This window comes from Somniosus microcephalus, chromosome 7, assembly GCF_052327205.1.
Source record: "Somniosus microcephalus isolate GS21.2 chromosome 7, FLI_Smic_1.0, whole genome shotgun sequence".
Taxonomy (NCBI): Eukaryota; Metazoa; Chordata; class Chondrichthyes; order Squaliformes; family Somniosidae; genus Somniosus; species Somniosus microcephalus.
In genome coordinates, this window is record NC_140993.1 from 257,133,816 (window position 1) to 257,205,904 (window position 72,089).

The following is a 72,089-nucleotide window of genomic DNA, read 5'->3' on the forward strand; positions in this document are numbered from 1 at the left end:
GCACTCTTCCTCTCCCCCGAGCTCACATTAGCACTCTTCCTCATCCCCGAGCTCACACGAGCACTCTTCTTCAACCCCGAGCTCACACTAGCATTCTTCCTCTCCCCCAAGCTCACACTAGCACTCTACCTCCCCCCCGAGCTCACACTAGCATTCTTCCTCGCCCCAAGCTCACACTAGCTCTCTTCCTCACACTCCGAACTCACACTAGCACTCTTCCTCCCCCCGAGCTCACACTAGTACTCTTCCTTCCCCCTGAGCTCACACTAGCATTCTTCCTCTCGCTCGTGATCACACTAGCACTCTTCCTCTCCCCCGAGCTCACACTAGCACTCTTCCTCTCCCCCAAGCTCACACTCGCACGCTTCCTCTCCCACGATCTCGCACTAGCATTCTTCCTCTCCCCCGAGCTCACACTGGCACACTACCTCCCCCCGAGCTCACGCTATCACTCTTCCTCACCCTGAGCTCATACTAGCACGCTTCCTCACCCCCGATCTCACACTAGCACTCTTCCTCCCCCCGAGCTCACACTAACACGCTTCCTCCCCCCGAGCTCACGCTAGCACTCTTCGACACCCAAGCTCACACTAGCACTCTTCCTCTCCCCCAAGCTCACACTAGCACTCTTCCACCCCCCCGAGCTCAAACTAGCACTCTTCCAGCCCCCGAGCTCACACTAGCATTCTTCCTCTCACCCGTGCTCACACTAGCACTCTTGCTCTCCCCTGAGCTCACACTAGCACCCTTCCTCTCCCCGAGCTCACACTAGCACGCTTCCTCCCCCGAGCTCACGTTTGCACTCTTCCACCCCTGAGCTCACACTAGCACTCTTCCACCCCCCGAGCTCACACTAGCACTCTTCCTCTCTCCCGAGCTCACACTAGCCCACTTCCCGCCCCACCGAGCGCACACTAGCACTCTTCCTCTCCCCGAGCTCACAATAGCACTCTTCCTCTCCCTCGAGCTTACACTCGCACTCTTCCTCTCCCCGAGCTCACACTAGCACTCTTCCTCTCCGCCAAAATCACACTAGCACTCTTGCTATCCCCCGAGCTCACACTAGCACTCTTCCTCGTCACCGAGCTCACACTAGCACTCTTCCTCTCCCTCGAGCTCACAGTAGCACTCTTCTTCAACCCCGTGCTCACACTAGCCCTCTTCCTCTCACCAAGCTCACACTAGCATTCTTCCTCTCCCGAGCTCACAATAGCTCTCTTCCTCCCCCCCGAGCTCACACTAGCCTTCTTCCTCTCCCCCGAGCTCACAATAGCTCTCTTCCTCACACTCCAAGCTCACACTAGCAGTCTTCCTCCCCCCGAGCTCACACTAACATTCTTCCACTCCTCCCAACACACAATAACACTCTTCCTCTCCACCGAGCTCAAACTAGCACTCTTCCTCTCCTGGAGCTCACACTAGCACTCTTCCTCTCCCCGAGCGCACTCTAACACTCTTCCTCTCCCCCAAGCTCACACTTGCACTCTTCCTTTCCCCGAGCTCACACTAGCACTCTTCCCCTCCCCCGAGCTCACACTAGCACTCTTCCTCTCCTCTGAGCTCACTCCAGCACTCTTCCTCTCCCGCGAGCTCACACTAGCACTCCTCTCCGCAGAGCTCACACTAGCACTCTTCCCCTCCCCCGAGCTCACACTATCACGCTTCCTCTCCCCCAAGCTCACACTAACACTCTTCCTCACCACTGAGCTCACACTAGAACTCTGTCTCTCCCCGAGCTCACAGTAGCACTGTTCCTCTACCCCGAGCTCACACTAGCACTCTTCCTCTCCCCTGAGTTCACACTAGCACTCTTCCTCTCCGCTGAGCTCACACTAGCACTCTTCCTCCTCCCCCACGCCCCGGGCTCACACTAGCACTCTTCCCCCCCCCGAGCTCACACTAGCACTCCTCCTCTCCCCCGAGCTCACACTCGCACTCTTCCTGCCCCCGAGCTCACACTAGCACTCTTCCTCTCCCCCAAGCTCACACTTGCACTCTTCATCTCCCCTGTTCTCACACCAGCTCTCTTCCTCCCCCTGGAACACACACTTACACTCTTCCTCTCCACCAAGCTCACACTAGCAATCTTCCGCCCCTTCCAGCTCACACTTGCACTCTTTCTCTCCCCCATTCTCATACTAGCACGCTTCCTCTCCGCAAGCTCACACGAGCAATCTTCCTCTCCCCGAGCTCACACTTGCACTCTTCCTCTCCTCCCAGCTCACACTAGCACTCTTCCTCTCCCCCGAGCTCAAACTAGCACGCTTCCTCTCCCCCGAGCTCACACCAGCACTCTTCCTCTCCCCCGGGCTCACACTAGCACTCTTCCTCTCCCCTGAGCTAACACTCACACTCTTCCTCTCCCCCGAGCTCACACTCGCACTCTTCCTCTCCCGTGAACTCACACTTGCACTCTTCCTCTCCCCCGAGCTCAAACTCAAACTCTTCCCCTCCCCCAAGCTCACACTAGAAGTCTTCCTCTCCGCCAAGCTCACACTAGCGCTCCTCCTCTCCCCCAAGCTCACACTAGCACTCTTCCTGTCCCCCGAGCTCACACTCGCACTCTTCCTCTCCCCCGAGCTCACACTAGCACTCATCCTCTCCCCCGAGCTCACACTAGCACTCTTCCTCTCCCCCGAGCTCACACTTGCACACTTCCTCTCCTCCTAGCTCACACTAGCACTCATCCTCTCCCCCGAGCTCACACTAGCACTCTTCCTCTCGCCCGAGCTCACACTTGCACACTTCCTCTCTCCCAGCTCTCACTTGCACTCTTTCTCTCCCCCAGAGCTCACACTAGCACTCTTCCTGTCCTCCTAGCTCACACTTGCACTCTTCCTCTCCCCCGAGCTCACACTTGCACTCTTCCTCTCCTCCTAGCTCACACTTGCACTCTTCCTCTTCCCCGAGCTCACACAACACTCTTCCTCTCCCCCGAGCTCACACTAGCACTCTTCCTCCTCCCTGAGCTCACACTAGCACTCTTCCTCTCCTCGTAGCTCACACTTGCACTCTTCCTCCCCCCGCAAGCTCACACTAGAACTCTTCCTCTCCCCCGAGCTCACACTAGCACTCATCCTCTCCTGTGAGCTCACACTAGCACTCTTTCTCTCCCCCGAGCTCACACTAGCACTCTTCCTCTGCCCAGAGCTCACACTCGCACTCTTACTCTCCCCCGAGCTCACACTAGCATTCTTCCTCTCCCCCGAGCTCACACTTGCACTACTTCTCTTCCCCAAGCTCACACTAGCACTTTTCCTCTCCCCCTAGCTCTCACAAGCACTCTTCCTCTCCCCCGAGCTCACACTAGAACTCTTCCTCTCCCCCGAGCTCACACTAGCACTCTTCCTCTGCCCAGAGCTCACACTCGCACTCTTACTCTCCCCCGAGCTCACACTAGCATTCTTCCTCTCCCCCGAGCTCACACTTGCACTACTTCTCTTCCCCAAGCTCACACTAGCACTTTTCCTCTCCCCCGAGCTCACACTAGAACTCTTCCTCTCCCCCGATCTCACACTAGCACTCTTCCTCTCCCCGAGCTCACACTAGCACTCTCCCTCTCCGCCGTGCTCACACGACCACTCTTCCTCTCCCCCGAGCCCACACTAGCACACTTCCTCTCCCCTGAGCTCACACTAGCAATCATCCTATCCCCCGAGCTCACACTAGCACTCTTCCTCTGCCCTGAGCTCACACTAGCATTCTTCCTCTCCCCGAGCTCACACTAGCACTCTTCCTCTCCCGAGATCACAGTAGCACTCGTCCTCTCCCCCGAGCTCACACTAGCACTCTTACTCTCCCGAGCTCACACTAGCACGCTTCCTCTCCCTGAGCTCACACTAGCACTGTTCCTCTCCCCGAGCTCACAATAGCACTCTTCCTCTCCCTCGAGCTCACACTAGCGCTCTTCCTCTCCCCGAGCTCACACTAGCACTCTTCCTCTCCGCCGAGCTCACGCTAGCACTCTTCCTCTCCCCCGAGCTCACACTAGCACTCTTCCTCGTCCCCGAGCTCACACTAGCACTCCTCCTCCCCCCCGAGCTCACACAAGCATTCTTCCTCTCCCCGAGCTCACACTAGCTCTCTTCCTCACACTCCAAGCTCACACTAGCACTCTTCCTCCCCCCGAGCTCACACTAGAACTCTGTCTCTCCCCGAGCTCACAGTAGCACTGTTCCTCTACCCCGAGCTCACACTAGCACTCTCCCTCTCCCCTGAGTTCACACTAGCACTCTTCCTCTCTGCCGAGCTCACACTCGCACTCTTCCTCCTCCCCCATGCCCCGGGCTCACACTAGCACTCTTCCCACCCCCGAGCTCACACTCGCACTCTTCCTGCCCCCCGAGCTCACACTAGCACTCTTCCTCTCCCCAAGCTCACACTTGCACTCTTCATCTCCCCTGTTCTCACACAAGCTCTCTTCCTCCCCCTGGAGCACACACTTACACTCTTCCTCTCCACCAAGCTCACACTAGCAATCTTCCGCCCCTTCCAGCTCACACTTGCACTCTTTCTCTCCCTCGAGCTCACAGTAGCACTCTTCTTCAACCCCGTGCTCACACTAGCCCTCTTCCTCTCACCAAGCTCACACTAGCATTCTTCCTCTCCCGAGCTCACAATAGCTCTCTTCCTCCCCCCCGAGCTCACACTAGCCTTCTTCCTCTCCCCCGAGCTCACAATAGCTCTCTTCCTCACACTCCAAGCTCACACTAGCAGTCTTCCTCCCCCCGAGCTCACACTAACATTCTTCCACTCCTCCCAACACACAATAACACTCTTCCTCTCCACCGAGCTCAAACTAGCACTCTTCCTCTCCTGGAGCTCACACTAGCACTCTTCCTCTCCCCGAGCGCACTCTAACACTCTTCCTCTCCCCCAAGCTCACACTTGCACTCTTCCTTTCCCCGAGCTCACACTAGCACTCTTCCCCTCCCCCGAGCTCACACTAGCACTCTTCCTCTCCTCTGAGCTCACTCCAGCACTCTTCCTCTCCCGCGAGCTCACACTAGCACTCCTCTCCGCAGAGCTCACACTAGCACTCTTCCCCTCCCCCGAGCTCACACTATCACGCTTCCTCTCCCCCAAGCTCACACTAACACTCTTCCTCACCACTGAGCTCACACTAGAACTCTGTCTCTCCCCGAGCTCACAGTAGCACTGTTCCTCTACCCCGAGCTCACACTAGCACTCTTCCTCTCCCCTGAGTTCACACTAGCACTCTTCCTCTCCGCTGAGCTCACACTAGCACTCTTCCTCCTCCCCCACGCCCCGGGCTCACACTAGCACTCTTCCCCCCCCCGAGCTCACACTAGCACTCCTCCTCTCCCCCGAGCTCACACTCGCACTCTTCCTGCCCCCGAGCTCACACTAGCACTCTTCCTCTCCCCCAAGCTCACACTTGCACTCTTCATCTCCCCTGTTCTCACACCAGCTCTCTTCCTCCCCCTGGAACACACACTTACACTCTTCCTCTCCACCAAGCTCACACTAGCAATCTTCCGCCCCTTCCAGCTCACACTTGCACTCTTTCTCTCCCCCATTCTCATACTAGCACGCTTCCTCTCCGCAAGCTCACACGAGCAATCTTCCTCTCCCCGAGCTCACACTTGCACTCTTCCTCTCCTCCCAGCTCACACTAGCACTCTTCCTCTCCCCCGAGCTCAAACTAGCACGCTTCCTCTCCCCCGAGCTCACACCAGCACTCTTCCTCTCCCCCGGGCTCACACTAGCACTCTTCCTCTCCCCTGAGCTAACACTCACACTCTTCCTCTCCCCCGAGCTCACACTCGCACTCTTCCTCTCCCGTGAACTCACACTTGCACTCTTCCTCTCCCCCGAGCTCAAACTCAAACTCTTCCCCTCCCCCAAGCTCACACTAGAAGTCTTCCTCTCCGCCAAGCTCACACTAGCGCTCCTCCTCTCCCCCAAGCTCACACTAGCACTCTTCCTGTCCCCCGAGCTCACACTCGCACTCTTCCTCTCCCCCGAGCTCACACTAGCACTCATCCTCTCCCCCGAGCTCACACTAGCACTCTTCCTCTCCCCCGAGCTCACACTTGCACACTTCCTCTCCTCCTAGCTCACACTAGCACTCATCCTCTCCCCCGAGCTCACACTAGCACTCTTCCTCTCGCCCGAGCTCACACTTGCACACTTCCTCTCTCCCAGCTCTCACTTGCACTCTTTCTCTCCCCCAGAGCTCACACTAGCACTCTTCCTGTCCTCCTAGCTCACACTTGCACTCTTCCTCTCCCCCGAGCTCACACTTGCACTCTTCCTCTCCTCCTAGCTCACACTTGCACTCTTCCTCTTCCCCGAGCTCACACAACACTCTTCCTCTCCCCCGAGCTCACACTAGCACTCTTCCTCCTCCCTGAGCTCACACTAGCACTCTTCCTCTCCTCGTAGCTCACACTTGCACTCTTCCTCCCCCCGCAAGCTCACACTAGAACTCTTCCTCTCCCCCGAGCTCACACTAGCACTCTTCCTCTGCCCAGAGCTCACACTCGCACTCTTACTCTCCCCCGAGCTCACACTAGCATTCTTCCTCTCCCCCGAGCTCACACTTGCACTACTTCTCTTCCCCAAGCTCACACTAGCACTTTTCCTCTCCCCCTAGCTCTCACAAGCACTCTTCCTCTCCCCCGAGCTCACACTAGAACTCTTCCTCTCCCCCGATCTCACACTAGCACTCTTCCTCTCCCCGAGCTCACACTAGCACTCTCCCTCTCCGCCGTGCTCACACGACCACTCTTCCTCTCCCCCGAGCCCACACTAGCACACTTCCTCTCCCCTGAGCTCACACTAGCAATCATCCTATCCCCCGAGCTCACACTAGCACTCTTCCTCTGCCCTGAGCTCACACTAGCATTCTTCCTCTCCCCGAGCTCACACTAGCACTCTTCCTCTCCCGAGATCACAGTAGCACTCGTCCTCTCCCCCGAGCTCACACTAGCACTCTTACTCTCCCGAGCTCACACTAGCACGCTTCCTCTCCCTGAGCTCACACTAGCACTGTTCCTCTCCCCGAGCTCACAATAGCACTCTTCCTCTCCCTCGAGCTCACACTAGCGCTCTTCCTCTCCCCGAGCTCACACTAGCACTCTTCCTCTCCGCCGAGCTCACGCTAGCACTCTTCCTCTCCCCCGAGCTCACACTAGCACTCTTCCTCGTCCCCGAGCTCACACTAGCACTCCTCCTCCCCCCCGAGCTCACACAAGCATTCTTCCTCTCCCCGAGCTCACACTAGCTCTCTTCCTCACACTCCAAGCTCACACTAGCACTCTTCCTCCCCCCGAGCTGACACTAGCACACTTCCTCCCCCCGAGCTCACACTAGCACTCTTCCTGCCCCCCGAGCTCACACTAGCACTCTCCCCCCCCCGAGCTCACACTAGCACGCTTCCTCTCCCCCGAGCTCACACTAACACTCTTCCTCTCCACCGAGCTCACACTAGAACTCTGTCTCTCCCCGAGCTCACAGTAGCACTGTTCCTCTACCCCGAGCTCACACTAGCACTCTTCCTCTCCCCCGAGCTCACACAAGCACTCTCCCTCTCCCCTGAGTTCACACTAGCACTCTTCCTCTCTGCCGAGCTCACACTCGCACTCTTCCTCCTCCCCCATGCCCCGGGCTCACACTAGCACTCTTCCCACCCCCGAGCTCACACTCGCACTCTTCCTGCCCCCCGAGCTCACACTAGCACTCTTCCTCTCCCCAAGCTCACACTTGCACTCTTCATCTCCCCTGTTCTCACACAAGCTCTCTTCCTCCCCCTGGAGCACACACTTACACTCTTCCTCTCCACCAAGCTCACACTAGCAATCTTCCGCCCCTTCCAGCTCACACTTGCACTCTTTCTCTCCCCCATTCTCATACTAGCACGCCTCTCCGCAAGCTCACACTAGCAATCTTCCTCTCTCCTGAGCTCAAACTAGCACTCTTCCTCTCCCCCGGGCTCACACTAGCACTCTCCTCCCCCCTGAGCTAACACTCACACTCTTCCTCTCCCCCGAGCTCACACTGGCACTCTTCCTCTCCCCCGGGCTCACACTAGCACTCTTCCTCCCCCCTGAGCTCACACTCACACTCTTCCTCTCCCCCGAGCTCACACTCGCACTCTTCCTCTCCCGTGAACTCACACTTGCACTCTTCCTCTCCCCCGAGCTCAAACTCGAACTCTTCCTCTCCCCCAAGCTCACACTAGAAGTCTTCCTCTCCGCCAAGCTCACACTAGCGCTCCTCCTCTCCCCCGAGCTCACAATCGCACTCTTCCTCTCCTCCTAGCTCACACTTGTACTCTTCCACTCCCCCGAGCTCACACTAGCACTCTTCCTCTCCCTCAAGCTCACACTAACACTCTTCCTCTCCCGCGAGCTCACACTAGCACTCATCCTCCCCTCCAGCTCACACTAGCACTCTTCCTCTCCATCGAGCTCACACTGGCACTCTTCCTCTCCCGAGCTCACACTAGCTCTGTTCTCCACCCCCGAGCTCACACTAGCACACTTCCTCTCCCCTATGCTCACACTACCACTCTTCCTCCCACCCAAGCTCACACTAGCTCACTTCCTCTCCCCGAGCTCACGCTAGCTCACTTCCTCCCCCCGAGCTCACACTAGCAATCTTCCTCTCCCCCGAGCTCACACTAGCACTCTTCATCCCACCCGAGCTCACGCTAGCTCTCTTCCTCCCCCCCAGCTCACACTAGCTCTCAACCTCCCCCCGAGCTCACACTTGCAATCGTCCTCTCCCCCAGCTCACACTTGCACTCTTTCTCTCCCCCGAGCTAACACTTGCACTCTTCCTCTCCTCCTAGCTCACACTAGCACTCATCCTCTCCCCCGAGCTCACACTAGCACTCTTCCTCTCCCCCGAGCTCATACTTGCACACTTCCTCTCTCCCAGCTCTCACTTGCACTCTTTCTCTCCCCCAGAGCTCACACTAGCACTCTTCCTGTCCTCCTAGCTCACACTTGCACTCTTCCTCTCCCCCGAGCTCACACTTGCACTCTTCCTCTCCTCCTAGCTCACACTTGCACTCTTCCTCTTCCCCGAGCTCACACAACACTCTTCCTCTCCCCCGAGCTCACACTAGCACTCTTCCTCCTCCCTGAGCTCACACTAGCACTCTTCCTCTCCTCCTAGCTCACACTTGCACTCTTCCACCCCCCGCAAGCTCACACTAGCACTCTTACTCTCCCCCAAGCTCACACTATAACTCTTCCTCTCCCCCGAGCTCACACTAGCACTCATCCTCTCCTGTGAGCTCACACTAGCACTCTTCCTCTCCCCCGAGCTCAGACAAGCACTCTTCCTCTCCCCTGAGCTCACACTAGCACTCATCCTCCCCTCCAGCTCACACTAGCACTCTTCCTCTCCATCTAGCTCACACTAGCACTCATCCTCTTTCCCAACTCACACTAGCACTCTTCCTCTCCACCGAGCTCACACTTGCACTCTTCCTCTCTCCCAGCTCTCACTTGCACTCTTTCTCTCCCCCAGAGCTCACACTACCACTCTTCCTGTCCTCCTAGCTCACACTTGCACTCATCCTCTCCACCGAGCTCACACTTGCACTCTTCCTCTCCTCCTAGCTCACATTTGCACTATTACTCTTCCCCGAGCTCACACAACAATCTTCCTCTCCCCCGAGCTCACAGTAGCACTCTTCCTCTTCCCTGAGCTCACACTAGCACTCTTCCTCTCCTCCTAGCTCACACTTGCACTCTTCCTTTCCTCCGAGCTCACACTAGCAATCTTCCTCTCCCCCGAGCTCACACTAGCACTCTTCCACTGCCCGGAGCTCACACTCGCACTCTTCCTCTCCCCCGAGCTCACACTAGCATTCTTCCTCTCCCCCGAGCTCACACTTGCACTCTTCCACTGCCCGGAGCTCACACTCGCACTCTTCCTCTTCCCCGAGCTCACACTAGCACTTTTCCTCTCCCCCGAGCTCACACAAGCACTCTTCCTCTCCCGTGAGCTCACACTAGCAGTCGTTCTCTCCCCCGAGCTCACACTAGCACTCTTCCTTTCCCCTGAGCTCACACGAGCACTCTTCCTCTGCCCGGAGCTCACACTCGCACTCTTCCTCTCCCCCGAGCTCACACTAGCATTCGTCCTCTCCCCCGAGCTCACACTAGCACTCTTCCTCTCCCCGAGCTCACACTAGCACTATTCCTGTCCCCCGAGCTCACTCTCGCACTCTTCCTCTCCCCCGAACTCACACTAGCACTCTTCCTCTCCTCCTAGCTCACTCTCGCACTCTTCCTCTCCCCCGAGCTCACTCTCGCACTCTTCCTCTCCTCCTAGCTCACACTAGCACTCTTCCTCTACCCCGCGCTCACACTAGCACTCTTCCTTCCCCCGAGCTCACACTAGCACTCTTCCTCTCCCCCGAGCTCACACTACCACTCTTCCTCCAATCCGAGCTCACGCTAGCTCTCTTCCTCCCCCCGAGTTCACACTAGCTCTCTTCCTCCCCCCAGCTCACCCTAGCACTATTTTTCTCCCCCAGAGCTCACACTAGCACTCATCCTGTCCTCCTAGCTCACACTTGCACTCTTCCTCTCCCCCGAGCTCACACTTGCACTCTTCCTCTCCCCCGAGCTCACACTAGCGCTCTTCCTCCCCCCCGGCTCACACTAACACTCTTCTCTCCCCCGAGCTCACACTTGCACTCTTCCTCTCCCCCAGCTCACACTTGCACTCTTTCTCTCCCCCAGAGCTCACACTAGCACTCTTCCTGTCCTCCTAGCTCACACTAGCACTCTTTCTCTCCCTCGATCTCACACTAGCACTCTTCTTCAACCCCGAGCTCACACTAGCACTCCTCCTCTCCCCCGAGCTCACACTAGCATTCTTCCTCTCCCCCGAGCTCACACTAGCTCTCTTCCTCACACTCCAAGCTCACACTAGCACTCTTCCTCCCCCCGAGCTGACACTAGCACACTTCCTCCCCCCGAGCTCACACTAGCACTCTTCCTGCCCCCCGAGCTCACACTAGCACTCTTCCCCCCCCGAGCTCACACTAGCACTCTTCCTCTCCCGAGCTCACACTTGCACTCTTCCTCTCCCCCGAGCTCAAACTAGCACTCTTCCTCTCCCCCGAGCTCACACTCACACTCTTCCTCTCCCCCGAGCTCACACTCGCACTTTTCCTCTCCCGTGAACTCACACTTGCACTCTTCCTCTCCCCCGAGCTCAAACTCGAACTCTTCCTCTCCCCCAAGCTCACACTAGAAGTCTTCCTCTCCGCCAAGCTCACACTAGCGCTCCTCCTCTCCCCCGAGCTCACACTAGCACTCTTCCTGTCCCCCGAGCTCACACTCGCACTCTTCCTCTCCCCCGAGCTCACACTAGCACTCTTCCTCTCCTCCTAGCTCACACTTGCACTCTTCCACTCCCCCGAGCTCACACTAGCACTCTTCCACTCCCTCAAGCTCACACTAACACTCTTCCTCTCCCCCGAGCTCACACTAGCACTCATCCTCCCCTCCAGCTCACACTAGCACTCTTCCTCTCCATCGAGCTCACACTAGCACTCTTCCTCTCCCGAGCTCACACTAGCTCTCTTCTCCACCCCCGAGCTCACACTAGCACACTTCCTCTCCCCTATGCTCACACTAGCACTCATCCTCCCACCCGAGCTCACGCTAGCTCACTTCCTCCCGCCGAGCTCACACTAGCAATCTTCCTCTCCCCCGAGCTCACACTAGCACTCTTCCTCCCACCTGAGCTCACGCTAGCTCTCTTCCTCCCCCCGAGCTCACACTAGCTCTCTTCCTCCCCCCGAGCTCACACTTGCACTCTTCCTCTCCCCCAGCTCACACTTGCACTCTTTCTCTCCCCCGAGCTCACACTTGCACTCTTCCTCTCCTCCAAGCTCACACTAGCACTCATCCTCTCTACCAACTCACACTAGCACTCTTCCTCTCCCCCGAGCTCACACTTGCACTCTTCCTCTCTCCCAGCTCTCACTTGCACTCTTTCTCTCCCCCAGAGCTCACACTAGCACTCTTCCTGTCCTCCTAGCTCGCACTTGCACTCTTCCTCTTCCCCGAGCTCACACAACACTCTTCCTCTCCCCCGATCTCACACTAGCACTCTTCCTCCTCCCTGAGCTCACACTAGCACTCTTCCTCTCCTCGTAGCTCACACTTGCACTCTTCCTCCCCCCGCAAGCTCACACTAGCACTCTTCCTCTCCCCCGAGCTCACACTAGCACTCTTCCTCTGCCCGGAGCTCACACTCGCACTCTTACTCTCCCCCGAGCTCACACGAGCATTCTTCCTCTCCCCCGAGCTCACACTTGCACTACTTCTCTTCCCCAAGCTCACACTAGCACTTTTCCTCTCCCCCTAGCTCTCAGAAGCACTCTTCCTCTCCCCCGAGCTCACACTAGAACTCTTCCTCTCCCCCGATCTCACACTAGCACTCTTCCTCTCCCCGAGCTCACACTAGCACACTTCCTCTCCCCTGAGCTCACACTAGCAATCATCCTATCCCCCGAGCTCACACTAGCACTCCTCCTCTGCCCTGAGCTCACACTAGCATTCTTCCTCTCCCCGAGCTCACACTAGCACTCTTCCTCTCCCGAGATCACAGTAGCACTCGTCCTCTCCCCCGAGCTCACACTAGCACTCTTACTCTCCCGAGCTCACACTAGCACGCTTCCTCTCCCTGAGCTCACACTAGCACTGTTCCTCTCCCCGAGCTCACAATAGCACTCTTCCTCTCCCTCGAGTTCACACTAGCGCTCTTCCTCTCCCCGAGCTCACACTAGCACTCTTCCTCTCCGCCGAGCTCAAACTCAAACTCTTCCCCTCCCCCAAGCTCACACTAGAAGTCTTCCTCTCCGCCAAGCTCACACTAGCGCTCCTCCTCTCCCCCAAGCTCACACTAGCACTCTTCCTGTCCCCCGAGCTCACACTCGCACTCTTCCTCTCCCCCGAGCTCACACTAGCACTCATCCTCTCCCCCGAGCTCACACTAGCACTCTTCCTCTCCCCCGAGCTCACACTTGCACACTTCCTCTCCTCCTAGCTCACACTAGCACTCATCCTCTCCCCCGAGCTCACACTAGCACTCTTCCTCTCGCCCGAGCTCACACTTGCACACTTCCTCTCTCCCAGCTCTCACTTGCACTCTTTCTCTCCCCCAGAGCTCACACTAGCACTCTTCCTGTCCTCCTAGCTCACACTTGCACTCTTCCTCTCCCCCGAGCTCACACTTGCACTCTTCCTCTCCTCCTAGCTCACACTTGCACTCTTCCTCTTCCCCGAGCTCACACAACACTCTTCCTCTCCCCCGAGCTCACACTAGCACTCTTCCTCCTCCCTGAGCTCACACTAGCACTCTTCCTCTCCTCGTAGCTCACACTTGCACTCTTCCTCCCCCCGCAAGCTCACACTAGAACTCTTCCTCTCCCCCGAGCTCACACTAGCACTCTTCCTCTGCCCAGAGCTCACACTCGCACTCTTACTCTCCCCCGAGCTCACACTAGCATTCTTCCTCTCCCCCGAGCTCACACTTGCACTACTTCTCTTCCCCAAGCTCACACTAGCACTTTTCCTCTCCCCCTAGCTCTCACAAGCACTCTTCCTCTCCCCCGAGCTCACACTAGAACTCTTCCTCTCCCCCGATCTCACACTAGCACTCTTCCTCTCCCCGAGCTCACACTAGCACTCTCCCTCTCCGCCGTGCTCACACGACCACTCTTCCTCTCCCCCGAGCCCACACTAGCACACTTCCTCTCCCCTGAGCTCACACTAGCAATCATCCTATCCCCCGAGCTCACACTAGCACTCTTCCTCTGCCCTGAGCTCACACTAGCATTCTTCCTCTCCCCGAGCTCACACTAGCACTCTTCCTCTCCCGAGATCACAGTAGCACTCGTCCTCTCCCCCGAGCTCACACTAGCACTCTTACTCTCCCGAGCTCACACTAGCACGCTTCCTCTCCCTGAGCTCACACTAGCACTGTTCCTCTCCCCGAGCTCACAATAGCACTCTTCCTCTCCCTCGAGCTCACACTAGCGCTCTTCCTCTCCCCGAGCTCACACTAGCACTCTTCCTCTCCGCCGAGCTCACGCTAGCACTCTTCCTCTCCCCCGAGCTCACACTAGCACTCTTCCTCGTCCCCGAGCTCACACTAGCACTCCTCCTCCCCCCCGAGCTCACACAAGCATTCTTCCTCTCCCCGAGCTCACACTAGCTCTCTTCCTCACACTCCAAGCTCACACTAGCACTCTTCCTCCCCCCGAGCTGACACTAGCACACTTCCTCCCCCCGAGCTCACACTAGCACTCTTCCTGCCCCCCGAGCTCACACTAGCACTCTCCCCCCCCCGAGCTCACACTAGCACGCTTCCTCTCCCCCGAGCTCACACTAACACTCTTCCTCTCCACCGAGCTCACACTAGAACTCTGTCTCTCCCCGAGCTCACAGTAGCACTGTTCCTCTACCCCGAGCTCACACTAGCACTCTCCCTCTCCCCTGAGTTCACACTAGCACTCTTCCTCTCTGCCGAGCTCACACTCGCACTCTTCCTCCTCCCCCATGCCCCGGGCTCACACTAGCACTCTTCCCACCCCCGAGCTCACACTCGCACTCTTCCTGCCCCCCGAGCTCACACTAGCACTCTTCCTCTCCCCAAGCTCACACTTGCACTCTTCATCTCCCCTGTTCTCACACAAGCTCTCTTCCTCCCCCTGGAGCACACACTTACACTCTTCCTCTCCACCAAGCTCACACTAGCAATCTTCCGCCCCTTCCAGCTCACACTTGCACTCTTTCTCTCCCTCGAGCTCACAGTAGCACTCTTCTTCAACCCCGTGCTCACACTAGCCCTCTTCCTCTCACCAAGCTCACACTAGCATTCTTCCTCTCCCGAGCTCACAATAGCTCTCTTCCTCCCCCCCGAGCTCACACTAGCCTTCTTCCTCTCCCCCGAGCTCACAATAGCTCTCTTCCTCACACTCCAAGCTCACACTAGCAGTCTTCCTCCCCCCGAGCTCACACTAACATTCTTCCACTCCTCCCAACACACAATAACACTCTTCCTCTCCACCGAGCTCAAACTAGCACTCTTCCTCTCCTGGAGCTCACACTAGCACTCTTCCTCTCCCCGAGCGCACTCTAACACTCTTCCTCTCCCCCAAGCTCACACTTGCACTCTTCCTTTCCCCGAGCTCACACTAGCACTCTTCCCCTCCCCCGAGCTCACACTAGCACTCTTCCTCTCCTCTGAGCTCACTCCAGCACTCTTCCTCTCCCGCGAGCTCACACTAGCACTCCTCTCCGCAGAGCTCACACTAGCACTCTTCCCCTCCCCCGAGCTCACACTATCACGCTTCCTCTCCCCCAAGCTCACACTAACACTCTTCCTCACCACTGAGCTCACACTAGAACTCTGTCTCTCCCCGAGCTCACAGTAGCACTGTTCCTCTACCCCGAGCTCACACTAGCACTCTTCCTCTCCCCTGAGTTCACACTAGCACTCTTCCTCTCCGCTGAGCTCACACTAGCACTCTTCCTCCTCCCCCACGCCCCGGGCTCACACTAGCACTCTTCCCCCCCCCGAGCTCACACTAGCACTCCTCCTCTCCCCCGAGCTCACACTCGCACTCTTCCTGCCCCCGAGCTCACACTAGCACTCTTCCTCTCCCCCAAGCTCACACTTGCACTCTTCATCTCCCCTGTTCTCACACCAGCTCTCTTCCTCCCCCTGGAACACACACTTACACTCTTCCTCTCCACCAAGCTCACACTAGCAATCTTCCGCCCCTTCCAGCTCACACTTGCACTCTTTCTCTCCCCCATTCTCATACTAGCACGCTTCCTCTCCGCAAGCTCACACGAGCAATCTTCCTCTCCCCGAGCTCACACTTGCACTCTTCCTCTCCTCCCAGCTCACACTAGCACTCTTCCTCTCCCCCGAGCTCAAACTAGCACGCTTCCTCTCCCCCGAGCTCACACCAGCACTCTTCCTCTCCCCCGGGCTCACACTAGCACTCTTCCTCTCCCCTGAGCTAACACTCACACTCTTCCTCTCCCCCGAGCTCACACTCGCACTCTTCCTCTCCCGTGAACTCACACTTGCACTCTTCCTCTCCCCCGAGCTCAAACTCAAACTCTTCCCCTCCCCCAAGCTCACACTAGAAGTCTTCCTCTCCGCCAAGCTCACACTAGCGCTCCTCCTCTCCCCCAAGCTCACACTAGCACTCTTCCTGTCCCCCGAGCTCACACTCGCACTCTTCCTCTCCCCCGAGCTCACACTAGCACTCATCCTCTCCCCCGAGCTCACACTAGCACTCTTCCTCTCCCCCGAGCTCACACTTGCACACTTCCTCTCCTCCTAGCTCACACTAGCACTCATCCTCTCCCCCGAGCTCACACTAGCACTCTTCCTCTCGCCCGAGCTCACACTTGCACACTTCCTCTCTCCCAGCTCTCACTTGCACTCTTTCTCTCCCCCAGAGCTCACACTAGCACTCTTCCTGTCCTCCTAGCTCACACTTGCACTCTTCCTCTCCCCCGAGCTCACACTTGCACTCTTCCTCTCCTCCTAGCTCACACTTGCACTCTTCCTCTTCCCCGAGCTCACACAACACTCTTCCTCTCCCCCGAGCTCACACTAGCACTCTTCCTCCTCCCTGAGCTCACACTAGCACTCTTCCTCTCCTCGTAGCTCACACTTGCACTCTTCCTCCCCCCGCAAGCTCACACTAGAACTCTTCCTCTCCCCCGAGCTCACACTAGCACTCTTCCTCTGCCCAGAGCTCACACTCGCACTCTTACTCTCCCCCGAGCTCACACTAGCATTCTTCCTCTCCCCCGAGCTCACACTTGCACTACTTCTCTTCCCCAAGCTCACACTAGCACTTTTCCTCTCCCCCTAGCTCTCACAAGCACTCTTCCTCTCCCCCGAGCTCACACTAGAACTCTTCCTCTCCCCCGATCTCACACTAGCACTCTTCCTCTCCCCGAGCTCACACTAGCACTCTCCCTCTCCGCCGTGCTCACACGACCACTCTTCCTCTCCCCCGAGCCCACACTAGCACACTTCCTCTCCCCTGAGCTCACACTAGCAATCATCCTATCCCCCGAGCTCACACTAGCACTCTTCCTCTGCCCTGAGCTCACACTAGCATTCTTCCTCTCCCCGAGCTCACACTAGCACTCTTCCTCTCCCGAGATCACAGTAGCACTCGTCCTCTCCCCCGAGCTCACACTAGCACTCTTACTCTCCCGAGCTCACACTAGCACGCTTCCTCTCCCTGAGCTCACACTAGCACTGTTCCTCTCCCCGAGCTCACAATAGCACTCTTCCTCTCCCTCGAGCTCACACTAGCGCTCTTCCTCTCCCCGAGCTCACACTAGCACTCTTCCTCTCCGCCGAGCTCACGCTAGCACTCTTCCTCTCCCCCGAGCTCACACTAGCACTCTTCCTCGTCCCCGAGCTCACACTAGCACTCCTCCTCCCCCCCGAGCTCACACAAGCATTCTTCCTCTCCCCGAGCTCACACTAGCTCTCTTCCTCACACTCCAAGCTCACACTAGCACTCTTCCTCCCCCCGAGCTGACACTAGCACACTTCCTCCCCCCGAGCTCACACTAGCACTCTTCCTGCCCCCCGAGCTCACACTAGCACTCTCCCCCCCCCGAGCTCACACTAGCACGCTTCCTCTCCCCCGAGCTCACACTAACACTCTTCCTCTCCACCGAGCTCACACTAGAACTCTGTCTCTCCCCGAGCTCACAGTAGCACTGTTCCTCTACCCCGAGCTCACACTAGCACTCTTCCTCTCCCCCGAGCTCACACAAGCACTCTCCCTCTCCCCTGAGTTCACACTAGCACTCTTCCTCTCTGCCGAGCTCACACTCGCACTCTTCCTCCTCCCCCATGCCCCGGGCTCACACTAGCACTCTTCCCACCCCCGAGCTCACACTCGCACTCTTCCTGCCCCCCGAGCTCACACTAGCACTCTTCCTCTCCCCAAGCTCACACTTGCACTCTTCATCTCCCCTGTTCTCACACAAGCTCTCTTCCTCCCCCTGGAGCACACACTTACACTCTTCCTCTCCACCAAGCTCACACTAGCAATCTTCCGCCCCTTCCAGCTCACACTTGCACTCTTTCTCTCCCCCATTCTCATACTAGCACGCCTCTCCGCAAGCTCACACTAGCAATCTTCCTCTCTCCTGAGCTCAAACTAGCACTCTTCCTCTCCCCCGGGCTCACACTAGCACTCTCCTCCCCCCTGAGCTAACACTCACACTCTTCCTCTCCCCCGAGCTCACACTGGCACTCTTCCTCTCCCCCGGGCTCACACTAGCACTCTTCCTCCCCCCTGAGCTCACACTCACACTCTTCCTCTCCCCCGAGCTCACACTCGCACTCTTCCTCTCCCGTGAACTCACACTTGCACTCTTCCTCTCCCCCGAGCTCAAACTCGAACTCTTCCTCTCCCCCAAGCTCACACTAGAAGTCTTCCTCTCCGCCAAGCTCACACTAGCGCTCCTCCTCTCCCCCGAGCTCACAATCGCACTCTTCCTCTCCTCCTAGCTCACACTTGTACTCTTCCACTCCCCCGAGCTCACACTAGCACTCTTCCTCTCCCTCAAGCTCACACTAACACTCTTCCTCTCCCGCGAGCTCACACTAGCACTCATCCTCCCGTCCAGCTCACACTAGCACTCTTCCTCTCCATCGAGCTCACACTGGCACTCTTCCTCTCCCGAGCTCACACTAGCTCTGTTCTCCACCCCCGAGCTCACACTAGCACACTTCCTCTCCCCTATGCTCACACTACCACTCTTCCTCCCACCCAAGCTCACACTAGCTCACTTCCTCTCCCCGAGCTCACGCTAGCTCACTTCCTCCCCCCGAGCTCACACTAGCAATCTTCCTCTCCCCCGAGCTCACACTAGCACTCTTCATCCCACCCGAGCTCACGCTAGCTCTCTTCCTCCCCCCCAGCTCACACTAGCTCTCAACCTCCCCCCGAGCTCACACTTGCAATCGTCCTCTCCCCCAGCTCACACTTGCACTCTTTCTCTCCCCCGAGCTAACACTTGCACTCTTCCTCTCCTCCTAGCTCACACTAGCACTCATCCTCTCCCCCGAGCTCACACTAGCACTCTTCCTCTCCCCCGAGCTCATACTTGCACACTTCCTCTCTCCCAGCTCTCACTTGCACTCTTTCTCTCCCCCAGAGCTCACACTAGCACTCTTCCTGTCCTCCTAGCTCACACTTGCACTCTTCCTCTCCCCCGAGCTCACACTTGCACTCTTCCTCTCCTCCTAGCTCACACTTGCACTCTTCCTCTTCCCCGAGCTCACACAACACTCTTCCTCTCCTCCTAGCTCACACTTGCACTCTTCCACCCCCCGCAAGCTCACACTAGCACTCTTACTCTCCCCCAAGCTCACACTAGCACTCTTTCTCTCCCCCGAGCTCACACTATAACTCTTCCTCTCCCCCGAGCTCACACTAGCACTCATCCTCTCCTGTGAGCTCACACTAGCACTCTTCCTCTCCCCCGAGCTCAGACAAGCACTCATCCTCCCCTCCAGCTCACACTAGCACTCATCCTCTCCTGTGAGCTCACACTAACACTCTTCCTCTCCCCTGAGCTCACACTAGCACTCATCCTCCCCTCCAGCTCACACTAGCACTCTTCCTCTCCATCTAGCTCACACTAGCACTCATCCTCTTTCCCAACTCACACTAGCACTCTTCCACTCCACCGAGCTCACACTTGCACTCTTCCTCTCTCCCAGCTCTCACTTGCACTCTTTCTCTCCCCCAGAGCTCACACTACCACTCTTCCTGTCCTCCTAGCTCACACTTGCACTCATCCTCTCCACCGAGCTCACACTTGCACTCTTCCTCTCCTCCTAGCTCACATTTGCACTATTACTCTTCCCCGAGCTCACACAACAATCTTCCTCTCCCCCGAGCTCACAGTAGCACTCTTCCTCTTCCCTGAGCTCACACTAGCACTCTTCCTCTCCTCCTAGCTCACACTTGCACTCTTCCTTTCCTCCGAGCTCACACTAGCAATCTTCCTCTCCCCCGAGCTCACACTAGCACTCTTCCTCTCCTGTGAGCTCACACTAGCACTCTTTCTCTCCCCCGAGCTCACACTAGCACTCTTCCACTGCCCGGAGCTCACACTCGCACTCTTCCTCTCCCCCGAGCTCACACTAGCATTCTTCCTCTCCCCCGAGCTCACACTTGCACTCTTCCACTGCCCGGAGCTCACACTCGCACTCTTCCTCTTCCCCGAGCTCACACTAGCACTTTTCCTCTCCCCCGAGCTCACACAAGCACTCTTTCTCTCCCCCGAGCTCACACTAGCACTCTTCCTCTCCCGTGAGCTCACACTAGCAGTCGTTCTCTCCCCCGAGCTCACACTAGCACTCTTCCTTTCCCCTGAGCTCACACGAGCACTCTTCCTCTGCCCGGAGCTCACACTCGCACTCTTCCTCTCCCCCGAGCTCACACTAGCATTCGTCCTCTCCCCCGAGCTCACACTAGCACTCTTCCTCTCCCCGAGCTCACACTAGCACTATTCCTGTCCCCCGAGCTCACTCTCGCACTCTTCCTCTCCCCCGAACTCACACTAGCACTCTTCCTCTCCTCCTAGCTCACTCTCGCACTCTTCCTCTCCCCCGAGCTCACATTAGCACTCTTCCTCTCCCCCGAGCTCACTCTCGCACTCTTCCTCTCCTCCTAGCTCACACTAGCACTCTTCCTCTACCCCGCGCTCACACTAGCACTCTTCCTTCCCCCGAGCTCACACTAGCACTCTTCCTCTCCCCCGAGCTCACACTACCACTCTTCCTCCAATCCGAGCTCACGCTAGCTCTCTTCCTCCCCCCGAGTTCACACTAGCTCTCTTCCTCCCCCCAGCTCACCCTAGCACTATTTTTCTCCCCCAGAGCTCACACTAGCACTCATCCTGTCCTCCTAGCTCACACTTGCACTCTTCCTCTCCCCCGAGCTCACACTTGCACTCTTCCTCTCCCCCGAGCTCACACTAGCGCTCTTCCTCCCCCCCGGCTCACACTAACACTCTTCTCTCCCCCGAGCTCACACTTGCACTCTTCCTCTCCCCCCAGCTCACACTTGCACTCTTTCTCTCCCCCAGAGCTCACACTAGCACTCTTCCTGTCCTCCTAGCTCACACTAGCACTCTTTCTCTCCCTCGATCTCACACTAGCACTCTTCTTCAACCCCGAGCTCACACTAGCACTCCTCCTCTCCCCCGAGCTCACACTAGCATTCTTCCTCTCCCCCGAGCTCACACTAGCTCTCTTCCTCACACTCCAAGCTCACACTAGCACTCTTCCTCCCCCCGAGCTGACACTAGCACACTTCCTCCCCCCGAGCTCACACTAGCACTCTTCCTGCCCCCCGAGCTCACACTAGCACTCTTCCCCCCCCGAGCTCACACTAGCACTCTTCCTCTCCCGAGCTCACACTTGCACTCTTCCTCTCCCCCGAGCTCAAACTAGCACTCTTCCTCTCCCCCGAGCTCACACTCACACTCTTCCTCTCCCCCGAGCTCACACTCGCACTTTTCCTCTCCCGTGAACTCACACTTGCACTCTTCCTCTCCCCCGAGCTCAAACTCGAACTCTTCCTCTCCCCCAAGCTCACACTAGAAGTCTTCCTCTCCGCCAAGCTCACACTAGCGCTCCTCCTCTCCCCCGAGCTCACACTAGCACTCTTCCTGTCCCCCGAGCTCACACTCGCACTCTTCCTCTCCCCCGAGCTCACACTAGCACTCTTCCTCTCCTCCTAGCTCACACTTGCACTCTTCCACTCCCCCGAGCTCACACTAGCACTCTTCCACTCCCTCAAGCTCACACTAACACTCTTCCTCTCCCCCGAGCTCACACTAGCACTCATCCTCCCCTCCAGCTCACACTAGCACTCTTCCTCTCCATCGAGCTCACACTAGCACTCTTCCTCTCCCGAGCTCACACTAGCTCTCTTCTCCACCCCCGAGCTCACACTAGCACACTTCCTCTCCCCTATGCTCACACTAGCACTCATCCTCCCACCCGAGCTCACGCTAGCTCACTTCCTCCCGCCGAGCTCACACTAGCAATCTTCCTCTCCCCCGAGCTCACACTAGCACTCTTCCTCCCACCTGAGCTCACGCTAGCTCTCTTCCTCCCCCCGAGCTCACACTAGCTCTCTTCCTCCCCCCGAGCTCACACTTGCACTCTTCCTCTCCCCCAGCTCACACTTGCACTCTTTCTCTCCCCCGAGCTCACACTTGCACTCTTCCTCTCCTCCAAGCTCACACTAGCACTCATCCTCTCTACCAACTCACACTAGCACTCTTCCTCTCCCCCGAGCTCACACTTGCACTCTTCCTCTCTCCCAGCTCTCACTTGCACTCTTTCTCTCCCCCAGAGCTCACACTAGCACTCTTCCTGTCCTCCTAGCTCGCACTTGCACTCTTCCTCTTCCCCGAGCTCACACAACACTCTTCCTCTCCCCCGATCTCACACTAGCACTCTTCCTCCTCCCTGAGCTCACACTAGCACTCTTCCTCTCCTCGTAGCTCACACTTGCACTCTTCCTCCCCCCGCAAGCTCACACTAGCACTCTTCCTCTCCCCCGAGCTCACACTAGCACTCTTCCTCTGCCCGGAGCTCACACTCGCACTCTTACTCTCCCCCGAGCTCACACGAGCATTCTTCCTCTCCCCCGAGCTCACACTTGCACTACTTCTCTTCCCCAAGCTCACACTAGCACTTTTCCTCTCCCCCTAGCTCTCAGAAGCACTCTTCCTCTCCCCCGAGCTCACACTAGAACTCTTCCTCTCCCCCGATCTCACACTAGCACTCTTCCTCTCCCCGAGCTCACACTAGCACACTTCCTCTCCCCTGAGCTCACACTAGCAATCATCCTATCCCCCGAGCTCACACTAGCACTCCTCCTCTGCCCTGAGCTCACACTAGCATTCTTCCTCTCCCCGAGCTCACACTAGCACTCTTCCTCTCCCGAGATCACAGTAGCACTCGTCCTCTCCCCCGAGCTCACACTAGCACTCTTACTCTCCCGAGCTCACACTAGCACGCTTCCTCTCCCTGAGCTCACACTAGCACTGTTCCTCTCCCCGAGCTCACAATAGCACTCTTCCTCTCCCTCGAGTTCACACTAGCGCTCTTCCTCTCCCCGAGCTCACACTAGCACTCTTCCTCTCCGCCGAGCTCACGCTAGCACTCTTCCTCTCCCCCGAGCTCACACTAGCACTCTTCCTCGTCCCCGAGCTCACACTAGCACTCCTCCTCCCCCCCGAGCTCACACAAGCATTCTTCCTCTCCCCGAGCTCACACTAGCTCTCTTCCTCACACTCCAAGCTCACACTAGCACTCTTCCTCCCCCCGAGCTGACACTAGCACACTTCCTCCCCCCGAGCTCACACTAGCACTCTTCCTGCCCCCCGAGCTCACACTAGCACTCTTCCCCCCCCGAGCTCACACTAGCACGCTTCCTCTCCCCCGAGCTCACACTAACACTCTTCCTCTCCACCGAGCTCACACTAGAACTCTGTCTCTCCCCGAGCTCACAGTAGCACTGTTCCTCTACCCCGAGCTCACACTAGCACTCTTCCTCTCCCCCGAGCTCACACTAGCACTCTCCCTCTCCCCTGAGTTCACACTAGCACTCTTCCTCTCTGCCGAGCTCACACTCGCACTCTTCCTCCTCCCCCATGCCCCGGGCTCACACTAGCACTCTTCCCACCCCCGAGCTCACACTCGCACTCTTCCTGCCCCCCGAGCTCACACTAGCACTCTTCCTCTCCCCAAGCTCACACTTGCACTCTTCATCTCCCCTGTTCTCACACAAGCTCTCTTCCTCCCCCTGGAGCACACACTTACACTCTTCCTCTCCACCAAGCTCACACTAGCAATCTTCCGCCCCTTCCAGCTCACACTTGCACTCTTTCTCTCCCCCATTCTCATACTAGCACGCCTCTCCGCAAGCTCACACTAGCAATCTTCCTCTCTCCTGAGCTCAAACTAGCACTCTTCCTCTCCCCCGGGCTCACACTAGCACTCTTCCTCCCCCCTGAGCTAACACTCACACTCTTCCTCTCCCCCGAGCTCACACTCGCACTCTTCCTCTCCCGTGAACTCACACTTGCACTCTTCCTCTCCCCCGAGCTCAAACTCGAACTCTTCCTCTCCCCCAAGCTCACACTAGAAGTCTTCCTCTCCGCCAAGCTCACACTAGCGCTCCTCCTCTCCCCCGAGCTCACACTAGCACTCTTCCTCTCCCCCGAGCTCACAATCGCACTCTTCCTCTCCTCCTAGCTCACACTTGTACTCTTCCACTCCCCCGAGCTCACACTAGCACTCTTCCTCTCCCCAAGCTCACACTAGCACTCTTACTCTCCCGAGCTCACACTAGCACGCTTCCTCTCCCTGAGCTCACACTAGCACTGTTCATCTCCCCGAGCTCACAATAGCACTCTTCCTCTCCCTCGAGCTCACACTAGCGCTCTTCCTCTCCCCGAGCTCACAGTAGCACACTTCCTCTCCCCCGAGCTCACACTAGCACTCTTCCTCGTCCCCGAGCTCACACTAGCACTCTATCTCTCCCTCGATCTCACACTAGCACTCTTCTTCAACCCCGAGCTCACACTAGCACTCCTCCTCTCCCCCGAGCTCACACTAGCATTCTTCCTCTCCCCCGAGCTCACACTAGCTCTATTCCTCACACTCCAAGCTCACACTAGCACTCTTCCTCCCCCCGAGCTGACACTAGCACACTTCCTCCCCCCGAGCTCACACTAGCACTCTTCCTGCCCCCCGAGCTCACACTAGCACTCATCCCCCCCCGAGCTCACACTAGCACTCTTCCTCTCCCGAGCTCACACTTGCACTCTTCCTCTCCCCCGAGCTCAAACTAGCACTCTTCCTCTCCCCCGAGCTCACACCAGCACTCTTCCTCTCCCTCGGGCTCACACTAGCACTCTCCTCCCCCCTGAGCTAACACTCACACTCTTCCTCTCCCCCGAGCTCACACTCGCACTCTTCCTCTCCCGTCAACTCACACTTGCACTCTTCCTCTCCCCAGAGCTCAAACCCGAACTCTTCCTCTCCCCCAAGCTCACACTAGAAGTCTTCCTCTCCGCCAAGCTCACACTAGCGCTCCTCCTCTCCCCCGAGCTCACACTAGCACTCTTCCTGTCCCCCGAGCTCACACTCGCACTCTTCCTCTCCCCCGAGCTCACACTAGCACTCTTCCTCTCCTCCTAGCTCACACTTGCACTCTTCCACTCCCCCGAGCTCACACTAGCACTCTTCCACTCCCTCAAGCTCACACTAACACTCTTCCTCTCCCCCGAGCTCACACTAGCACTCATCCTCCCCTCCAGCTCACACTAGCACTCTTCCTCTCCATCTAGCTCACACTAGCACTCATCCTCTCTCCCAACTCACACTAGCACTCTTCCTCTCCCCCGAGCTCACACTTGCACTCTTCCTCTCTCCCAGCTCTCACTTGCACTCTTTCTCTCCCCCAGAGCTCACACTACCACTCTTCCTGTCCTCCTAGCTCACACTTGCACTCATCCTCTCCACCGAGCTCACACTTGCACTCTTCCTCTCCTCCTAGCTCACATTTGCACTATTACTCTTCCCCGAGCTCACACAACAATCTTCCTCTCCCCCGAGCTCACAGTAGCACTCTTCCTCTTCCCTGAGCTCACACTAGCACTCTTCCTCTCCTCCTAGCTCACACTTGCACTCTTCCTTTCCTCCGAGCTCACACTAGCAATCTTCCTCTCCCCCGAGCTCACACTAGCACTCTTCCTCTCCTGTGAGCTCACACTCGCACTCTTCCTCTCCCCCGAGCTCACACTAGCATTCTTCCTCTCCCCCGAGCTCACACTTGCACTCTTCCACTGCCCGGAGCTCACACTCGCACTCTTCCTCTTCCCCGAGCTCACACTAGCACTTTTCCTCTCCCCTGAGCTCACACAAGCACTCTTTCTCTCCCCCGAGCTCACACTAGCACTCTTCCTCTCCCGTGAGCTCACACTAGCAGTCGTTCTCTCCCCCGAGCTCACACTAGCACTCTTCCTTTCCCCTGAGCTCACACGAGCACTCTTCCTCTGCCCGGAGCTCACACTCGCACTCTTCCTCTCCCCCGAGCTCACACTAGCATTCGTCCTCTCCCCCGAGCTCACACTAGCACTCTTCCTCTCCCCTGAGCTCACACTAGCACTATTCCTGTCCCCCGAGCTCACTCTCGCACTCTTCCTCTCCCCCGAACTCACACTAGCACTCTTCCTCTCCTCCTAGCTCACACTTGCACTCTTCCGCTTCCCCGAGCTCACAGTAGCACTCTTCCTCTCCCTCGAGCTCACACTAGCAATCTTCCTCTCCCGCAAGCTCACACTAGCAATCATCCTCCCCTCCCAGCTCACATTGGAATCTTCCTCTACCCCGCGCTCACACTAGCACTCTTCCTTCCCCCGAGCTCACACTAGCACTCTTCGTCTCCCCCGAGCTCACACTACCACTCTTCCTCCAATCCGAGCTCACGCTAGCTCTCTTCCTCCCCCCGAGTTCACACTAGCTCTCTTCCTCCCCCCAGCTCACCCTAGCACTATTTTTCTCCCCCAGAGCTCACACTAGCACTCATCCTGTCCTCCTAGCTCACACTTGCACTCTTCCTCTCCCCCGAGCTCACACTTGCACTCTTTCTGTCCCTCGATCTCACACTAGCACTCTTCTTCAACCCCGAGCTCACACTAGCACTTCTCCTCTCCCCCGAGCTCACACTAGCATTCTTCCTCTCCCCCGAGCTCACACTAGCTCTCTTCCTCACACTCCAAGCTCACACTAGCACTCTTCCTCCCCCCGAGCTGACACTAGCACACTTCCTCCCCCCGAGCTCACACTAGCACTCTTCCTGCCCCCCGAGCTCACACTAGCACTCTTCCCCCCCCGAGCTCACACTAGCACTCTTCCTCTCCCGAGCTCACACTTGCACTCTTCCTCTCCCCCGAGCTCAAACTAGCACTCTTCCTCTCCCCCGAGCTCACACTCACACTCTTCCTCTCCCCCGAGCTCACACTCGCACTCTTCCTCTCCCGTGAACTCACACTTGCACTCTTCCTCTCCCCCGAGCTCAAACTCGAACTCTTCCTCTCCCCCAAGCTCACACTAGAAGTCTTCCTCTCCGCCAAGCTCACACTAGCGCTCCTCCTCTCCCCCGAGCTCACACTAGCACTCTTCCTGTCCCCCGAGCTCACACTCGCACTCTTCCTCTCCCCCGAGCTCACACTAGCACTCTTCCTCTCCTCCTAGCTCACACTTGCACTCTTCCACTCCCCCGAGCTCACACTAGCACTCTTCCACTCCCTCAAGCTCACACTAACACTCTTCCTCTCCCCCGAGCTCACACTAGCACTCATCCTCCCCTCCAGCTCACACTAGCACTCTTCCTCTCCATCGAGCTCACACTAGCACTCTTCCTCTCCCGAGCTCACACTAGCTCTCTTCTCCACCCCCGAGCTCACACTAGCACACTTCCTCTCCCCTATGCTCACACTAGCAATCATCCTCCCACCCGAGCTCACGCTTTCTCACTTCCTCCCGCCGAGCTCACACTAGCAATCTTCCTCTCCCCCGAGCTCACACTAGCACTCTTCCTCCCACCTGAGCTCACGCTAGCTCTCTTCCTCCCCCCGAGCTCACACTAGCTCTCTTCCTCCCCCCGAGCTCACACTTGCACTCTTCCTCTCCCCCAGCTCACACTTGCACTCTTTCTCTCCCCCGAGCTCACACTTGCACCCTTCCTCTCCTCCAAGCTCACACTAGCACTCATCCTCTCTCCCAACTCACACTAGCACTCTTCCTCTCCCCCGAGCTCACACTTGCACTCTTCCTCTCTCCCAGCTCTCACTTGCACTCTTTCTCTCCCCCAGAGCTCACACTAGCACTCTTCCTGTCCTCCTAGCTCACACTAGCACTCTTCCTCTCCATCTAGCTCACACTAGCACTCATCCTCTCTCCCAACTCACACTAGCACTCTTCCTCTCCCCCGAGCTCACACTTGCACTCTTCCTCTCTCCCAGCTCTCACTTGCACTCTTTCTCTCCCCCAGAGCTCACACTACCACTCTTCCTGTCCTCCTAGCTCACACTTGCACTCATCCTCTCCACCGAGCTCACACTTGCACTCTTCCTCTCCTCCTAGCTCACATTTGCACTATTACTCTTCCCCGAGCTCACACAACAATCTTCCTCTCCCCCGAGCTCACAGTAGCACTCTTCCTCTTCCCTGAGCTCACACTAGCACTCTTCCTCTCCTCCTAGCTCACACTTGCACTCTTCCTTTCCTCCGAGCTCACACTAGCAATCTTCCTCTCCCCCGAGCTCACACTAGCACTCTTCCTCTCCTGTGAGCTCACACTCGCACTCTTCCTCTCCCCCGAGCTCACACTAGCATTCTTCCTCTCCCCCGAGCTCACACTTGCACTCTTCCACTGCCCGGAGCTCACACTCGCACTCTTCCTCTTCCCCGAGCTCACACTAGCACTTTTCCTCTCCCCCGAGCTCACACAAGCACTCTTTCTCTCCCCCGAGCTCACACTAGCACTCTTCCTCTCCCGTGAGCTCACACTAGCAGTCGTTCTCTCCCCCGAGCTCACACTAGCACTCTTCCTTTCCCCTGAGCTCACACGAGCACTCTTCCTCTGCCCGGAGCTCACACTCGCACTCTTCCTCTCCCCCGAGCTCACACTAGCATTCGTCCTCTCCCCCGAGCTCACACTAGCACTCTTCCTCTCCCCTGAGCTCACACTAGCACTATTCCTGTCCCCCGAGCTCACTCTCGCACTCTTCCTCTCCCCCGAACTCACACTAGCACTCTTCCTCTCCTCCTAGCTCACACTTGCACTCTTCCGCTTCCCCGAGCTCACAGTAGCACTCTTCCTCTCCCTCGAGCTCACACTAGCAATCTTCCTCTCCCGCAAGCTCACACTAGCAATCATCCTCCCCTCCCAGCTCACATTGGAATCTTCCTCTACCCCGCGCTCACACTAGCACTCTTCCTTCCCCCGAGCTCACACTAGCACTCTTCATCTCCCCCGAGCTCACACTACCACTCTTCCTCCAATCCGAGCTCACGCTAGCTCTCTTCCTCCCCCCGAGTTCACACTAGCTCTCTTCCTCCCCCCAGCTCACCCTAGCACTATTTTTCTCCCCCAGAGCTCACACTAGCACTCATCCTGTCCTCCTAGCTCACACTTGCACTCTTCCTCTCCCCCGAGCTCACACTTGCACTCTTTCTCTCCCTCGATCTCACACTAGCACTCTTCTTCAACCCCGAGCTCACACTAGCACTCCTCCTCTCCCCCGAGCTCACACTAGCATTCTTCCTCTCCCCCGAGCTCACACTAGCTCTCTTCCTCACACTCCAAGCTCACACTAGCACTCTTCCTCCCCCCGAGCTGACACTAGCACACTTCCTCCCCCCGAGCTCACACTAGCACTCTTCCTGCCCCCCGAGCTCACACTAGCACTCTTCCCCCCCCGAGCTCACACTAGCACTCTTCCTCTCCCGAGCTCACACTTGCACTCTTCCTCTCCCCCGAGCTCAAACTAGCACTCTTCCTCTCCCCCGAGCTCACACTCACACTCTTCCTCTCCCCCGAGCTCACACTCGCACTCTTCCTCTCCCGTGAACTCACACTTGCACTCTTCCTCTCCCCCGAGCTCAAACTCGAACTCTTCCTCTCCCCCAAGCTCACACTAGAAGTCTTCCTCTCCGCCAAGCTCACACTAGCGCTCCTCCTCTCCCCCGAGCTCACACTAGCACTCTTCCTGTCCCCCGAGCTCACACTCGCACTCTTCCTCTCCCCCGAGCTCACACTAGCACTCTTCCTCTCCTCCTAGCTCACACTTGCACTCTTCCACTCCCCCGAGCTCACACTAGCACTCTTCCACTCCCTCAAGCTCACACTAACACTCTTCCTCCCCTCCAGCTCACACTAGCACTCTTCCTCTCCATCGAGCTCACACGAGCACTCTTCCTCTCCCCCGAGATCACTCTAGCACTCTTCATCTCACCCGAGCTCACACAAGCACACTTCCTCTCCCCTATGCTCACACTAGCACTCTTTCTCTCCCCCGAGCTCACACTAGCACTCTTCCACTGCCCGGAGCTCACACTCGCACTCTTCCTCTCCCCCGAGCTCACACTTGCACTCTTCCTCTCCTCCTAGCTCACATTTGCACTATTACTCTTCCCCGAGCTCACACAACAATCTTCCTCTCCCCCGAACTCACACTAGCAATCTTCCTCTTCCCTGAGCTCACACTAGCACTCTTCCTCTCCTCCTAGCTCACAGTAGCACTCTTCCTCTCCCTCGAGCTCACACTAGCAATCTTCCTCTCCCGCAAGCTCACACTAGCAATCATCCTCCCCTCCCAGCTCACATTGGAATCTTCCTCTACCCCGCGCTCACACTAGCACTCTTCCTTCCCCCGAGCTCACACTTGCACTCTTCCTCTCCCCCGAGCTCACACTAGCGCTCTTCCTCCCCCCCCGGCTCACACTAACACTCTTCTCTCCCCCGAGCTCACACTTGCACTCTTCCTCTCCCCCCAGCTCACACTTGCACTCTTTCTCTCCCCCAGAGCTCACACTAGCACTCTTCCTGTCCTCCTAGCTCACACTAGCACTCTTTCTCTCCCTCGATCTCACACTAGCACTCTTCTTCAACCCCGAGCTCACACTAGCACTCCTCCTCTCCCCCGAGCTCACACTAGCATTCTTCCTCTCCCCCGAGCTCACACTAGCTCTCTTCCTCACACTCCAAGCTCACACTAGCACTCTTCCTCCCCCCGAGCTGACACTAGCACACTTCCTCCCCCCGAGCTCACACTAGCACTCATCCTGCCCCCCGAGCTCACACTAGCACTCTTCCCCCCCCGAGCTCACACTAGCACTCTTCCTCTCCCGAGCTCACACTTGCACTCTTCCTCTCCCCCGAGCTCAAACTAGCACTCTTCCTCTCCCCCGAGCTCACACTCACACTCTTCCTCTCCCCCGAGCTCACACTCGCACTCTTCCTCTCCCGTGAACTCACACTTGCACTCTTCCTCTCCCCCGAGCTCAAACTCGAACTCTTCCTCTCCCCCAAGCTCACACTAGAAGTCTTCCTCTCCGCCAAGCTCACACTAGCGCTCCTCCTCTCCCCCGAGCTCACACTAGCACTCTTCCTGTCCCCCGAGCTCACACTCGCACTCTTCCTCTCCCCCGAGCTCACACTAGCACTCTTCCTCTCCTCCTAGCTCACACTTGCACTCTTCCACTCCCCCGAGCTCACACTAGCACTCTTCCACTCCCTCAAGCTCACACTAACACTCTTCCTCTCCCCCGAGCTCACACTAGCACTCATCCTCCCCTCCAGCTCACACTAGCACTCTTCCTCTCCATCGAGCTCACACTAGCACTCTTCCTCTCCCGAGCTCACACTAGCACTCTTCCTCCCCCCCGGCTTACACTAACACTCTTCTCTCCCCCGAGCTCACACTTGCACTCTTCCTCTCCCCCCAGCTCACACTTGCACTCTTTCTCTCCCCCAGAGCTCACACTAGCACTCTTCCTGTCCTCCTAGCTCACACTAGCAATCTTCCTCTCCCCCGAGCTCACACTTGCACTCTTCCTCTCCCCCCAGCTCACACTTGCACTCTTTCTCTCCCCCAGAGCTCACACTAGCACTCTTCCTGTCCTCCTAGCTCACACTAGCAATCTTCCTCTCCCCCCAGCTCACACTTGCACTCTTTATCTCCCCCAGAGCTCACACTAGCACTCTTCCTCTCCCCCAAGCTCGCACTTGCACTCTTACTCTCCCCGCAGCTCACACTTGCATTCTTCCTCTCCCCCAGAGCTCACACTAGCACTCTTCCTCTTCCCCGAGCTCACACGAGCACTCTTTCTCTCCCCCGAGCTCACACTCGCACTCATTCTCTCCACCGAGCTCACACTAGCACTCTTGCTCTCACCCGAGCTCACACTAGCTCTCTTCCTCTCCCCCAAGCTCACACTAGCACTCTTCCTCTCCCCTGAGCTCACACTAGCACTCTTCCTCTCCCCAAGCTCACACTAGCACTCTTCCTCTCCCCTGAGTTCACACTTGCACGCTTCCTCTCCTCCCAGCTCACACTAGCACTCTTCCCCCCCCGAGCTCACACTAGCACACTTCCTCCCCTCGAGCTCACACTAGCACTCTTCCTGCCCCCCGAGCTCACACTAGCACTCTTCCCCCCCCGAGCTCACACTAGCACTCTTCCTCTCCCGAGCTCACACTTGCACTCTTCCTCTCCCCCGAGCTCACACTCGCACTCTTCCTCTCCCGTGAACTCACACTTGCACTCTTCCTCTCCCCCGAGCTCAAACTCGAACTCTTCCTCTCCCCCAAGCTCACACTAGAAGTCTTCCTCTCCGCCAAGCTCACACTAGCGCTCCTCCTCTCCCCCGAGCTCACACTAGCACTCTTCCTGTCCCCCGAGCTCACACTCGCACTCTTCCTCTCCCCCGAGCTCACACTAGCACTCTTCCTCTCCTCCTAGCTCACACTTGCACTCTTCCACTCCCCCGAGCTCACACTAGCACTCTTCCACTCCCTCAAGCTCACACTAACACTCTTCCTCTCCCCCGAGCTCACACTCGCACTCATCCTCCCCTCCAGCTCACACTAGCACTCTTCCTCTCCATCTAGCTCACACTAGCACTCACCCTCTCTCCCAACTCACACTAGCACTCTTCCTCTCCCCCGAGCTCACACTTGCACTCTTCCTCTCTCCCAGCTCTCACTTGCACTCTTTCTCTCCCCCAGAGCTCACACTACCACTCTTCCTGTCCTCCTAGCTCACACTTGCACTCATCCTCTCCACCGAGCTCACACTTGCACTCTTCCTCTCCTCCTAGCTCACATTTGCACTATTACTCTTCCCCGAGCTCACACAACAATCTTCCTCTCCCCCGAGCTCACAGTAGCACTCTTCCGCTTCCCTGAGCTCACACTAGCACTCTTCCTCTCCTCCTAGCTCACACTTGCACTCTTCCTTTCCTCCGAGCTCACACTAGCAATCTTCCTCTCCCCCGAGCTCACACTAGCACTCTTCCTCTCCTGTGAGCTCACACTAGCACTCTTCCTCTCCCCCGAGCTCAGACTAGCACTCTTCCACTGCCCGGAGCTCACACTCGCACTCTTCCTCTCCCCCGAGCTCACACTAGCATTCTTCCTCTCCCCCGAGCTCACACTTGCACTCTTCCACTGCCCGGAGCTCACACTCGCACTCTTCCTCTTCCCCGAGCTCACACTAGCACTTTTCCTCTCCCCCGAGCTCACACTAGCACTCTTTCTCTCCCCCGAGCTCACACTAGCACTCTTCCTCTCCCGTGAGCTCACACTAGCAGTCGTTCTCTCCCCCGAGCTCACACTAGCACTCTTCCTCTGCCCGGAGCTCACACTAGCACTCTTCCTTTCCCCTGAGCTCACACGAGCACTCTTCCTCTGCCCGGAGCTCACACTCGCACTCTTCCTCTCCCCCGAGCTCACACTAGCATTCGTCCTCTCCCCCGAGCTCACACTAGCACTCTTCCTCTCCCCTGAGCTCACACTAGCACTATTCCTGTCCCCCGAGCTCACTCTCGCACTCTTCCTCTCCCCCGAACTCACACTAGCACTCTTCCTCTCCTCCTAGCTCACACTTGCACTCTTCCGCTTCCCCGAGCTCACAGTAGCACTCTTCCTCTCCCTCGAGCTCACACTAGCAATCTTCCTCTCCCGCAAGCTCACACTAGCAATCATCCTCCCCTCCCAGCTCACATTGGAATCTTCCTCTACCCCGCGCTCACACTAGCACTCTTCCTTCCCCCGAGCTCACACTAGCACTCTTCATCTCCCCCGAGCTCACACTACCACTCTTCCTCCAATCCGAGCTCACGCTAGCTCTCTTCCTCCCCCCGAGTTCACACTAGCTCTCTTCCTCCCCCCAGCTCACCCTAGCACTATTTTTCTCCCCCAGATCTCACACTAGCACTCATCCTGTCCTCCTAGCTCACACTTGCACTCTTCCTCTCCCCCGAGCTCACACTTGCACTCTTCCTCTCCCCCGAGCTCACACTAGCGCTCTTCCTCCCCCCCGGCTCACACTAACACTCTTCTCTCCCCCGAGCTCACACTTGCACTCTTCCTCTCCCCCCAGCTCACACTTGCACTCTTTCTCTCCCCCAGAGCTCACACTAGCACTCTTCCTGTCCTCCTAGCTCACACTAGCACTCTTTCTCTCCCTCGATCTCACACTAGCACTCTTCTTCAACCCCGAGCTCACACTAGCACTCCTCCTCTCCCCCGAGCTCACACTAGCATTCTTCCTCTCCCCCGAGCTCACACTAGCTCTCTTCCTCACACTCCAAGCTCACACTAGCACTCTTCCTCCCCCCGAGCTGACACTAGCACACTTCCTCCCCCCGAGCTCACACTAGCACTCTTCCTGCCCCCCGAGCTCACACTAGCGCTCTTCCCCCCCCCGAGCTCACACTAGCACTCTTCCTCTCCCGAGCTCACACTTGCACTCTTCCTCTCCACCGAGCTCAAACTAGCACTCTTCCTCTCCCCCGAGCTCACACTCACACTCTTCCTCTCCCCCGAGCTCACACTCGCACTCTTCCTCTCCCGTGAACTCACACTTGCACTCTTCCTCTCCCCCGAGCTCAAACTCGAACTCTTCCTCTCCCCCAAGCTCACACTAGAAGTCTTCCTCTCCGCCAAGCTCACACTACCGCTCCTCCTCTCCCCCGAGCTCACACTAGCACTCTTCCTGTCCCCCGAGCTCACACTCGCACTCTTCCTCTCCCCCGAGCTCACACTAGCACTCTTCCTCTCCTCCTAGCTCACACTTGCACTCTTCCACTCCCCCGAGCTCACACTAGCACTCTTCCACTCCCTCAAGCTCACACTAACACTCTTCCTCTCCCCCGAGCTCACACTAGCACTCATCCTCCCCTCCAGCTCACACTAGCACTCTTCCTCTCCATCGAGCTCACACTAGCACTCTTCCTCTCCCGAGCTCACACTAGCTCTCTTCTCCACCCCCGAGCTCACACTAGCACACTTCCTCTCCCCTATGCTCACACTAGCACTCATCCTCCCACCCGTGCTCACGCTAGCTCACTTCCTCCCGCCGAGTTCACACTAGCAATCCTCCTCTCCCCCGAGCTCACACTAGCACTCTTCCTCCCACCTGAGCTCACGCTAGCTCTCTTCCTCCCCCCGAGCTCACACTAGCTCTCTTCCTCCCCCCGAGCTCACACTTGCACTCTTCCTCTCCCCCAGCTCACACTTGCACTCTTTCTCTCCCCCGAGCTCACACTTGCACTCTTCCTCTCCTCCAAGCTCACACTAGCACTCATCCTCTCTCCCAACTCACACTAGCACTCTTCCTCTCCCCCGAGCTCACACTTGCACTCTTCCTCTCTCCCAGCTCTCACTTGCACTCTTTCTCTCCCCCAGAGCTCACACTAGCACTCTTCCTGTCCTCCTAGCTCACACTTGCACTCTTCCTCTTCCCCGAGCTCACACAACACTCTTCCTCTCCCCCGATCTCACACTAGCACTCTTCCTCCTCCCTGAGCTCACACTAGCACTCTTCCTCTCCTCGTAGCTCACACTTGCACTCTTCCTCCCCCCGCAAGCTCACACTAGAACTCTTCCTCTCCCCCGAGCTCACACTAGCACTCTTTCTCTCCCCCGAGCTCACACTAGAGCTCTTCTCTCCCCCGAGCTCACACTTGCACTCTTCCTCTCCCCCCAGCTCACACTTGCACTCTTTCTCTCCCCCAGAGCTCACACTAGCACTCTTCCTGTCCTCCTAGCTCACACTAGCACTCTTTCTCTCCCTCGATCTCACACTAGCACTCTTCTTCAAACCCGAGCTCACACTAGCACTCCTCCTCTCCCCCGAGCTCACACTAGCATTCTTCCTCTCCCCCGAGCTCACACTAGCTCTCTTCCTCACACTCCAAGCTCACACTAGCACTCTTCCTCCCCCCGAGCTGACACTAGCACACTTCCTCCCCCCGAGCTCACACTAGCACTCTTCCTGCCCCCCGAGCTCACACTAGCGCTCTTCCCCCCCCGAGCTCACACTAGCACTCTTCCTCTCCCGAGCTCACACTTGCACTCTTCCTCTCCACCGAGCTCAAACTAGCACTCTTCCTCTCCCCCGAGCTCACACTCACACTCTTCCTCTCCCCCGAGCTCACACTCGCACTCTTCCTCTCCCGTGAACTCACACTTGCACTCTTCCTCTCCCCCGAGCTCAAACTCGAACTCTTCCTCTCCCCCAAGCTCACACTAGAAGTCTTCCTCTCCGCCAAGCTCACACTACCGCTCCTCCTCTCCCCCGAGCTCACACTAGCACTCTTCCTGTCCCCCGAGCTCACACTCGCACTCTTCCTCTCCCCCGAGCTCACACTAGCACTCTTCCTCTCCTCCTAGCTCACACTTGCACTCTTCCACTCCCCCGAGCTCACACTAGCACTCTTCCACTCCCTCAAGCTCACACTAACACTCTTCCTCTCCCCCGAGCTCACACTAGCACTCATCCTCCCCTCCAGCTCACACTAGCACTCTTCCTCTCCATCGAGCTCACACTAGCACTCTTCCTCTCCCGAGCTCACACTAGATCTCTTCTCCACCCCCGAGCTCACACTAGCACACTTCCTCTCCCCTATGCTCACACTAGCACTCATCCTCCCACCCGTGCTCACGCTAGCTCACTTCCTCCCGCCGAGTTCACACTAGCAATCTTCCTCTCCCCCGAGCTCACACTAGCACTCTTCCTCCCACCTGAGCTCACGCTAGCTCTCTTCCTCCCCCCGAGCTCACACTAGCTCTCTTCCTCCCCCCGAGCTCACACTTGCACTCTTCCTCTCCCCCAGCTCACACTTGCACTCTTTCTCTCCCCCGAGCTCACACTTGCACTCTTCCTCTCCTCCAAGCTCACACTAGCACTCATCCTCTCTCCCAACTCACACTAGCACTCTTCCTCTCCCCCGAGCTCACACTAGCACTCATCCTCTCTCCCAACTCACACTAGCACTCTTCCTCTCCCCCGAGCTCACACTTGCACTCTTCCTCTCTCCCAGCTCTCACTTGCACTCTTTCTCTCCCCCAGAGCTCACACTAGCACTCTTCCTGTCCTCCTAGCTCACACTTGCACTCTTCCTCTTCCCCGAGCTCACACAACACTCTTCCTCTCCCCCGATCTCACACTAGCACTCTTCCTCCTCCCTGAGCTCACACTAGCACTCTTCCTCTCCTCGTAGCTCACACTTGCACTCTTCCTCCCCCCGCAAGCTCACACTAGAACTCTTCCTCTCCCCCGAGCTCACACTAGCACTCTTTCTCTCCCCCGAGCTCACACTAGCACTCATCCTCTCCTGTGAGCTCACACTAGCACTCTTCCACTCCCCCGAGCTCACACTAGCACTCTTCCTCTGCCCGGAGCTCACACTCGCACTCTTACTCTCCCCCGAGCTCACACGAGCATTCTTCCTCTCCCCTGAGCTCACACTTGCACTACTTCTCTTCCCCAAGCTCACACTAGCACTTTTCCTCTCCCCCTAGCTCTCACAAGCACTCTTCCTCTCCCCCGAGCTCACACTAGAACTCTTCCTCTCCCCCGATCTCACACTAGCACTTTTCCTCTCCCCCTAGCCCACACAAGCACTCTTCCTCTCCCCCGATCTCACACTAGCACTCTTCCTCTCCCCGAGCTCACACTAGCACTCTCCCTCTCCGCCGTGCTCACACGACCACTCTTCCTCTTCCCCGAGCCCACACTAGCACACTTCCTCTCCCCTGAGCTCACACTAGCAATCATCCTATCCCCCGAGCTCACACTAGCACTCCTCCTCTGCCCTGAGCTCACACTAGCATTCTTCCTCTCCCCGAGCTCACACTAGCACTCTTCCTCTCCCGAGATCACAGTAGCACTCGTCCTCTCCCCCGAGCTCACACTAGCACTCTTACTCTCCCGAGCTCACACTAGCACGCTTCCTCTCCCTGAGCTCACACTAGCACTGTTCCTCTCCCCGAGCTCACAATAGCACTCTTCCTCTCCCTCGAGCTCACACTAGCGCTCTTCCTCTCCCCGAGCTCACACTAGCACTCTTCCTCTCCGCCGAGCTCACGCTAGCACTCTTCCTCTCCCCCGAGCTCACACTAGCACTCTTCCTCGTCCCCGAGCTCACACTAGCACTCCTCCTCCCCCCAAGCTCACACAAGCATTCTTCCTCTCCCCGAGCTCACACTAGCTCTCTTCCTCACACTCCAAGCTCACACTAGCACTCTTCCTCCCCCCGAGCTGACACTAGCACACTTCCTCCCCCCGAGCTCACACTAGCACTCTTCCTGCCCCCCGAGCTCACACTAGCACTCTTCCCCCCCCCGAGCTCACACTAGCACGCTTCCTCTCCCCCGAGCTCACACTAACACTCTTCCTCTCCACCGAGCTCACACTAGAACTCTGTCTCTCCCCGAGCTCACAGTAGCACTGTTCCTCTCCCCCGAGCTCACACTAGCACTCTCCCTCTCCCCTGAGTTCACACTAGCACTCTTCCTCTCTGCCGAGCTCACACTCGCACTCTTCCTCCTCCCCCATGCCCCGGGCTCACACTCGCACTCTTCCTGCCCCCCGAGCTCACACTAGCACTCTTCCTCTCCCCAAGCTCACACTTGCACTCTTCATCTCCCCTGTTCTCACACAAGCTCTCTTCCTCCCCCTGGAGCACACACTTACACTCTTCCTCTCCACCAAGCTCACACTAGCAATCTTCCGCCCCTTCCAGCTCACACTTGCACTCTTTCTCTCCCCCATTCTCATACTAGCACGCCTCTCCGCAAGCTCACACTAGCAATCTTCCTCTCTCCTGAGCTCACACCAGCACTCTTCCTCTCCCCCGGGCTCACACTAGCACTCTTCCTCCCCCCTGAGCTAACACTCACACTCTTCCTCTCCCCCGAGCTCACACTCGCACTCTTCCTCTCCCGTGAACTCACACTTGCACTCTTCCTCTCCCCCGAGCTCAAACTCGAACTCTTCCTCTCCCCCAAGCTCACACTAGAAGTCTTCCTCTCCGCCAAGCTCACACTAGCGCTCCTCCTCTCCCCCGAGCTCACACTAGCACTCTTCCTCTCCCCCGAGCTCTCACTAGCACTCTTCCTCTCCCCCGAGCTCTCACTAGCACTCTTCCTCTCCCCGAGTTCACACTAGCACTCTCCCTCTCCGCCGTGCTCACACTACCACTCTTCCTCTCCCCCGAGCCCACACTAGCACTTTTCCTCTCCCCTGAGATCACAGTAGCATTCTTCCTCTCCCCAAGCTCACACTAGCACTCTTACTCTCCCGAGCTCACACTAGCACGCTTCCTCTCCCTGAGCTCACACTAGCACTGTTCCTCTCCCCGAGCTCACAATAGCACTCTTCCTCTCCCTCGAGCTCACACTAGCGCTCTTCCTCTCCCCGAGCTCACAGTAGCACACTTCCTCTCCCCCGAGCTCACACTAGCACTCTTCCTCGTCCCCGAGCTCACACTAGCACTCTATCTCTCCCTCGATCTCACACTAGCACTCTTCTTCAACCCCGAGCTCACACTAGCACTCCTCCTCTCCCCCGAGCTCACACTAGCTCTATTCCTCACACTCCAAGCTCACACTAGCACTCTTCCTCCCCCCGAGCTGACACTAGCACACTTCCTCCCCCCGAGCTCACACTAGCACTCTTCCTGCCCCCCGAGCTCACACTAGCACTCATCCCCCCCCGAGCTCACACTAGCACTCTTCCTCTCCCGAGCTCACACTTGCACTCTTCCTCTCCCCCGAGCTCAAACTAGCACTCTTCCTCTCCCCCGAGCTCACACCAGCACTCTTCCTCTCCCTCGGGCTCACACTAGCACTCTCCTCCCCCCTGAGCTAACACTCACACTCTTCCTCTCCCCCGAGCTCACACTCGCACTCTTCCTCTCCCGTCAACTCACACTTGCACTCTTCCTCTCCCCAGAGCTCAAACCCGAACTCTTCCTCTCCCCCAAGCTCACACTAGAAGTCTTCCTCTCCGCCAAGCTCACACTAGCGCTCCTCCTCTCCCCCGAGCTCACACTGGCACTCTTCCTGTCCCCCGAGCTCACACTCGCACTCTTCCTCTCCCCCGAGCTCACACTAGCACTCTTCCTCTCCTCCTAGCTCACACTTGCACTCTTCCACTCCCCCGAGCTCACACTAGCACTCTTCCACTCCCTCAAGCTCACACTAACACTCTTCCTCTCCCCCGAGCTCACACTAGCACTCATCCTCCCCTCCAGCTCACACTAGCACTCTTCCTCTCCATCTAGCTCACACTAGCACTCATCCTCTCTCCCAACTCACACTAGCACTCTTCCTCTCCCCCGAGCTCACACTTGCACTCTTCCTCTCTCCCAGCTCTCACTTGCACTCTTTCTCTCCCCCAGAGCTCACACTACCACTCTTCCTGTCCTCCTAGCTCACACTTGCACTCATCCTCTCCACCGAGCTCACACTTGCACTCTTCCTCTCCTCCTAGCTCACATTTGCACTATTACTCTTCCCCGAGCTCACACAACAATCTTCCTCTCCCCCGAGCTCACAGTAGCACTCTTCCTCTTCCCTGAGCTCACACTAGCACTCTTCCTCTCCTCCTAGCTCACACTTGCACTCTTCCTTTCCTCCGAGCTCACACTAGCAATCTTCCTCTCCCCCGAGCTCACACTAGCACTCTTCCTCTCCTGTGAGCTCACACTAGCACTCTTCCTCTCCCCCGAGCTCACACTAGCACTCTTCCACTGCCCGGAGCTCACACTCGCACTCTTCCTCTCCCCCGAGCTCACACTAGCATTCTTCCTCTCCCCCGAGCTCACACTTGCACTCTTCCACTGCCCGGAGCTCACACTCGCACTTTTCCTCTCCCCCGAGCTCACACAAGCACTCTTTCTCTCCCCCGAGCTCACACTAGCACTCTTCCTCTCCCGTGAGCTCACACTAGCAGTCGTTCTCTCCCCCGAGCTCACACTAGCACTTTTCCTCTCCCCCGAGCTCACACTAGCACTCTTTCTCTCCCCCGAGCTCACACTAGCACTCTTCCTCTCCCGTGAGCTCACACTAGCAGTCGTTCTCTCCCCCGAGCTCACACTAGCAATCTTCCTCTGCCCGGAGCTCACACTCGCACTCTTCCTCTCCCTCGAGCTCACACTAGCGCTCTTCCTCTCCCCGAGCTCACACTAGCACTCTTCCTTTCCCCTGAGCTCACACGAGCACTCTTCCTCTGCCCGGAGCTCACACTCGCACTCTTCCTCTCCCTCGAGCTCACACTAGCGCTCTTCCTCTCCCCGAGCTCACACTAGCACTCTTCCTTTCCCCTGAGCTCACACGAGCACTCTTCCTCTGCCCGGAGCTCACACTCGCACTCTTCCTCTCCCTCGAGCTCACACTAGCGCTCTTCCTCTCCGCCGAGCTCACGCTAGCACTCTTCCTCTCCCCCGAGCTCACACTAGCACTCTTCCTCGTCCCCGAGCTCACACTAGCACTCCTCCTCCCCCCAAGCTCACACAAGCATTCTTCCTCTCCCCGAGCTCACACTAGCTCTCTTCCTCACACTCCAAGCTCACACTAGCACTCTTCCTCCCCCCGAGCTGACACTAGCACACTTCCTCCCCCCGAGCTCACACTAGCACTCTTCCTGCCCCCCGAGCTCACACTAGCACTCTTCCCCCCCCCCGAGCTCACACTAGCACGCTTCCTCTCCCCCGAGCTCACACTAACACTCTTCCTCTCCACCGAGCTCACACTAGAACTCTGTCTCTCCCCGAGCTCACAGTAGCACTGTTCCTCTCCCCCGAGCTCACACTAGCACTCTCCCTCTCCCCTGAGTTCACACTAGCACTCTTCCTCTCTGCCGAGCTCACACTCGCACTCTTCCTCCTCCCCCATGCCCCGGGCTCACACTCGCACTCTTCCTGCCCCCCGAGCTCACACTAGCACTCTTCCTCTCCCCAAGCTCACACTTGCACTCTTCATCTCCCCTGTTCTCACACAAGCTCTCTTCCTCCCCCTGGAGCACACACTTACACTCTTCCTCTCCACCAAGCTCACACTAGCAATCTTCCGCCCCTTCCAGCTCACACTTGCACTCTTTCTCTCCCCCATTCTCATACTAGCACGCCTCTCCGCAAGCTCACACTAGCAATCTTCCTCTCCCCCGAGCTCACACTCGCACTCTTCCTCTCCCCCGGGCTCACACTAGCACTCTTCCTCCCCCCTGAGCTAACACTCACACTCTTCCTCTCCCCCGAGCTCACACTCGCACTCTTCCTCTCCCGTGAACTCACACTTGCACTCTTCCTCTTCCCCGAGCTCAAACTCGAACTCTTCCTCTCCCCCAAGCTCACACTAGAAGTCTTCCTCTCCGCCAAGCTCACACTAGCGCTCCTCCTCTCCCCCGAGCTCACACTAGCACTCTTCCTCTCCCCCGAGCTCACAATCGCACTCTTCCTCTCCTCCTAGCTCACACTTGTACTCTTCCACTCCCCCGAGCTCACACTAGCACTCTTCCTCTCCCTCAAGCTCACACTAACACTCTTCCTCTCCCACGAGCTCACACTAGCACTCATCCTCCCCTCCAGCTCACACTAGCACTCTTCCTCTCCATCGAGCTAACACTGGCACTCTTCCTCTCCCGAGCTCACACTAGCTCTGTTCTCCACCCCCGAGCTCACACTAGCACACTTCCTCTCCCCTATGCTCACACTACCACTCTTCCTCCCACCCTAGCTCACGCTAGCTCACTTCCTCCCCCCGAGCTCACACTAGCAATCTTCCTCTCCCCCGAGCTCACACTAGCACTCTTCATCCCACCCGAGCTCACGCTAGCTCTCTTCCTCCCCCCCAGCTCACACTAGCTCTCAACCTCCCCCCGAGCTCACACTTGCAATCGTCCTCTCCCCCAGCTCACACTTGCACTCTTTCTCTCCCCCGAGCTAACACTTGCACTCTTCCTCTCCTCCTAGCTCACACTAGCACTCATCCTCTCCCCCGAGCTCACACTAGCACTCTTCCTCTCCCCCGAGCTCACACTTGCACACTTCCTCTCTCCCAGCTCTCACTTGCACTCTTTCTCTCCCCCAGAGCTCACACTAGCACTCTTCCTGTCCTCCTAGCTCACACTTGCACTCTTCCTCTCCCCCGAGCTCACACTTGCACTCTTCCTCTCCTCCTAGCTCACACTAGCTCTCTTCCTCTTCCCCGAGCTCACACAACACTCTTCCTCTCCCCCGAGCTCACACTAGCACTCTTCCTCCTCCCTGAGCTCACACTAGCACTCTTCCTCTCCTCCTAGCTCACACTTGCACTCTTCCTCCTCCCTGAGCTCACACTAGCACTCTTCCTGTCCTCCTAGCTCACACTTGCACTCTTCCTCTCCCCCGAGCTCAGACAAGCACTCTTCCTCTCCCCTGAGCTCACACTAGCACTTTTCCTCTCCCCTGAGATCACAGTAGCATTCTTCCTCTCCCCAAGCTCACACTAGCACTCTTACTCTCCCGAGCTCACACTAGCACGCTTCCTCTCCCTGAGCTCACACTAGCACTGTTCCTCTCCCCGAGCTCACAATAGCACTCTTCCTCTCCCCCGAGCTCACACTAGCGCTCTTCCTCTCCCCGAGCTCACAGTAGCACACTTCCTCTCCCCCGAGCTCACACTAGCACTCTTCCTCGTCCCCGAGCTCACACTAGCACTCTATCTCTCCCTCGATCTCACACTAGCACTCTTCTTCAACCCCGAGCTCACACTAGCACTCCTCCTCTCCCCCGAGCTCACACTAGCTCTATTCCTCACACTCCAAGCTCACACTAGCACTCTTCCTCCCCCCGAGCTGACACTAGCACACTTCCTCCCCCCGAGCTCACACTAGCACTCTTCCTGCCCCCCGAGCTCACACTAGCACTCATCCCCCCCCGAGCTCACACTAGCACTCTTCCTCTCCCGAGCTCACACTTGCACTCTTCCTCTCCCCCGAGCTCAAACTAGCACTCTTCCTCTCCCCCGAGCTCACACCAGCACTCTTCCTCTCCCTCGGGCTCACACTAGCACTCTCCTCCCCCCTGAGCTAACACTCACACTCTTCCTCTCCCCCGAGCTCACACTCGCACTCTTCCTCTCCCGTCAACTCACACTTGCACTCTTCCTCTCCCCAGAGCTCAAACCCGAACTCTTCCTCTCCCCCAAGCTCACACTAGAAGTCTTCCTCTCCGCCAAGCTCACACTAGCGCTCCTCCTCTCCCCCGAGCTCACACTGGCACTCTTCCTGTCCCCCGAGCTCACACTCGCACTCTTCCTCTCCCCGGAGCTCACACTAGCACTCTTCCTCTCCTCCTAGCTCACACTTGCACTCTTCCACTCCCCCGAGCTCACACTAGCACTCTTCCACTCCCTCAAGCTCACACTAACACTCTTCCTCTCCCCCGAGCTCACACTAGCACTCATCCTCCCCTCCAGCTCACACTAGCACTCTTCCTCCCCCGAGCTCACACTTGCACTCTTCCTCTCCCCCCAGCTCACACTTGCACTCTTTCTCTCCCCCAGAGCTCACACTAGCACTCTTCCTGTCCTCCTAGCTCACACTAGCACTCTTTCTCTCCCTCGATCTCACACTAGCACTCTTCTTCAACCCCGAGCTCACACTAGCACTCCTCCTCTCCCCCGAGCTCACACTAGCATTCTTCCTCTCCCCCGAGCTCACACTAGCTCTCTTCCTCACACTCCAAGCTCACACTAGCACTCTTCCTCCCCCCGAGCTGACACTAGCACACTTCCTCCCCCCGAGCTCACACTAGCACTCTTCCTGCCCCCCGAGCTCACACTAGCACTCTTCCCCCCCCGAGCTCACACTAGCACTCTTCCTCTCCCGAGCTCACACTTGCACTCTTCCTCTCCCCCGAGCTCAAACTAGCACTCTTCCTCTCCCCCGAGCTCACACTCACACTCTTCCTCTCCCCCGAGCTCACACTCGCACTCTTCCTCTCCCGTGAACTCACACTTGCACTCTTCCTCTCCCCCGAGCTCAAACTCGAACTCTTCCTCTCCCCCAAGCTCACACTAGAAGTCTTCCTCTCCGCCAAGCTCACACTAGCGCTCCTCCTCTCCCCCGAGCTCACACTAGCACTCTTCCTGTCCCCCGAGCTCACACTCGCACTCTTCCTCTCCCCCGAGCTCACACTAGCACTCTTCCTCTCCTCCTAGCTCACACTTGCACTCTTCCACTCCCCCGAGCTCACACTAGCACTCTTCCACTCCCTCAAGCTCACACTAACACTCTTCCTCTCCCCCGAGCTCACACTAGCACTCATCCTCCCCTCCAGCTCACACTAGCACTCTTCCTCTCCATCGAGCTCACACTAGCACTCTTCCTCTCCCGAGCTCACACTAGCTCTCTTCTCCACCCCCGAGCTCACACTAGCACACTTCCTCTCCCCTATGCTCACACTAGCACTCATCCTCCCACCCGAGCTCACGCTAGCTCACTTCCTCCCGCCGAGCTCACACTAGCAATCTTCCTCTCCCCCGAGCTCACACTAGCACTCTTCCTCCCACCTGAGCTCACGCTAGCTCTCTTCCTCCCCCCGAGCTCACACTAGCTCTCTTCCTCCCCCCGAGCTCACACTTGCACTCTTCCTCTCCCCCAGCTCACACTTGCACTCTTTCTCTCCCCCGAGCTCACACTTGCACTCTTCCTCTCCTCCAAGCTCACACTAGCACTCATCCTCTCTCCCAACTCACACTAGCACTCTTCCTCTCCCCCGAGCTCACACTTGCACTCTTCCTCTCTCCCAGCTCTCACTTGCACTCTTTCTCTCCCCCAGAGCTCACACTAGCACTCTTCCTGTCCTCCTAGCTCGCACTTGCACTCTTCCTCTTCCCCGAGCTCACACTAGCACTCTTTCTCTCCCCCGAGCTCACACTAGCACTCATCCTCTCCTGTGAGCTCACACTAGCACTCTTCCTCTCCCCCGAGATCAGACAAGCACTCTTCCTCTTCCCCGAGCTCACACTAGCACTCTTTCTCTCCCCCGAGCTCACACTAGAACTCTTCCTCTCCCCCGAGCTCACACTAGCACTCTTCCTCTGCCCGGAGCTCACACTCGCACTCTTACTCTCCCCCGAGCTCACACGAGCATTCTTCCTCTCCCCCGAGCTCACACTTGCACTACTTCTCTTCCCCAAGCTCACACTAGCACTTTTCCTCTCCCCCTAGCTCTCACAAGCACTCTTCCTCTCCCCCGAGCTCACACTAGAACTCTTCCTCTCCCCCGATCTCACACTAGCACTCTTCCTCTCCCCGAGCTCACACTAGCACACTTCCTCTCCCCTGAGCTCACACTAGCAATCATCCTATCCCCCGAGCTCACACTAGCACTCCTCCTCTCCCCCGAGCTCACACTAGCATTCTTCCTCTCCCCCGAGCTCACACTAGCTCTATTCCTCACACTCCAAGCTCACACTAGCACTCTTCCTCCCCCCGAGCTGACACTAGCACACTTCCTCCCCCCGAGCTCACACTAGCACTCTTCCTGCCCCCCGAGCTCACACTAGCACTCATCCCCCCCCGAGCTCACACTAGCTCTCTTCCTCTCCCCCGAGCTCACACTAGCACTCTTCCCCCCCCGAGCTCACACTAGCACTCTTCCTGCCCCCCGAGCTCACACTAGCACTCATCCCCCCCCGAGCTCACACTAGCTCTCTTCCTCTCCCCCCGAGCTCACACTAGCACTCTTCCCCCCCCGAGCTCACACTAGCACTCTTCCTCTCCCGAGCTCACACTAGCACTCTTCCTCTCCCCCGAGCTCACACTAGCACTCTTCCTCTCCCCCGAGCTCACACTAGCACTCTTCCTCTCCCCCGAGCTCACACCAGCACTCTTCCTCTCTCCCGAGCTCACACTAGCACTCTTCCTCTCCCGAGCTCACACTAGCACTCTTCCTCTCCCTCGGGCTCACACTAGCACTCTCCTCCCCCCTGAGCTAACACTCACACTCTTCCTCTCCCCCGAGCTCACACTCGCACTCTTCCTCTCCCGTCAACTCACACTTGCACTCTTCCTCTCCCCAGAGCTCAAACCCGAACTCTTCCTCTCCCCCAAGCTCACACTAGAAGTCTTCCTCTCCGCCAAGCTCACACTAGCGCTCCTCCTCTCCCCCGAGCTCACACTAGCACTCTTCCTGTCCCCCGAGCTCACACTCGCACTCTTCCTCTCCCCCGAGCTCACACTAGCACTCTTCCTCTCCTCCTAGCTCACACTTGCACTCTTCCACTCCCCCGAGCTCACACTAGCACTCTTCCACTCCATCTAGCTCACACTAGCACTCATCCTCTCTCCCAACTCACACTAGCACTCTTCCTCTCCCCCGAGCTCACACTTGCACTCTTCCTCTCTCCCAGCTCTCACTTGCACTCTTTCTCTCCCCCAGAGCTCACACTACCACTCTTCCTGTCCTCCTAGCTCACACTTGCACTCATCCTCTCCACCGAGCTCACACTTGCACTCTTCCTCTCCTCCTAGCTCACATTTGCACTATTACTCTTCCCCGAGCTCACACAACAATCTTCCTCTCCCCCGAGCTCACAGTAGCACTCTTCCTCTTCCCTGAGCTCACACTAGCACTCTTCCTCTCCTCCTAGCTCACACTTGCACTCTTCCTTTCCTCCGAGCTCACACTAGCAATCTTCCTCTCCCCCGAGCTCACACTAGCACTCTTCCTCTCCTGTGAGCTCACACTCGCACTCTTCCTCTCCCCCGAGCTCACACTAGCATTCTTCCTCTCCCCCGAGCTCACACTTGCACTCTTCCACTGCCCGGAGCTCACACTCGCACTCTTCCTCTTCCCCGAGCTCACACTAGCACTTTTCCTCTCCCCCGAGCTCACACAAGCACTCTTTCTCTCCCCCGAGCTCACACTAGCACTCTTCCTCTCCCGTGAGCTCACACTAACAGTCGTTCTCTCCCCCGAGCTCACACTAGCACTCTTCCTCTCCCCTGAGCTCACACGAGCACTCTTCCTCTGCCCGGAGCTCACACTCGCACTCTTCCTCTCCCCCGAGCTCACACTAGCATTCGTCCTCTCCCCCGAGCTCACACTAGCACTCTTCCTCTCCCCTGAGCTCACACTAGCACTATTCCTGTCCCCCGAGCTCACTCTCGCACTCTTCCTCTCCCCCGAACTCACACTAGCACTCTTCCTCTCCTCCTAGCTCACACTTGCACTCTTCCGCTTCCCCGAGCTCACAGTAGCACTCTTCCTCTCCCTCGAGCTCACACTAGCAATCTTCCTCTCCCGCAAGCTCACACTAGCAATCATCCTCCCCTCCCAGCTCACATTGGAATCTTCCTCTACCCCGCGCTCACACTAGCACTCTTCCTTCCCCCGAGCTCACACTAGCACTCTTCGTCTCCCCCGAGCTCACACTACCACTCTTCCTCCAATCCGAGCTCACGCTAGCTCTCTTCCTCCCCCCGAGTTCACACTAGCTCTCTTCCTCCCCCCAGCTCACCCTAGCACTATTTTTCTCCCCCAGAGCTCACACTAGCACTCATCCTGTCCTCCTAGCTCACACTTGCACTCTTCCTCTCCCCCGAGCTCACACTTGCACTCTTCCTCTCCCCCGAGCTCACACTAGCGCTCTTCCTCCCCCCGGCTCACACTAACACTCTTCTCTCCCCCGAGCTCACACTTGCACTCTTCCTCTCCCCCCAGCTCACACTTGCACTCTTTCTCTCCCCCAGAGCTCACACTAGCACTCTTCCTGTCCTCCTAGCTCACACTAGCACTCTTTCTCTCCCTCGATCTCACACTAGCACTCTTCTTCAACCCCGAGCTCACACTAGCACTCCTCCTCTCCCCCGAGCTCACACTAGCATTCTTCCTCTCCCCCGAGCTCACACTAGCTCTCTTCCTCACACTCCAAGCTCACACTAGCACTCTTCCTCCCCCCGAGCTGACACTAGCACACTTCCTCCCCCCGAGCTCACACTAGCACTCTTCCTGCCCCCCGAGCTCACACTAGCACTCTTCCCCCCCCGAGCTCACACTAGCACTCTTCCTCTCCCGAGCTCACACTTGCACTCTTCCTCTCCCCCGAGCTCAAACTAGCACTCTTCCTCTCCCCCGAGCTCACACTCACACTCTTCCTCTCCCCCGAGCACACACTCGCACTCTTCCTCTCCCGTGAACTCACACTTGCACTCTTCCTCTCCCCCGAGCTCAAACTCGAACTCTTCCTCTCCCCCAAGCTCACACTAGAAGTCTTCCTCTCCGCCAAGCTCACACTAGCGCTCCTCCTCTCCCCCGAGCTCACACTAGCACTCTTCCTGTCCCCCGAGCTCACACTCGCACTCTTCCTCTCCCCCGAGCTCACACTAGCACTCTTCCTCTCCTCCTAGCTCACACTTGCACTCTTCCACTCCCCCGAGCTCACACTAGCACTCTTCCACTCCCTCAAGCTCACACTAACACTCTTCCTCTCCCCCGAGCTCACACTAGCACTCATCCTCCCCTCCAGCTCACACTAGCACTCTTCCTCTCCATCGAGCTCACACTAGCACTCTTCCTCTCCCGAGCTCACACTAGCTCTCTTCTCCACCCCCGAGCTCACACTAGCACACTTCCTCTCCCCTATGCTCACACTAGCAATCATCCTCCCACCCGAGCTCACGCTTTCTCACTTCCTCCCGCCGAGCTCACACTAGCAATCTTCCTCTCCCCCGAGCTCACACTAGCACTCTTCCTCCCACCTGAGCTCACGCTAGCTCTCTTCCTCCCCCCGAGCTCACACTAGCTCTCTTCCTCCCCCCGAGCTCACACTTGCACTCTTCCTCTCCCCCAGCTCACACTTGCACTCTTTCTCTCCCCCGAGCTCACACTTGCACTCTTCCTCTCCTCCAAGCTCACACTAGCACTCATCCTCTCTACCAACTCACACTAGCACTCTTCCTCTCCCCCGAGCTCACACTTGCACTCTTCCTCTCTCCCAGCTCTCACTTGCACTCTTTCTCTCCCCCAGAGCTCACACTAGCACTCTTCCTGTCCTCCTAGCTCACACTTGCACTCATCCTCTCCACCGAGCTCACACTTGCACTCTTCCTCTCCTCCTAGCTCACATTTGCACTCTTACTCTTCCCCGAGCTCACACAACACTCTTCCTCTCCCCCGAGCTCACAGTAGCACTCTTCCTCTTCCCTGAGCTCACACTAGCACTCTTCCTCTCCTCCTAGCTCACACTTGCACTCTTCCTTTCCTCCGAGCTCACACTAGCAATCTTCCTCTCCCCCGAGCTCACACGAGCACTCTTCCTCTCCCCCGAGCTCACACTAGCATTCGTCCTCTCCCCCGAGCTCACACTAGCACTCTTCCTCTCCCCTGAGCTCACACTAGCACTATTCCTGTCCCCCGAGCTCACTCTCGCACTCTTCCTCTCCCCCGAACTCACACTAGCACTCTTCCTCTCCTCCTAGCTCACACTTGCACTCTTCCGCTTCCCCGAGCTCACAGTAGCACTCTTCCTCTCCCTCGAGCTCACACTAGCAATCTTCCTCTCCCGCAAGCTCACACTAGCAATCATCCTCCCCTCCCAGCTCACATTGGAATCTTCCTCTACCCCGCGCTCACACTAGCACTCTTCCTTCCCCCGAGCTCACACTAGCACTCTTCGTCTCCCCCGAGCTCACACTACCACTCTTCCTCCAATCCGAGCTCACGCTAGCTCTCTTCCTCCCCCCGAGTTCACACTAGCTCTCTTCCTCCCCCCAGCTCACCCTAGCACTATTTTTCTCCCCCAGAGCTCACACTAGCACTCATCCTGTCCTCCTAGCTCACACTTGCACTCTTCCTCTCCCCCGAGCTCACACTTGCACTCTTCCTCTCCCCCGAGCTCACACTAGCGCTCTTCCTCCCCCCGGCTCACACTAACACTCTTCTCTCCCCCGAGCTCACACTTGCACTCTTCCTCTCCCCCCAGCTCACACTTGCACTCTTTCTCTCCCCCAGAGCTCACACTAGCACTCTTCCTGTCCTCCTAGCTCACACTAGCACTCTTTCTCTCCCTCGATCTCACACTAGCACTCTTCTTCAACCCCGAGCTCACACTAGCACTCCTCCTCTCCCCCGAGCTCACACTAGCATTCTTCCTCTCCCCCGAGCTCACACTAGCTCTCTTCCTCACACTCCAAGCTCACACTAGCACTCTTCCTCCCCCCGAGCTGACACTAGCACACTTCCTCCCCCCGAGCTCACACTAGCACTCTTCCTGCCCCCCGAGCTCACACTAGCACTCTTCCCCCCCCGAGCTCACACTAGCACTCTTCCTCTCCCGAGCTCACACTTGCACTCTTCCTCTCCCCCGAGCTCAAACTAGCACTCTTCCTCTCCCCCGAGCTCACACTCACACTCTTCCTCTCCCCCGAGCTCACACTCGCACTCTTCCTCTCCCGTGAACTCACACTTGCACTCTTCCTCTCCCCCGAGCTCAAACTCGAACTCTTCCTCTCCCCCAAGCTCACACTAGAAGTCTTCCTCTCCGCCAAGCTCACACTAGCGCTCCTCCTCTCCCCCGAGCTCACACTAGCACTCTTCCTGTCCCCCGAGCTCACACTCGCACTCTTCCTCTCCCCCGAGCTCACACTAGCACTCTTCCTCTCCTCCTAGCTCACACTTGCACTCTTCCACTCCCCCGAGCTCACACTAGCACTCTTCCACTCCCTCAAGCTCACACTAACACTCTTCCTCTCCCCCGAGCTCACACTAGCACTCATCCTCCCCTCCAGCTCACACTAGCACTCTTCCTCTCCATCGAGCTCACACTAGCACTCTTCCTCTCCCGAGCTCACACTAGCTCTCTTCTCCACCCCCGAGCTCACACTAGCACACTTCCTCTCCCCTATGCTCACACTAGCAATCATCCTCCCACCCGAGCTCACGCTTTCTCACTTCCTCCCGCCGAGCTCACACTAGCAATCTTCCTCTCCCCCGAGCTCACACTAGCACTCTTCCTCCCACCTGAGCTCACGCTAGCTCTCTTCCTCCCCCCGAGCTCACACTAGCTCTCTTCCTCCCCCCGAGCTCACACTTGCACTCTTCCTCTCCCCCAGCTCACACTTGCACTCTTTCTCTCCCCCGAGCTCACACTTGCACTCTTCCTCTCCTCCAAGCTCACACTAGCACTCATCCTCTCTACCAACTCACACTAGCACTCTTCCTCTCCCCCGAGCTCACACTTGCACTCTTCCTCTCTCCCAGCTCTCACTTGCACTCTTTCTCTCCCCCAGAGCTCACACTAGCACTCTTCCTGTCCTCCTAGCTCACACTTGCACTCATCCTCTCCACCGAGCTCACACTTGCACTCTTCCTCTCCTCCTAGCTCACATTTGCACTCTTACTCTTCCCCGAGCTCACACAACACTCTTCCTCTCCCCCGAGCTCACAGTAGCACTCTTCCTCTTCCCTGAGCTCACACTAGCACTCTTCCTCTCCTCCTAGCTCACACTTGCACTCTTCCTTTCCTCCGAGCTCACACTAGCAATCTTCCTCTCCCCCGAGCTCACACGAGCACTCTTCCTCTCCCCCGAGATCACTCTAGCACTCTTCATCTCACCCGAGCTCACACAAGCACTCTTCCTCCCCCCGCAAGCTCACACTAGCACTCTTCCTCTCCCCCGAGCTCACACTAGCACTCTTTCTCTCCCCCGAGCTCACACTAGCACTCTTCCTCTCCTGTGAGCTCACACTAGCACTCTTCCTCTCCCCCGAGCTCACACTAGCACTCTTCCACTGCCCGGAGCTCACACTCGCACTCTTCCTCTCCCCCGAGCTCACACTTGCACTCTTCCTCTCCTCCTAGCTCACATTTGCACTATTACTCTTCCCCGAGCTCACACAACAATCTTCCTCTCCCCCGAGCTCACAGTAGCACTCTTCCTCTTCCCTGAGCTCACACTAGCACTCTTCCTCTCCTCCTAGCTCACACTTGCACTCTTCCTTTCCTCCGAGCTCACACTAGCAATCTTCCTCTCCCCCGAGCTCACACTAGCACTCTTCCTCTCCTGTGAGCTCACACTAGCACTCTTCCTCTCCCCCGAGCTCACACTAGCACTCTTCCACTGCCCGGAGCTCACACTCGCACTCTTCCTCTCCCCCGAGCTCACACTAGCATTCTTCCTCTCCCCCGAGCTCACACTTGCACTCTTCCACTGCCCGGAGCTCACACTCTTCCTCTTCCCCGAGCTCACACTAGCACTTTTCCTCTCCCCCGAGCTCACACAAGCACTCTTCCTCTCCCGTGAGCTCACACTAGCAGTCGTTCTCTCCCCCGAGCTCACACTAGCACTCTTCCTTTCCCCTGAGCTCACACGAGCACTCTTCCTCTGCCCGGAGCTCACACTCGCACTCTTCCTCTCCCCCGAGCTCACACTAGCATTCGTCCTCTCCCCCGAGCTCACACTTGCACTCTTCCTCTCCCCTGAGCTCACACAAGCACTATTCCTGTCCCCCGAGCTCACTCTCGCACTCTTCCTCTCCCCCGAACTCACACTAGCACTCTTCCTCTCCTCCTAGCTCACACTTGCACTCTTCCGCTACCCCGAGCTCACAGTAGCACTCTTCCTCTCCCTCGAGCTCACACTAGCAATCTTCCTCTCCCGCAAGCTCACACTAGCAATCATCCTCCCCTCCCAGCTCACATTGGAATCTTCCTCTACCCCGCGCTCACACTAGCACTCTTCCTTCCCCCGAGCTCACACTAGCACTCTTCGTGTCCCCCGAGCTCACACTACCACTCTTCCTCCAATCCGAGCTCACGCTAGCTCTCTTCCTCCCCCCGAGTTCACACTAGCTCTCTTCCTCCCCCCAGCTCAGCCTAGCACTATTTTTCTCCCCCAGAGCTCACACTTGCACTCTTCCTCTCCCCCGAGCTCACACTAGCGCTCTTCCTCCCCCCCCGGCTCACACTAACACTCTTCTCTCCCCCGAGCTCACACTTGCACTCTTCCTCTCCCCCCAGCTCACACTTGCACTCTTTCTCTCCCCCAGAGCTCACACTAGCACTCTTCCTGTCCTCCTAGCTCACACTAGCACTCTTTCTCTCCCTCGATCTCACACTAGCACTCTTCTTCAACCCCGATCTCACACTAGCACTCCTCCTCTCCCCCGAGCTCACACTAGCATTCTTCCTCTCCCCCGAGCTCACACTAGCTCTCTTCCTCACACTCCAAGCTCACACTAGCACTCTTCCTCCCCCCGAGCTGACACTAGCACACTTCCTCCCCCCGAGCTCACACTAGCACTCATCCTGCCCCCCGAGCTCACACTAGCACTCTTCCCCCCCGAGCTCACACTAGCACTCTTCCTCTCCCGAGCTCACACTTGCACTCTTCCTCTCCCCCGAGCTCAAACTAGCACTCTTCCTCTCCCCCGAGCTCACACTCACACTCTTCCTCTCCCCCGAGCTCACACTCGCACTCTTCCTCTCCCGTGAACTCACACTTGCACTCTTCCTCTCCCCCGAGCTCAAACTCGAACTCTTCCTCTCCCCAAGCTCACACTAGAAGTCTTCCTCTCCGCCAAGCTCACACTAGCGCTCCTCCTCTCCCCCGAGCTCACACTAGCACTCTTCCTGTCCCCCGAGCTCACACTCGCACTCTTCCTCTCCCCCGAGCTCACACTAGCACTCTTCCTCTCCTCCTAGCTCACACTTGCACTCTTCCACTCCCCCGAGCTCACACTAGCACTCTTCCACTCCCTCAAGCTCACACTAACACTCTTCCTCTCCCCCGAGCTCACACTAGCACTCATCCTCCCCTCCAGCTCACACTAGCACTCTTCCTCTCCCCCGAGCTCACACTAGCACTCTTTCTCTCCCCCGAGCTCACACTAGCACTCTTCCTCTCCTCCTAGCTCACACTTGCACTCTTCCACTCCCCCGAGCTCACACTAGCACTCTTCCACTCCCTCAAGCTCACACTAACACTCTTCCTCTCCCCCGAGCTCACACTAGCACTCATCCTCCCCTCCAGCTCACACTAGCACTCTTCCTCTCCCCCGAGCTCACACTAGCACTCTTTCTCTCCCCCGAGCTCACACTAGCACTCTTCCTCTCCTCCTAGCTCACACTAGCACTCTTCCTCTCCCCCGAGCTCACACTAGCACTCTTCCTCTCCCCCGAGCTCACACTAGCACTCTTTCTCTCCCCCGAGCTCACACTAGCACTCTTCCACTCCCTCAAGCTCACACTTGCACTCTTCCACTGCCCGGAGCTCACACTCGCACTCTTCCTCTCCCCCGAGCTCACACTAGCATTCTTCCTCTCCCCCGAGCTCACACTTGCACTCTTCCTCTTCCCCGAGCTCACACTAGAACTCTTCCTCTCCCCCGAGCTCACACTTGCACTCTTCCTCTCCCGTGAGCTCACACTAGCAGTCATTCTCTCCCCCGAGCTCACACTCGCACTCTTCCTCTCCCCTGAGCTCACAATAGCACTCTTCGTCTCCCCCGAGCTCACACTACCACTCTTCCTCCCACCCGAGCTCACGCTAGCTCTCTTCCTCCCCCCGAGTTCACACTAGCTCTCTTCCTCCCCCCAGCTCACACTAGCACTATTTTTCTCCCCCAGAGCTCACACTAGCACTCATCCTGTCGTCCTAGCTCACACTTGCACTCTTCCTCTCCTCCTAGCTCACACTAGCGCTCTTCCTCCCCCCCGGCTTACACTAACACTCTTCTCTCCCCCGAGCTCACACTTACACTCTTCCTCTCCCCCCAGCTCACACTTGCACTCTTTCTCTCCCCCAGAGCTCACACTAGCACTCTTCCTGTCCTCCTAGCTCACACTAGCAATCTTCCTCTCCCCCGAGCTCACACTTGCACTCTTTATCTCCCCCAGAGCTCACACTAGCACTCTTCCTCTCCCCCAAGCTCGCACTTGCACTCTTACTCTCCCCGCAGCTCACACTTGCATTCTTTCTCTCCCCCAGAGCTCACACTAGCACTCTTCCTCTCCCCCGAGCTCACACTTGCACTCTTCCTCTCCTCCTAGCTCACACTTGCACTCTTCCTCTTCCCCGAGCTCACACTAGCACTTTTCCTCTCCCCCGAGCTCACACAAGCACTCTTCCTCTCCCCCGAGCTCACACAAGCACTCTTCCTCTCCACCGAGCTCACACTAGAACTCTTCCTCTCCCCGAGCTCACACTCGCACTCATTCTCTCCACCGAGCTCACACTAGCACTCTTGCTCTCACCCGAGCTCACACTAGCTCTCTTCCTCTCCCCCGAGCTCACGCTTGCACTCTTCCTCTCCCCCAAGCTGACACTAGCACTCGTCCTCTCCTCTGAGCTCACACTAGCACTCTTCCTCTCCCCAAGCTCACACTAGCACTCTTCCTCTCCCCTGAGTTCACACTTGCACGCTTCCTCTCCTCCCAGCTCACACTAGCACTCTTCCTCTCCCGAGCTCACACTCGCACTCTTCCACTCCCGGAGCTCACACTAACACTCTTCCTCGTCACCCAGCTCACACTAGCACTCTTCCTCTCCCCTGAGCTCACTCTAGCGCTCCTCCTCTCCCCCGGGCTCACACTAGCACTATTCCTCTCCCCTGAGCTCACACTAGCACTCTTCCTGTCCCCCGAGCTCACATTCGCACTCTTCCTCTCCCCCAAACTCACACTAGCACTCTTCCTCTCCTCCTAGCTCACACTTGCACTCTTGCACTCCCCCGAGCTCGCACTTGCACTCTTCCTCTCCCTCGAGCTCACACTAGCACGCTTCCTCTCCCGTGAGCTCACACTAGCACTCATCCTCCCCTCCCAGCTCACACTAGCATTCTTCCTCTACCCCGCGCTCACACTAGCACTCTTCCTTTCCCCGAGCTCACACTAGCAGTCTTCCTGTCCCCCGAGCTCACATTCGCACTCTTCCTCTCCCCCGAACTCACACTAGCACTTTTCCTCTCCTCCTAGCTCATACTTGCACTCTTCCACTCCCCCGAGCTCACACTAGCACTCTTCCTCTCCCCGAGCTCACACTAGCACTCTTCCTCCCCCTGAGCTCACACTAGCTCTCTTCCTCCCCCGAGCTCACACTTGCACTCTTCCTCTCCCCCCAGCTCACACTTGCACTCTTTCTCTCCCCCAGAGCTCACACTAGCACTCATCCTGTCCTCCTAGCTCACACTAGCACTCTTCCTCTTCCCCGAGCTCACACTTGCACTCTTCCTCTCCTCCTAGCTCACACTAGCACTCTTCCTCCCCCCCCGGCTCACACTAGCACTCTTCCTCTCCCCCGAGCTCACACTTGCACTCTTTCTCTCCCGAGCTCACACTTGCACTCTTACTCTACCCCCAGCTCACACTTGCACTCTTTCTCTCCCCCAGAGCTCACACTAGCACTCTTCCTCTCCCCCGAGCTCACACTTGCACTCTTACTCTCCCCGCAGCTCACACTTGCACTCTTTCTCGCCCCGAGAGCTCACACTATCACTCTTCGTCTCCCCCGAGCTCACACTTGCACTCTTCCTCTCCTGCTAGCTCACACTTGCACTCTTCCTCTTCCCCGAGCTCACACTAGCACTCTTGCTCACACTAGCACTCTTCCTCTCACCCGAGCTCACACTAGCACTCTTCCTCTTCCCCGAGCTCACACTAGCACTCTTCCTCTCCTCCTAGCTCACACTTGCACTCTTCCTCTCCCCCGCGCTCACACTAGCACTCTTCCTTCCCCCCGAGCTCACACTAGCACTCTTCCTCTCCCTCGAGCTCACACTAGCACTCTTCCTCCCCCCGAGCTCACACTAGCACTCTTCCTCTCCCTCGAGCTCACACAAGCACTCTTCCTCTCCTGGAGCTCACACTAGCACTCTTCCTCTCCCCCAAGCTCACACTAGCACTCTTCCTCCCCCCGAGCTCACACTAGCATCCTTCTTCTACCCCGAGCTCACACTCGCACTCTTCCTCCCCCCGAGCTCACACTCGCATCCTTCTTCTACCCCGAGCTCACACTCGCACTCTTCCTCTCCCCCGAGCTCACACTAGCACTCTTCCTCTCTCCCGAGCTGACAGTAGCAATCTTCCTCTCCCCCGAGCTCATACTAGCACTCTTCCTCTCCCTCGAGCTCACACTAGCACTCTTCCTCCCCCCGAGCTCACACTAGCATCCTTCTTCTACCCCGAGCTCACACTCGCACTCTTCCTCTCCCGAGCTCACACTAGCACTCTTCCTCTACCCAAGCTCACACTAGCACTCTTCCTCTCCCCCAAACTCACACTCACTCTTCCTCTCCCTCGATCTCACACTAGCATTCATCCTCTCCCCCGAGCTCACACTAGCACTCTTCCTCTCCCCCGAACTCACACTCACACTCTTCCTCTCCCTCGATCTCACACTAGCATTCATCCTCTCCCCCGAGCTCACACTAGCACTCTTCCTCTCCCCCGAGCTCACACTAGCACTCTTCCTACCCCCAGAATTCACACTAGCACTCTTGCTCTCACCTGAGCTCACACTAGCTCTCGTCCTCTCCCCTGAGCTCACACTTGCATGCTTCCTCTCCTCCCAGCTCACACTAGCACTCTTCCTCTCCCGAGCTCACACTCGCACTCTTCCACTCCCGGAGCTCACACTAACACTCTTCCTCTTCACCCAGCTCACACTAGCACTCTTCCTCTCCCCTGAGCTCACACTGGCACTCTTCCTCTCCCCCAAGTTCACACTAGCACTCTTCCTCTCCCCTGAGCTCACACTCGCACTCTTCATCTCCCCTGAGCTCACACTGGCACTCTTCCTCTCCCCCATGCTCACACTAGCACTCTTCCTCTCCCCTGAGCTCACACTCGCACTCTTCATCTCCCCTGAGCTCACACTTGCACTCTTCCTCTCCCCCGAGCTCACACTAGCACTCTTCCTCTCCCCCGAGTTCAGACTAACAGTCTTCCTCTCCCCCAACCTCACACTAGAAGTCTTCCTCTCTGCCAAGCTCGCACTAGCACTCTTCCTCTCCCTGTGCTCACACTAGCGCTCCTCCTCTCCCCCGGGCTCACACTAGCACTTTTCCTCTCCCCCGAACTCACACTAGCACTCTTCCTCTCCTCCTAGCTCACACTTGCACTCTTCCACTCCCCTGAGCTCACACTAGCACTCTTCCTCTCCCTCGAGCTCACACTCGCACTCTTCCTCTCCCTCGAGCTCACACTAGCACTCTTCCTCTCCCTCGAGCTCACACTAGCACTCTTCCTCTCCCGTGAGCTCACACTAGCATTCTTCCTCTACCCCGCGCTCACACTAGCACTTTTCCTCTCCTCCTAGCTCACACTTCCACTCTTCCACTCCCCCGAGCTCACACTAGCACTCTTCCTCTCCCCGAGCTCACACTAGCACTCTTCCTCCCACCCGGGCTCACGCTAGCTCTCTTCCTCCCCCTGAGCTCACACTAGCTCTCTTCCTCCCCCCGAGCTCACACTTGCACTCTTCCTCTCCCCCCAGCTCACACTTGCACTCTTCCTCTCCCCCGAGCTCACATTTGCACTCTTCCTCTTTTCCTAGCTCACACTAGCACTCTTCCTCCCCCCCGGCTCACACTAGCACTCTTCCTCTCCCCCGAGCTCACACTTGCACTCTTACTCTCCCCGCAGCTCACACTTGCACTCTTTCTCTCCCCGAGTGCTCACACTAGCACTCTTCGTCTCCCCCGAGCTCACACTTCCACTCTTCCTCTCCTGCTAGCTCACACTTGCACTCTTCCTCTTCCCCGAGCTCACACTAGCACTCTTACTCTCCCCGCAGCTCACACTTGCACTCTTTCTCTCCCCGAGTGCTCACACTAGCACTCTTCGTCTCCCCCGAGCTCACACTTGCACTCTTCCTCTCCTGCTAGCTCACACTGGCACTCTTCCTCTTCCCCGAGCTCACACTAGCACTCTTCCTCTCACCCGAGCTCACACTAGCACTCTTCCTCTTCCCTGAGTTCACACTAGCACTCTTCCTCTCCTCCAAGCTCACACTTCCACTCTTCCTCTCCCCCGCGCTCACACTAGCACTCTTCCTCTCCCTCGAGCTCACACTAGCACTCTTCCTCTCCTGGAGCTCACACTAGCACTCTTCCTCTCCCCTGAGCTCACACTAGCACTCTTCCTTCCCCCCCGAGCTCACACTAGCACTCTTCCTCTCCCCCGAGCTCACACTAGCACTCTTCCACTCCCCCGAGCTCACACTAGCACTCTTCCTCTCCCCGAGCTCACACTAGCACTCTTCCTCCCACCCGAGCTCACGCTAGCTCTCTTCCTCCCCCTGAGCTCACACTAGCTCTCTTCCTCCCCCCGAGCTCACACTTGCACTCTTCCTCTCCCCCCAGCTCACACTTGCACTCTTCCTCTCCCCCGAGCTCACATTTGCACTCTTCCTCTTTTCCTAGCTCACACTAGCACTCTTCCTCCCCCCCGGCTCACACTAGCACTCTTCCTCTCCCCAAGCTCACACTAGCACTCGTCCTCTCCCCTGAGCTCACACTTGCATGCTTCCTCTCCTCCCAGCTCACACTAGCACTCTTCCTCTCCCGAGCTCACACTCGCACTCTTCCACTCCCGGAGCTCACACTAACACTCTTCCTCTTCACCCAGCTCACACTAGCACTCTTCCTCTCCCCTGAGCTCACACTGGCACTCTTCCTCTCCCCCGAGATCACACTAGCACTCTTCCTCTCCCCCGAGTTCACACTAGCACTCTTCCTCTCCCCCATGCTCACACTAGCACTCTTCCTCTCCCGAGCTCACACTCACTCTCTTCCTCTCCCCCGAGCTCACACTCGCACTCTTCATCTCCCCTGAGCTCACACTTGCACTCTTCCTCTCCCCCGAGCTCACACTAGCACTCTTCCTCTCCCCCGAGTTCACACTAACAGTCCTCCTCTCCCCCAACCTCACACTAGAAGTCTTCCTCTCTGCCAAGCTCGCACTAGCACTCTTCCTCTCCCCGTGCTCACTCTAGCGCTCCTCCTCTCCCCCGGGCTCACACTAGCACTTTTCCTCTCCCCCGAACTCACACTAGCACTCTTCCTCTCCTCCTAGCTCACACTTGCACTCTTCCACTCCCCTGAGCTCACACTAGCACTCTTCCTCTCCCTCGAGCTCACACTCGCACTCTTCCTCTCCCTCGAGCTCACACTAGCACTCTTCCTCTCCCTCGAGCTCACACTAGCACTCTTCCTCTCCCGTGAGCTCACACTAGCATTCTTCCTCTACCCCGCGCTCACACTAGCACTTTTCCTCTCCTCCTAGCTCACACTTGCACTCTTCCACTCCCCCGAGCTCACACTAGCACTCTTCCTCTCCCCGAGCTCACACTAGCACTCTTCCTCCCACCCGAGCTCACGCTAGCTCTCTTCCTCCCCCTGAGCTCACACTAGCTCTCTTCCTCCCCCCGAGCTCACACTTGCACTCTTCCTCTCCCCCCAGCTCACACTTGCACTCTTCCTCTCCCCCGAGCTCACATTTGCACTCTTCCTCTTTTCCTAGCTCACACTAGCACTCTTCCTCCCCCCCGGCTCACACTAGCACTCTTCCTCTCCCCCGAGCTCACACTTGCACTCTTACTCTCCCCGCAGCTCACACTTGCACTCTTTCTCTCCCCGAGTGCTCACACTAGCACTCTTCATCTCCCCCGAGCTCACACTTCCACTCTTCCTCTACTGCTAGCTCACACTTGCACTCTTCCTCTTCCCCGAGCTCACACTAGCACTCTTACTCTCCCCGCAGCTCACACTTGCACTCTTTCTCTCCCCGAGTGCTCACACTAGCACTCTTCGTCTCCCCCGAGCTCACACTTGCACTCTTCCTCTCCTGCTAGCTCACACTGGCACTCTTCCTCTTCCCCGAGCTCACACTAGCACTCTTCCTCTCACCCGAGCTCACACTAGCACTCTTCCTCTTCCCCGAGTTCACACTAGCACTCTTCCTCTCCTCCAAGCTCACACTTGCACTCTTCCTCTCCCCCGCGATCACACTAGCACTCTTCCTCTCCCCGAGCTCACACTAGCACTCTTCCTCCCACCCGGGCTCACGCTAGCTCTCTTCCTCCCCCTGAGCTCACACTAGCTCTCTTCCTCCCCCCGAGCTCACACTTGCACTCTTCCTCTCCCCCCAGCTCACACTTGCACTCTTCCTCTCCCCCGAGCTCACATTTGCACTCTTCCTCTTTTCCTAGCTCACACTAGCACTCTTCCTCCCCCCCGGCTCACACTAGCACTCTTCCTCTCCCCCGAGCTCACACTTGCACTCTTACTCTCCCCGCAGCTCACACTTGCACTCTTTCTCTCCCCGAGTGCTCACACTAGCACTCTTCATCTCCCCCGAGCTCACACTTCCACTCTTCCTCTCCTGCTAGCTCACACTGGCACTCTTCCTCTTCCCCGAGCTCACACTAGCACTCTTCCTCTCACCCGAGCTCACACTAGCACTCTTCCTCTTCCCTGAGTTCACACTAGCACTCTTCCTCTCCTCCAAGCTCACACTTGCACTCTTCCTCTCCCCCGCGCTCACACTAGCACTCTTCCTCTCCCTCGAGCTCACACTAGCACTCTTCCTCTCCTGGAGCTCACACTAGCACTCTTCCTCTCCCCTGAGCTCACACTAGCACTCTTCCTTCCCCCCCGAGCTCACACTAGCACTCTTCCTCTCCCCCGAGCTCACACTAGCACTCTTCCACTCCCCCGAGCTCACACTAGCACTCTTCCTCTCCCCGAGCTCACACTAGCACTCTTCCTCCCACCCGAGCTCACGCTAGCTCTCTTCCTCCCCCTGAGCTCACATTTGCACTCTTCCTCTTTTCCTAGCTCACACTAGCACTCTTCCTCCCCCCCGGCTCACACTTGCACTCTTCCTCTCCCCCGAGCTCACATTTGCACTCTTCCTCTTTTCCTAGCTCACACTAGCACTCTTCCTCCCCCCCGGCTCACACTAGCACTCTTCCTCTCCCCAAGCTCACACTAGCACTCGTCCTCTCCCCTGAGCTCACACTTGCATGCTTCCTCTCCTCCCAGCTCACACTAGCACTCTTCCTCTCCCGAGCTCACACTCGCACTCTTCCACTCCCGGAGCTCACACTAACACTCTTCCTCTTCACCCAGCTCACACTTGCACTCTTCCTCTCCCCTGAGCTCACACTGGCACTCTTCCTCTCCCCCGAGATCACACTAGCACTCTTCCTCTCCCCCGAGTTCACACTAGCACTCTTCCTCTCCCCCATGCTCACACTAGCACTCTTCCTCTCCCGAGCTCACACTCACTCTCTTCCTCTCCCCCGAGCTCACACTCGCACTCTTCATCTCCCCTGAGCTCACACTTGCACTCTTCCTCTCCCCCGAGCTCACACTAGCACTCTTCCTCTCCCCCGAGTTCACACTAACAGTCCTCCTCTCCCCCAACCTCACACTAGAAGTCTTCCTCTCTGCCAAGCTCGCACTAGCACTCTTCCTCTCCCCGTGCTCACTCTAGCGCTCCTCCTCTCCCCCGGGCTCACACTAGCACTTTTCCTCTCCCCCGAACTCACACTAGCACTCTTCCTCTCCTCCTAGCTCACACTTGCACTCTTCCACTCCCCTGAGCTCACACTAGCACTCTTCCTCTCCCTCGAGCTCACACTCGCACTCTTCCTCTCCCTCGAGCTCACACTAGCACTCTTCCTCTCCGTCGAGCTCACACTAGCACTCTTCCTCTCCCGTGAGCTCACACTAGCATTCTTCCTCTACCCCGCGCTCACACTAGCACTTTTCCTCTCCTCCTAGCTCACACTTGCACTCTTCCACTCCCCCGAGCTCACACTAGCACTCTTCCTCTCCCCGAGCTCACACTAGCACTCTTCCTCCCACCCGAGCTCACGCTAGCTCTCTTCCTCCCCCTGAGCTCACACTAGCTCTCTTCCTCCCCCCGAGCTCACACTTGCACTCTTCCTCTCCCCCCAGCTCACACTTGCACTCTTCCTCTCCCCCGAGCTCACATTTGCACTCTTCCTCTCCTGCTAGCTCACACTTGCACTCTTCCTCTTCCCCGAGCTCACACTAGCACTCTTACTCTCCCCGCAGCTCACACTTGCACTCTTTCTCTCCCCGAGTGCTCACACTAGCACTCTTCGTCTCCCCCGAGCTCACACTTGCACTCTTCCTCTCCTGCTAGCTCACACTGGCACTCTTCCTCTTCCCCGAGCTCACACTAGCACTCTTCCTCTCACCCGAGCTCACACTAGCACTCTTCATCTCCCCTGAGCTCACACTTGCACTCTTCCTCTCCCCCGAGCTCACACTAGCACTCTTCCTCTCCCCCGAGTTCACACTAACAGTCCTCCTCTCCCCCAACCTCACACTAGAAGTCTTCCTCTCTGCCAAGCTCGCACTAGCACTCTTCCTCTCCCCGTGCTCACTCTAGCGCTCCTCCTCTCCCCCGGGCTCACACTAGCACTTTTCCTCTCCCCCGAACTCACACTAGCACTCTTCCTCTCCTCCTAGCTCACACTTGCACTCTTCCACTCCCCTGAGCTCACACTAGCACTCTTCCTCTCCCTCGAGCTCACACTCGCACTCTTCCTCTCCCTCGAGCTCACACTAGCACTCTTCCTCTCCGTCGAGCTCACACTAGCACTCTTCCTCTCCCGTGAGCTCACACTAGCATTCTTCCTCTACCCCGCGCTCACACTAGCACTTTTCCTCTCCTCCTAGCTCACACTTGCACTCTTCCACTCCCCCGAGCTCACACTAGCACTCTTCCTCTCCCCGAGCTCACACTAGCACTCTTCCTCCCACCCGAGCTCACGCTAGCTCTCTTCCTCCCCCTGAGCTCACACTAGCTCTCTTCCTCCCCCCGAGCTCACACTTGCACTCTTCCTCTCCCCCCAGCTCACACTTGCACTCTTCCTCTCCCCCGAGCTCACATTTGCACTCTTCCTCTCCTGCTAGCTCACACTTGCACTCTTCCTCTTCCCCGAGCTCACACTAGCACTCTTACTCTCCCCGCAGCTCACACTTGCACTCTTTCTCTCCCCGAGTGCTCACACTAGCACTCTTCGTCTCCCCCGAGCTCACACTTGCACTCTTCCTCTCCTGCTAGCTCACACTGGCACTCTTCCTCTTCCCCGAGCTCACACTAGCACTCTTCCTCTCACCCGAGCTCACACTAGCACTCTTCCTCTTCCCCGAGTTCACACTAGCACTCTTCCTCTCCTCCAAGCTCACACTTGCACTCTTCCTCTCCCCCGCGATCACACTAGCACTCTTCCTCTCCCTCGAGCTCACACTAGCACTCTTCCTCTCCTGGAGCTCACACTAGCACTCTTCCTCTCCCCTGAGCTCACACTAGCACTCTTCCTTCCCCCCCGAGCTCACACTAGCACTCTTCCTCCCACCCGAGCTCACGCTAGCTCTCTTCCTCCCCCTGAGCTCACACTAGCTCTCTTCCTCCCCCCGAGCTCACACTCGCACTCTTCCACTCCCCCGAGCTCACACTAGCACTCTTCCTCTCCCCGAGCTCACACTAGCACTCTTCCTCCCACCCGAGCTCACGCTAGCTCTCTTCCTCCCCCTGAGCTCACACTAGCTCTCTTCCTCCCCCCGAGCTCACACTTGCACTCTTCCTCTCCCCCCAGCTCACACTTGCACTCTTCCTCTCCCCCGAGCTCACATTTGCACTCTTCCTCTTTTCCTAGCTCACACTAGCACTCTTCCTCCCCCCCGGCTCACACTAGCACTCTTCCTCTCCCCCGAGCTCACACTTGCACTCTTACTCTCCCCGCAGCTCACACTTGCACTCTTTCTCTCCCCGAGTGCTCACACTAGCACTCTTCGTCTCCCCCGAGCTCACACTTCCACTCTTCCTCTCCTGCTAGCTCACACTTGCACTCTTCCTCTTCCCCGAGCTCACACTAGCACTCTTACTCTCCCCGCAGCTCACACTTGCACTCTTCGTCTCCCCCGAGCTCACACTTGCACTCTTCCTCTCCTGCTAGCTCACACTTGCACTCTTTCTCTCCCCGAGTGCTCACACTAGCACTCTTCCTCTCACCCGAGCTCACAGTAGCACTCTTCCTCTTCCCCGAGTTCACACTAGCACTCTTCCTCTCCTCCAAGCTCACACTTGCACTCTTCCTCTCCCCCGCGCTCACACTAGCACTCTTCCTCTCCCTCGAGCTCACACTAGCACTCTTCCTCTCCTGGAGCTCACACTAGCACTCTTCCTCTCCCCTGAGCTCACACTAGCACTCTTCCTTCCCCCCGAGCTCACACTAGCACTCTTCCTCTCCCCCGAGCTCACACTAGCACTCTTCCTCTCCCTCGAGCTCACACTAGCACTCTTCCTCCCCCCGAGCTCACGCTAGCATCCTTCTTCTACCCCGAGCTCACACTCGCACTCTTCCTCCCCCCGAGCTCACTAGCGCTCTTCCTCTCCTCCCAGCTCACACTAGCACTCTTCCTATACCCAAGCTCACACTAGCACTCTTCCTCTCCCCCAAACTCACACTCACTCTTCCTCTCCCTCGATCTCACACTAGCATTCATCCTCTCCCCCGAGCTCACACTAGCACTCTTCCTCTCCCCCGAACTCACACTCACACTCTTCCTCTCCCTCGAGCTCACACTAGCACTCTTCCTCTCCCCCGAGCTCACACTAGCACTCTTCCTCTCCCCCGAGCTCACACTGGCACTCTTCCTCTCCCCTGAACTCACACTAGCACTCTTCCTCTCCCCCGAGCTCACACTGGCACTCTTCCTCTCCCCTGAACTCACACTAGCACTCTTCCTCTCCCCCGAGCTCACACTGGCACTCTTCCTCTCCCCTGAACTCACACTAGCACTCTTCCTCTCCCCCGAGCTCACACTCGCACTCTTCTTCTCCCCCGAGCTCACACTAGCACTCATTTTCTCCCCCCGAGCTCACACTAGCACTCTTCCTCTCCCATGAGCTCACACTAACACTCATTTTCTCCCCCCTCACTCTGTCAGTTCCCGTCGGCACATTTACGTACCGTTGGATATCCTCTTCAAATAGACGCAATTAAAAATCGACTTTCTGCACAGCATAACATCAAGAAACGTTGCAAAGGGTCCGCTGCCCCCAATTTAATTTTGAAATGAAGCTCCTTCCAGATTACGCCAGGTATTTCCTCCACCTTTGAAATGGCTGGCATTAACGTAGGCGTGGCTTCAGGGGAATGTAACCATTTTCCTTTTTCCAATTATGGGCTGTCCGATTGACGTCCATAAAATGGACGGTCTCCATTGACAAATTTCGGCCTGACTAATATATTGTCTTACGTTGGTGATCGGTTTTATAAAAACACAATGATCAAGTGATTCAGTGGCCAGGACAAGGATGTGCTTGGTGAATATAAGCAGATTTAGCCCAACAGTGCCAGGAGATAAACTTTTATTTAAGGTTAAAAACCCTCGAGTTCCAGCACACTAAAGTGTTTTCCAACAGCTTTTTCTTTACTGTAGCCATGCAATCTCTTTTTATGACCTCTATATTAGAGGGATGATGGGCAATTTTTCTTCCCTGTGTAGACAGACAGGGCCAAAGACAAGTTATGAAGTCTGGGAAATAGTTAACGGCAATAAGTACTTATCTACTGCAACAAAAAAAAGATTGGTTACTGGTAATCAATAAAAAGCTTTTTTTTAACAGGTCCTTTTAAGGAATTGTGTATGATGTGGTGTGCTCAGTAACAATTTTTTTGCAGGCGCATCACAGTGAGGGACACTGGTTCATGTAAGGTTCACCTATTACACTGCCCTTCTACCAGCTGGAGGCTAACCAGGCTGATAACCCCAAACCGCCTCAGCACAGACCCAATGATTTTTACATCAAGCAGCCTGATGTACTGCTCTGCTGTCTACCAATCCTGTTCCACCATTGATCCATTCTTAAATGAGCCTTCCCTGCTTTGTACCATGAGCAATAATTAAAAAAGCAGCACATTGATTTTAACTAATATTATGAAGGATCTGGATGTCCACATGTTCACAATTAAATCCCAAAGACTTTAGCCATCATTCATCGGGCAACAAAGGCCGTTGATTAAAATACAGCTGCAAAAGGGGAAACAAATGCCTCTGCAATTAAACGTGACAAAAAGTGTTTTTTTTTGTGTTTTTATTATAAATCTCCTCAGCCGCTGAGATTATGGGCTCTCGTTTCTTTTGCACCCATACACCAAATGGTGAAAGGCTGGAGAGACAGACAGATGCCTGGGTCTGATGTTTTCACTGTCACCATGGTACCAATAGACTTGCCCTCGTAGGCGAATGAGCGAGGCTCTGCTCTCTATGGTCTGGTCAGTGTGTTGGTCACTCCGCTGATGCACCGTTGAGACCTTCTCTCCCGCTCGTTTTCATTTTACGAAGTTGGCTTTGCAGATTTTATTTAAAGGTTTTTTTTTAAAAGAAGAAAATGCCAGAATTTGGTCTGGAGGTGACGGTGTCAGTCACATAGAATGACATCGAATTTACAGCGCAGGAACCAGCCATTCGACCCAAATGGTCAATGCCAGCATTGAGTCTCCTCCCACCCCTCATCATCTCACCCTATCACCATTTCCTTCTATTCCTTTCTCCCTCATGTGCTTATCTAGCTTCCCCTTAAATGCAGCAATGCTATGCAGTTGCTTCATGACTGTACAGGAGCAGCTAGTGCCTTTCCATTTTAAATGTGATTGATGTGGGAAATGGACTCGTAAACTGCAGTATGTTGGCAGGAATGACAATGAGTGCAACTGTTGCACTGATGCAAGGGCACAAAGGCTGTTTTTGGTCATTGCCATCGTGTTCTGGGCCACTTTGTTGGCACAAGCATGGAATACCAGTGCCAAAATTTGAGAACCAGGATTGCGGTATCTAAGACGATAGTAAAATACTGCAGATGCTGGAAATCCGAAATAACAACAGAAAATGCTGCAAAAACTCAGCAGGCCAGGCAACATCCGTGGAGAGAAATTAGAGTCAACGTTTCGGGTGAACCCTTGACTGAGTCTTGGCTGAGTCTTGACAAAGGGTTCACCCGAAACGTTGACTCTATTTTCTCTCCATGGATGTTGCCTGGCCTGCTGAATTTTTCCAGCATTTTCTGTTGTTATTGCGGTATCTAAGAAGTGTGCGAGGGAGGGATTTGAGCAGACAACTGAGAGCAGGCCACATTATTACATTTTTTGCCCTCTTAGACATTTTGAAGTGCCATTTTACATACAAGACCAGTGGGCCTTACCATAACATAAAAAGAAAACAAAATTAAAAATAAACATTAAAAAAATACTACTTCGGACAGAAACAGGAATACTGAAATTCATTTTTATTTTATGTTAGAGGCAACAATAATAATTAAACGACAAAGTCAATAGGCGAGAGGGATACTAACCTGACTATGGTGCTTATGTCACATACTCTCATATATGCAATAATAAAACAGTCCAAATGCTTCCTAAAGGTGAGCGAAGTTCAAGTATCTGCATCGCCTGTCATTTAAATAAAATGTAAAATGCTGCCTAGCTCTGGGTGTCAATTGACGTCATTGCTCTTCTCAAGAACTAACATGAAATATTTACTCGGGGCAACATTTGTCCCATTTAAGAAAAATATTAAATGGGGAGGAAACTGTTGGGGGAATATTTTTTTTGCTCAGGGTGCTTCCCATTGTACAGAACACAACAATATACTTGCCAGGGATTTATTTAACTTTAAAAGAAGGAAATTTACTATTGCCATGGAGACCTTTGAGAACAGTTTCCCTCCTTCCCAGTGATGTCAATTATGTGGAACCAACCTGGGCATCCCAGGGCAGTGGGGGTGCAATTTCAAGCGGACCTGAGGGCTGCTCACTATTTATTTTCTAGCCTCCCCCTCGATCATGCAGCAACTGTTTCAGCGCAGATAAGCAGCCAACTCTCAGCTTAGAAGGAAGGAAGGAAGAAAATTTGCGCACAACAAGCTCCCACAAACAGCAATGTAGCAATGTGATAAAGGCCAGATAATCTGTGTTTTTTTTTAGTGATGTTAAGCAATAAATGTTGGCCAGAACACTGGGGGAAACTCCATTCTTCTTCAAAATAGTGCCATGGGATCTTTTACATCCACCTGAGAGGGCAGACAGGGCCTTGCTTTAACCAGGTTAGTATCCCTCTCTCCTATTGACTTTGTCATTTAATTATTGTTGCCTCTAATATAAAATAAAAATGAATTTCAGTATTCCTGTTTCTGTCCAAAAGGTGAGACTGAGCTGGCTACCAGGAGGTGTGGAAGAGCAATGTGGGAATAGCTTTCCTGCTGGGAGGTGCTTGGCAACGCTACTGAGATCAGGACTTCAGAAACAGGGGGAAATTAAAGACATGGCCTCCCACTGCCACCGCAAGGCCTAATATCTTGAGTACCTCACAATTTGAATTTGAGGTAATGTTTAAATAAATAATCTGTTTGTGCTCTAAAATGGTGGAGGAACAAATTTCCCTTCATTTTTCATTCTGCCTGTTTCTTTTGTTCTGTGTAAACCTAAATGAAATGAATGAGGACCTAAGTGTCTGCCAGGAACACAGGGCTAGAAATTGCGTAGCACCCCGTTTGGGGCGATAACTTTTCAGGGAGCGCAAAAGTATTGGCAGGCGAAAAAGATTTGCTGCTGCCGGGAACCTCCGCTTTAGCGCTCCGAGAGGGAAATGGAGCGCTAAATCAAGGGCTACCACTTCCCTTAGCGTGCTAACACGAGTGAGAGGTGGGGTATTGGCAGAGCGCTGAGCAATGTTCGGGGCAGCGCTGCCGTCTTTACTGGCTCCTTCCCTCCCTTAAAGAGAAGGGTCAATGCTGCGTTGAATGAATCTTCAGGCTGTGTCTGTTGGGCAACGCGCATAACAGCCCCAAGCACTCTAAGAGCGTGCAGGGCTGAGCAATCGCGGGGGCAAAAGAATGCAGGAAGCACCAGAATGGGGACATAAATAAATGTCACCCTACCTGACCACCACTGCCTTTAAATAGCGCTCCCCAAGCGGCCAGCCGAGGTGACAATGCCTCCTGCAGCTGTCGTTGTTGACGCCCTGCGATGCTGCAGGGGGTGGGAGCGAATATCACTTCCGGAAGCTAACGGGGTGCTGCGCACCGGATGACGGTACGATCTACGGGACGCTAGTGAACGAGGCAGTAAGTCTTAGCACCAGCGCAAATCCACCGGGGAAGTTCGCGGGCATTGGTGAATTCGCCGCGCCCGGTACTTAACCCCTTAGCGCCCCGTTACCGCCCCCCCGCAGGCGCTAACGGGAGGTGCAAAGCAGGTGAATTTCTCCCTCGTAATGTTAAATATGATCCATTTTGTTAGATCAGACTGAATGGGAAGATGAGTGGAGCCATGTAAATTGCCGTAAATTGTCATTCATTTGCTGAACCCAAACTTCAGCCACACTTGTAGCTGAATTTTGCCGGTGCTCAGAGGGTGGGTTTGGAGGCGGGTCCGCTGTCAAAATCAAAAAGATTGCCAGCGGGGCGGTATCCCGCTCTGAACCCGCCTCCTTGTCAGTTTCCCAAGTGCCGGTTCTGCCTGCGCTTTGCAGACACGGCACTAAGCGGCGGGTCATCCAATTGTGCTTGTTAGGAGGGTGTTTAAAGTAATTAAATCCCCATTTACCCAGCTCCAAAGCAGTTTTCCATGAGGTTCCCGTCGCTCGGGGTCACGCCAGATAAGTATGTCGGGTTCTGAACAACTCTCCATTTCTTTCAATAGGTGACAGCTGCAAAAGTGGTTTAAAACCTATCATTTTACAGCTGGTCAGTTTCCACTCTCAGAAGCTTCAGCCTTCTGTATTCAGAACCCACTTTTGAGCTTTATGCACTTTTGAAGTGTTTGGAGTAATTTCGCTATCCACTGTCACCTCCTTGGAGCAACCTATCTCAACATTGACAGATTA